The sequence below is a fragment of the Schistosoma haematobium genome, chromosome ZW (genome assembly GCF_000699445.3).
Source record: "Schistosoma haematobium chromosome ZW, whole genome shotgun sequence".
NCBI classification, from domain to species: domain Eukaryota; kingdom Metazoa; phylum Platyhelminthes; class Trematoda; order Strigeidida; family Schistosomatidae; genus Schistosoma; species Schistosoma haematobium.
The window spans coordinates 65,017,844-65,089,932 of record NC_067195.1 but is presented as its reverse complement, the minus strand read 5'-3'; the positions used below and the strand labels follow the sequence as shown (position 1 = coordinate 65,089,932).

General features: G+C 32.6%; 1 protein-coding gene across 1 annotated transcript; it reads right to left on the bottom strand.

Moving 5' to 3' along the window:
- Positions 1-15,927: 15,927 nt before the first annotated feature.
- Positions 15,928-65,731, bottom strand: PKAC3 (protein kinase A catalytic subunit). Its single transcript, XM_012941812.3, has 9 exons — positions 65,481-65,731; positions 51,894-52,062; positions 33,652-33,810; positions 31,270-31,374; positions 26,100-26,219; positions 23,670-23,774; positions 21,885-21,942; positions 20,328-20,405; positions 15,928-17,542 (listed from the first exon to the last, which is right to left on the bottom strand). Exons 1-9 carry the CDS (start codon positions 65,644-65,646, stop codon positions 17,417-17,419), a joined length of 1,086 nt encoding a protein of 361 aa, XP_012797266.3. The 5' UTR covers positions 65,647-65,731; the 3' UTR covers positions 15,928-17,416.
- Between the last annotated feature and the right edge of the window lie 6,358 nt (positions 65,732-72,089).

The following is a 72,089-nucleotide window of genomic DNA, read 5'->3' as shown; positions in this document are numbered from 1 at the left end:
TCGTCTAATTGATTTTGTATTCCGTGTTTTCCCTCAGATGTCGAGGTCTTCATAATCCAGTCGACCATCAGAAGAAGAGGAAGGGAGTGAGTAGACAGCTTTGTCTGGCTCCGGTCCTTACTTAGAATGCATCTGTCAGCTGTCCTCCATGCACGACCTTGCACTGTAGTTCGTCGTATGAGTTCCGGATAATATTGACAATCTTCTCAGGAACTCCGTAGTGTCGAAGAAATTTCCATCACGTTCTCCTATCTACACTGTCAAATGCCATTTCGTAATCAATGAAGTTGATGTACAGTGACGAGTTTCACTCAACTGATTGTTCGACGATGATCCGTGGTGTTGCAATTTGGTCTGTGCACGGGATGGGGACGCCAACCCTATGCTCAACCCTCCTCCTTTACCCGGGCTTGGGACCGGCAGTAACTCTAGAAGAGCTACAGGTGGAGTTATCTACCATATTCCATCAAATTTGCCACATGGTTTACGAGTACGTCTTTTGCACATTTCTGAAGCCATTGCAATCCATGTTCACAAACCCAACTTTTACATCCAAAATAAGTGTGTACAACCACTTTCGCTACCTTAGCCATCAGTTTAGGGGCGTTTGTAGCAGAACACTGATTAACTGTTTTCTTACTCCTTCCATTTTTGTTTTCGCTTTTTGTTTTTTCGAACTTTGTATTTGACTTATTCTCAACATTGATCTCTTGATTCTTACATAAGTACTATTCTACTGATCATTCATCAAAATATTATGTTCCTTCTCTTTTTCATATATTATGTAATATAGTAACTTCTTGATTTTCGAATTTTTACTTTGATTATTATTAATCCTCTTGCTTCCAATTACTCTATGTTAATTTATAATCGAAATGTCATAATGTAATTATTACGTATTGTATCTACTCGATGAGTGTTATTTCATTATTGTAAATCATATTTATATATTAGTGTAGAGCCATGATGAAAAACTAATTGAAAAGAAATTTCTTCGCTCGACTCGTCCCTTCTTTATTTACCAAATGTCGAAATGGGAATTTTCATTATATTCAAAACTGCTTCTTATCAATTACCTTGCTGAATTTTTTTTTTGAATCCCATAATTCAAGACAATTTAGAAATATATATTATGTAATGTTATGCTTTGAGATATTCACGTTTTTGTTAAATGTTATTGGTATATCTATATCTGTGGTTTTACTGTTTACACTTGAAAACGGGAACCACTGAAATTCAAATTAAACGAATTAATAATACTGAAAACTAGTGAAATGAAGATTTAATGGACTCCAGAAACAAGTCCTCAAAACACGTCACTAAGAGCCGCTTCGTCACTAAATCAAATAGACCCATTCATGCACTGACTTTATGCAAACTTGATAAATATCGTATAAATGAAAAGACATTCACGGTTACTGTAAAATGGTGCAAAGAATATAATTGTCATATTGGACGACAGTTTATACCTATCATGCTGAATAAATTTCATATTAAATTTATACCAAACATCTTGACCTGAAAAGGTTGTTACATTGGAAAATAAAAACCTAATACCGTACTGAATAAAATATTACACGGAATAAAATTGATGTCATGAAATGTAAGACTAAGTTGGAAAAAAAGTGAATTTGCCTTTTAATCTCGACCCATCAGTTAAATTAAAACAAACAAAGATTGTTGACTGATTAAAGTTTGCTAATAATTGAATTTTATTGATTCACTGAAAATGAAAAATATATATAAACAAAATAAGCTTGTAGTATATTCACGACTTGGTATTAAACATTTAGTTTTCAATAGTAGCAATATTCATCCATGCTAGAATATGTATTTTATGCTCGCTAACAAAGTTTTTATTGAAACTCAATACCAGCTTGACAAATATTTGAAACATTTATAACTTCCTTTGATTTGCTGTAGATTTCAATTGTTTATCTTCCAACATATTTATATCATATTTTTTCTGGTTAGCGTTTTTTTAGCGAGTTAGTTTTCTACGGGATGGGGTCGCTAACACCATGCCCAACCCTCCTCCTCTATCCAGGCTTGGGACCGGCAGTAGCATGCGGAGGGACTCCAGGAGGAGTTATTTATATCATTAATGATATTCAGTTACTTTTGACGTACTATTCAAGTTCAGTTTTGTCCTTATCTATATGTCAGATTACATTTTAACTTGTTCATTAGTATCCAGTTTTCTTTTACTGAGTAAAAAATATATTCTTATACACTTTACAAACAACTCTTCATTGTGAATGGAGGTATACTATAAATGATATAAAGGAAATGCATTTTCTAAAACATATATACACATTATTGATTATATATGGTATGATATACGCATATATCGTGTACGAACTATTTAAGTAGTATTGACTTGTTTGAATAATATTCTAACATAACCAGAGTTTGGTTGTTAATTGTCAATTCATTCTGTATAATGTGAAACAGTCTTTCAATAAAAAAATTCGTAGTAAATTTAGTACATGAAAATTTTACCTTCTGAAAGAATTAATACACCTGGAGACAAGACATAGATCTTAGAAATAGCATGTTCATACATATTTGAAATTCAAAGATTCATATCATATGTTTCATACAGAATTAGAATATATTTTTGTGGCCTTAGATATGACTCTAGTTGGAGTGGTATGAATATTATTGAAATATACATGTCATCTATCATCTTATATAATTATGGTCTTAAATCATGGAATTAAATAAGCCGAATACGAGAATGGATTTTCGGATATGTATATTTTGTACAGTCATTGATTTGACCAGACAATCAGAGGGACGAAGCGAAGAGAGTGAAGAGAAATGACGTGCAGTGGAGAAGATATGTGACCTAACTGGATTTAATCAAGCGTGAATCAATATTTATAACCAGATAAAAATAAGTCACAGACGTGATGAATAGGATAAGATGTGCACACACATACACTCACCTAAAAACAACCAGAATGAATAAGCCAATAATCGACAAAGTCAAAATATAATCCAAGAATGAATAAATTGGCCTATCTAGAAGCTAGAAAAAGTTATTTGAGCTTGACATAGTAACCGACACCACAATATCATATCACGTACTGTCTAACAACTCTTCTTATTAACATTGAAGATTAGATTATAAGTAAATAGTTCTGTAAATACTAATGGGACTAATATAATTTACAAAGCTCATTTGAAAGTAATTCACTAAATTGACTTATTAATCAGCTATTGATATAAATTTTTCCCAAGTTTTATGTCTCAATTATTTAATCACTGTAATTATCTAATGAATCAAAATAACATTCCATTCGAGTGTACATGTAGTTTAATTATTTATTATTAGACATTATCATCTTTCATTTCTTATTTATTGTTCATTAACTTTTTATAGATTTTATTTTTCTTTATCGAAAGATGACCATTTATATATTAGAAAAATCTGGTTTGGAATAGACTATGATGAACATGAAATTGAAAGACATTCAATTATATATAATTTTGGTACTCATTTTTATTATTACGTTGATAACTATGTTATAATGTGAATTGTGTACTAACAACACAACACATACCAGATACCTTAAAGTTCATTAAACAAATCATAGCGACTGCTTCAATATACATTCCTCTTGACTTTTACAAATTAGATTCTGGATAAATAAGCTACAATGTATTATGAAGTCATAACTTTTGTAATTTTTGCCATCATAAATAAATAAGCATATCAATGTTTTGAAATATAATAGACCAGGATATTGATTAAACTTCAATATTATGCTTATAAGTAAACCGTCGAATGTTAGTCATCGTGTGCAAAGCATCTAGTGTTTATTCGTTGAAATTCTTTATATAACATGGACAGTTATCAGATTTCATCGAATTGAATCAACAGTATTAGAACTGGTATCAGTGATTAAAATATATTTCAGTCTTGGTACAGTGCATATTGTTGAAGGTCAACACAAACTATAATAATATTAATTATTTTACAGTTTGTATTGTTACTGCTTCATTTCAATATTTCTGTCTTTGAACATACTGTTTCGAGTTATAGTAGTCCAATTTGGTTCGCCATTAAGATAAACTCTGATTTTATGCAATTAGCTAGTCATTTTGGTCGAGAGTATGTGTTCTACACTCTGAATAGAAAACACAGAAACATCGTTGGAAAGATTATTTGTGCTTCATCTTAAAAATTACGATCAATTAATAGGGATATTGACGTTTAATTTTTCTAACAATTTAAAGCTGATAACAGGAACATCAACCTAAATATTGAATACGAAATTAGTCTTTTTTGATTTAGTTTCAATTCCTAAATTCTGCTCTTTTGTAAAGGCTAAGGCATTAGTGAAAGGATTTTGAAAAGTCAGGTTAACATGTAAACCGTGAATATTTGGATAAATGGCTTCTAATTATCAGTATAAGGTTGTTGAGATTGTTGATTTTCACTGGAACCCTGAACTGATTAAAGTTAGACAACCACTGGAAACCTGGAAGCACTAAATGGCCTCTTCGTCCTAATATGTTGCTCTTCAGTAGTGCACATCCACGGTCCCTCACTCAGGTCTCAAACCCATGACCCCAGGTCACATGCACAGACGCCTAGACCACTGAGCCGACATCTAACGGTATTCATGTTTAATTTTAATCAATCCGCGGTATTGTGCAACCCTTCATCCATTCCCTGTGGTGACTAGCTTTGTCACAATCGACACGATTGAGTTCCACCGATAACAGCTTTTTATGGTTTTAGTTAAACTCAACAATCTCCATAACCCTATACTAGTGACCAGCTTTGTGAGGGAATTCCAGTGCAAAGACGTGAACAATGGAGGTCAACCGTGTCGGGTGCGAGGGAGTTACTCATCGTTAACCATTGAAGTTGATTTCATGGTATTGTGGAATAGTAGAAGTTAGACATTAACGCCGTTGGCTGCCAGCTCAATGGCTTAGAGGTTAGGCGGTAGAGCAAGAAGATAAATGTCTTAGGTTCAAGTTCCGCGTATGAATCTTGGATGCGCACTGCTGAAGAGTCTCATACTAGGACGAATTGGCCATTAAGCAGTTTCAAATTTTGAATGAATTCATATTATGCTGCATCAATATTTGTTCTGGCTTTATTTAAATTCATAAAGGAAACTAATTGCATGAAATATATTTTTACTTGAATGACATTTAATTTTTAAGATATCAAATTCTCGGCCTTGGTGACCGTCTACTTACTTTTTGCTGAAATGTTTACTGAAGGTTTTCGAAAGTACTTGCATTTGAAAATCGAAGTGTTCATGATACTCAAATGGAATCCTAGAAATATGAACTTTATAAATGTCTATATGAACATTCGGTGTTTCCAGCGTCCAAATAGTAATCGTCATTATATTTTCCAAAGTATTAACCAATGTATTAATATCAGATGGGTTTTGTGGAGATTGTAGTAATTTCAATGGTTAAGATCAGCATATGCTCACTAGTGACTGGCTTCAAGAGGTATATCCTGGAGTTCTAGTGAGAAGCAGTGACCAGTGGAGTTCAACCAGGTCTGTTGTGAGATAGTAACTCACTGAAGACAATGGTGAATGTGTCGCCCAATTTCGTGGATTAGTTGAAGTTAGACATTAACACCGTTTGATGCCGGTTCAGTGATCTAGTGGTTAAGTGCTCGCGCGCGAAACCAGTAGGTCCTGGGTTCGAATCTCGCAAGGGGCGAGGTCGTGGATGCGCACTGCTGAGGAGTCCCGCAATAGGACGAAACGGCCGTCCAGTGCTTCCAGGTTTTCCATGGTGGTCTAGCTTCAACTGACTCATGATCTTAATCAATGTATTAACCAAAGGAAACTAAGGGAAACGTAGTGTTTTTTCATTATGAAATCTACTAATCGAAATCTTATCTTTTGATGCTAATTTTTGAGCTATTATTTCTGTTAAATTTAGGTGTTATTAAATTATTATTTGAATGACCTAAAGCACAATATTTGTATAAATTATTTGATTCTAGGAATTCGAGCACTCACTAATACTAAAACTAAACAATTTAATTTGGAATCTAATATTTGGTAGTTTAATCTAAAACCGAAGCATATAGAGTACCGAGAACCGTATGTAACGACTACTTAACAAAACCGACAAAGATCGATAGTTTGATATAACTACAATTGCCACCTCTTTGTATGAAATACTGTTTGTCAAAAAAACTTGTTTTAAATCGTCTTATTAATAATTCTGTACAGATTGCTTGTTGAAACTCTGTTCTCTAACTGTGACCAATGGATTCGGTTTTGACTTTTTTACGGAAAGTATCTGTAAAATGAATGCAAAGAATAATGTATCATTATTTGCAGTAATGAGAACTTAATTACAATCTATCGACCATCGAGTAATGTTAAATGGTCTGTCAAGTCATTCTAGGTACTTGTTTAATTCTATCAATCGTGTCATGATATGGTCACTAATCCAAGCGGCTCGACGTCATATGTACAATGTTGAAATGTAAGGTGTTGGTTGGAGGTAGTTGACAGGATCCCTGGACTTAAGTTTCGTGCTATTTGGAACTCTTCAGAAAGGTATACCTGTAATCCTGAGGGAACTGGTGCTGCATGGCTGATTTGGATTTGCATCACCCAACTTAACAGTTAGGGATGTTACCACTGAGATGTTTTAGCCAGAGATCCAATTAGTACAAAACCTAGATCTAAGGTTTTCTGTCGACTTCCTCTAACCATCACCTTAATTGACTATTAACCAATAATGGTTATTAAAAAACCCGAGACAAATCTGTTTCAAACTACGTGGCTGTTATTACACAGACTTCAATCAAGTAGTCTACATCTATCAGTATCGCTCACTTTAACAGTTAAGAATTTTATTGACTGATACTATATATTGTTTTGAACACATTTTGTTTGCTTCCAGCTTATTCTTACTCCAACCATCTAGTAATAAAGCATAAACAAATTTATTCAAATTTGTTGAACAATTTTAGTAAATAAAACAAACTGTTCTCTTTTGAAATTATCGAGCTATTTTCTTCCTATTATCATTAAATATTGTTGTTTTGATAAATCTTAATAAATCTAGTTGTTAGGAGTGTTTATGCTTTCTTTGTAGTGAAACATTCTCGTCATAGACAGACAAACATTACAAAACAATAGTGATAATCTATTTTACTAGATTAAGATTACTTGGCTCATATGCATAAAAATATAAATATTTTCTTGTTTCAATCCATAATTAAACGTTTAATTCAGAAAAAATTTTCTAGGTCTGTTGTGAGATATCAGCTCACTGATGACAATGGTATACGGTGGCGCAACTTCGTGGATTGGTTGAAGTTAGACATTAACACCATTGGATGCCGGCTCAGTGGTCTAGTGGTTAAGTGCTCGCGCACGAAACCAGTAGGTCCTGGGTTCGAGTCCCGCGGGGTGCGGGCTCGTGGGTGCGCACTGCTGAGGAGTCCTACAATAGGGCGAAACGGCCGTCCAGTGCTTCCAGGTTTTCCATGGTGGTCTAGCTTCAACTGACTCATGATTTCAATCTGTGATAGAATATTTCACAATAAAATGTTTATTTATGTTAAATAAACATTTTGGTCTCATATAATTTAACTTATAGTTCCTCAGCTATATAAAAATAAAGATTCAACAAAGATGGATAGTGGCTATCAGTGGGATTTAGAACACGCGTTTCATCCTATTCGGGATTTATCAGCTGGATGTATCTGTATCCCAGAGTTGATGTTCACTCCGATACTGGGTTCAAGTCCTGGAGTGAACATCAAATCTGAAATGCAGGTACATCCAGCTGAAGAGTCTCAAACAGGGCGAAACGTGCATCCTGGATTCCACTGATAGCCACTATCTATCTTTGCTTAAAAAGCTTGTGACTTAAGACTATACCGAGGCAATCCGCACAGGATGCACATATACCAACATGAGAATTATCAATTGCAGTCCTAAATAACAATTGGAAGATACAAGTAATACAACACTAAGTGAAAAATAAAAAAAATTTGGAGTAATCGAAATTTATGTATAGAGATAAATCATTTGTTGAATTTTAGAAATCATGATGATGTTGTAAGTGATAAACTATCTACAAAGATTTTGTTATTTTTATGTGGATTTGTACTGTAATTCATGATTTTGACCTCTCATCAAATAATTACGTAATCTGGTTCACATAGCTTGACAAATTGGATTTGTGTTTACATGTCTACTGATTATAAACTGACTTCAGTCTGACGCTTCTATCGATTTCCTGTTGTTCTTGGAATTCGTTCAATTCACGATTTTGACATTTATTTAAAAAATTCACTTCAGTAGTTATCTCCATATACTTGTATTAATTAGTTACTAATCTCAGTAGATAGATGCATAGTAACATTGGGACAGAAGGGAGGTGACGTAAAAACGAAGTCAAAAATTTATAATACATCAGGTTTTTATTCGCTCTCTAAAAAATATGACAATTTGTTAATCAAATGAACTCATATGAATACAGATCTTGCTGCTGTGTGATGATATCTAAATGAATACAATACATAACGAAAAATAATAGAAATATAAGAGTTTGTTTTATACTGAATTAATACAAATGAATAATGCATTTTATGTTGAACGAATATTACACTGAATTAGTACAACACTGAATTGATACGTAATTTCTCATTTTATCTAGTTCTAACATAAAGGTGATAGTGGGTACCAACTGATGTATAAAACAAATAGTTCTTGTCTGACCAGACAACTAATATTATAGGTATTCCTGATAAAAAATTATCTTGTGCCTATTTGTGGAGCCATTAAAAGATATGAAAACATCCTGTGCATCAGTTCGGCAAAAAGAGTTTACAGGTGAATGAAAGCCTTCAAAATAAAAAATGAACCAGTTATCCTATACGTAGATCAACAGCTCTAGGCCTCTCAGAAAGAGCTTTATCCTCAGATCAGTGATCTGGAGTCCAGTGGTTTAAATTTGTAACTTGAATCAAAAAGAATTTTGTTTTATTCATCGTGAAACATTGCTGCTTAGTTATTTTAGTTCATCAAGAAATATTACAACAATCTTTTCAACATGACTTTTTTAATATCACAATCATTTAAACTATATTGTGTGAAACTACTTAAAGAGAGATGATAGTTAAACTCAATATTACATTTCTGTGAGAACATCAAAGTTGATAAAGTAGGATTAACTTGGTTGATTAACTCCGCCTGGAGTCCCTCCGGGGGCTACTGCCGGTCCCAAGCCCGGATAAAGGAGGAGGGTTGGGCATGGGGTTAGCGTCCCCATCCCGTAGAAAACTAACTCGCTAAAAAAACGCTAACCAGAAAAAATTACTCAAACCTTTTAAACTCTGCCCTGGGAGTCAGAAGATCTTCGTTTAGAAGAATTATGACGCCTCATGATGAAAGCCGAATCCTTTCGGAAGTTACGAGGCCGATGCCCCTTCTGACAACCAGAGCGACCATTTATTTAGGTACATGGAATGTTCGTAAGTAAGTAAGTAACTTGGTTGATTGAGAATCTTTGATTATAATACAAATAAAATAAATAACAAAAAGAAAGTATGTTAAACATTATTATCTTGGAGATTAGAATCCGTTATTATTAAGATGCTCTGGACTGTAATCTATTCGTTTTGCCTGTAACGGTGAATATGGTCCAGGATGCTATGTTATCGAACTATGAATTTCAGCAAGTTGTGAAGTGTGTACATGACGGTTGGTTGAACGAAGTCGATGATGATTTAATAGAGTATTTTGAACTCTTTATTTTCAGTGTTATGATGGGCGGTGCCCAAGGTTCGGTGTTGAAACACGACGTACTACATAACAACCTCCCACCTGACTAATTGAGCAAGAACACAGGAGTGGATGAAAACGTATGTTGGGCTGCCGAATAGTACACACGAAAGCTCATATATATATATAAAACACATTTCTATCTGTTGGAAAATCAATCCATTTCTTAGCCAATGATATGCATTTGTCTTTCAAGTTGCTTCACATTATCACCTTCCTGAAAATTATGTCCTGCTCCTTGTATTTGATTGAAAACGTCGAGGGAAACGTCGCCTTCTTAGGGTCTAACAATCGCGTCTACTCCACTAATCTTATTCCTCAGGATTGACTACATCAATTAAATTATCTAGTGGCAAGTTTGAGCTAGGAGATTTATTATCCGGATTTGGTCATCTATCGCGAATTTGGTTTACATATCGCGTCAAGCATTTCTCCCAAATCTAATCTCGTATATTACGTCACCGACTCTTGTTACGATGACACCATCTACCGATGCAGGCCTCCATTGTAGGAAGTTTCTTACATACACTGGTAACTCATTAGGAAACCGACATTCAATTCTCCTCACCTTGGGTTTATAATCTCGTCCTGTTCTTTGTCGGTATATGATATCAAATAAAGTCCCATTCGTCTCTCTGAACATTGATGCAGCTGGTGAGACACCATTAGGTGAGGCTAGGTTCAGGGTTATTCTGTTTGCTCTTAGAAAGTCTTGAACGACTTTCTCCGTCGTGGTCTTTCCCTGAGACGTGAAGAGAACTTTCTATAAAGTGCCGAGAAAACTCTTTGCTTGACTGTTTAACTGAGGATAGTTTGCCGGTGACCGAATGTGTATAACAGAGTTCTTTAAGAAAACATTCGAGGTTTTCGACATGAACTGAGGTCCATTGTGTGTAACTATTGTTTTCGGAAAACCGAATTTCCCAAAAAAGCCTATTCAGCACCGTTATTTTTTATGTCGATGAGGTCCTTTACGTTTTACTTTATACTATGATACACTTAAAAATAAAAGGCTTATGTAAGGTGAGTTTTTGGTCAAAAATGTCGTGAAATCATTGATCGCAGTGTAATGAGATAACCGAGTGGGCAATGCTGCACTTACGAATTTACTTCTATATATACAGAAAGAATTGATTAGAGTATCTAATAATGTTCATTTATGAACCAAGTTGAGATAAACATTATTTAGGACAATCGAAGAAGTACATCAGCGTCTTACATTGCACGAAATAACAGTAGGTCGGAATTAAAGCTCAACAATATATGAATGATATTTGGCTGCTCCTGGAGATGTAGATCAGTTGTTTGAGGTTGATAATATGATAGTTATCAGTCATAGTTACCAGTCACTTTGGTGTAGTTGCATACAAACCTCTTCTCTCCACATATTGTGATATTATTCGCGTTTCACGATTATTAGTTTATTGTTTAACTAAATCAATTAAATTTATGTTCAAGTTTTCTGTCTGTATTTTTCTCAATGTGAATACTTCATACAATAGCCCTAAATGTAACTAACTTTAAAGCTTCCTCGATCTTCTAAAACAACAGAACTTGAACAACGGAAAGTATTATCATTAAATGCATATTAAAACCATGAACCATAATTTCAATATTTATTGAAATTCAAAATGCAGTTAGAAAAAACCAAAACATCATGTTTATAAAGACACTTGTGAATCAGTTCATTATTAGTGGAAATATGCGAGGGTGTGTTACTAGTCGTGTGAGTCTGATGTAGGTGATAATTTTTGTTTGGCTTATTTACTTATGATAATTCCGGGTCATATAAGATTAGCAACAGTAAACAAAGATAAAATAGAAAGATAGTCAACGGAGAAAATTCCCATTATATATCCTTAATTGTCCATCACCTAGCCAAGGACCTATCTGAAGAGCCTATTTCCTGAGAAGCAATAGTTTCTTGCAGTTCACAAAAATAAATATAAATGCCATCGATCCTACGATTGGGTTTACCACATCTGTTTCTTGATACTAATATTAGTAAATGGAGCTTAAAAATTAGGGTAATATTTTTCAAAAAACTATAAACAACTTCAAAAAACTTTTTTAAATGTAAAGCTCTAGTTTCTTTACAAATCTCATTGATGTTCATTATGCAACGTTATTGAATGAAGTCAAAAGTTCAAATTTAAGAACAATTTGAATGTTGAAATACAACGATTAATTTTTTCTGCACCATAAACCAGATGGCTATGATTAATTCATTTTCTCTAAAGAAAGTAATCATTTAGCAAATCAACCGATGTAAAATCAAGCCTAAATATAAAATTTAATAACTGGTCAGTAACTGCAAATAGTTACATAAGAATATCCATATTTTGACATTTTATGTTTATTTCACATAGGTTATACAAACAAATGTGACACTTATGTAATAGTGTAAAGTCATAACGAGGAACTAATAGTAAAATACATTTCCACAGATTGTTTGTATTTTCCCATGTTTAGGACTGCAGCTGATCAGTCTCTTTAGGTATATGTGCATCCTGTGTGAACTGCCTCGATACTACCATTAAATCATAATCATCTTAAGCAGAGATAGATGTTGATTAGCAGTGGGGTTCAGAATATGAGTTTATTCTCATTTAAAGCTCATTAGTTCGATGTGCCTAAACTTCAGAGTAAACATCAACTCTGAGAAACAGGCACATTTAGCTGATGAGTTTCGAATAAGGTGAAACACGCATTCTGAATTGCACTGTTAACTATCATCTTTCTCTGCTTATAATAACAAAATTTTACTTTACCCAGCTTACATTTCTAATGTATAGTTTAATGAAGCATATCAATCACTTTTTCCCCCTAAAAATGACAAATCGATTAGGGAAGAGAATGATTTCTATGTATCAAAAACAATTATTTTGATAAATAAAGAGAAGCCATTAATCATTAACATCTAATTATAAAGAAATTATTATTGATCGTAATTGGAATTTTTTTTAGAAAAAAAATCACGTAAAACGTAGTTTTCATTTCAAGTTAATAACACGCATAAAATTTCGATGACAAATAATACAAATAATAATAATGATTACAGAATTCACTCCAGTTTACAGGTATGATCAGTCTGATATAATTAGTAACATTAAATATAGATTGTTTTAAGTTTTCTAGTTCAAAAATTGTTTAGGTAGTATATTTATGATGTGTATTACAGCAATGGAATGCACTAGACGGGAAATTTTAATTATTCTTAAATGGATATCCTGTTCATTTATATACGGTGTATTTAAGATCATTTCCTGTGTCATAACTACAACTAGAGAAAGTAAGAATGGAAACAGAGAGCACGGAACAACAAAGCAATAATTACTAAAATATGTCAATCAGGTTTACTATAATGTATGTGTCATGTGACTTATTGATATACTGTTCATGTTAGATATTATTCAAATTAGTTAGGGATACAAGGGACGGTGTTAACATATAGTAACAGAAGGTAGGAGGTTTACTTAATGAATTCAGTAACAAGAATGACTAAACATTTAAAGTTCTTATAATCTCACTTGTGGAATAAGATACATTTACAGGTGCGAAAACATTTAATGCATTTTTAGAAGAGCAGGGAACAAAGAATGGGAGTGATTTTATCTTATGGATAGACTATGGTAGGTCATTCCAGAGTGTCGAAAATTTACAGGTCAAGTAATCCATATATAGAGATGATTTAGAATGAGTTTGTTTCACTAGTGACAAGCAGTTACAGGTGTCATAATTAGAAGTTTCTACATATTGAATTACTTGACTGGATGTAAAGGATAGTTTATTAGGTATTTTGAAGAAAAAGATTAGATTTAGTTTGGGTCTCCTCTTCCATAAACAGTCGAGCCCAAGTTTATTACATCTGGAATTATAATTCAAGATGCAATCAGTTCTAAGAATCTGAAGTGTAAGTCGTCTCTCTACTGATTCCAACCTTAATTTATACTTTATGCGCACACTACTAAAAGTAAACGTGCAGTATTCCAGGAGTGGCCAAACACAAACATTGTACATTAAAGTACGCGACTCATTGTTATGCATCAGCTCCATGCTGATGCAATTTCGCATATTGTTCAGCTCATGAGGAGAAAATGATTACCCTACTTTAAGATCTTCTGAATACAGAAGTGGCTTACCCACACAAAAAACTACAATGAGCAAAGGGCCTAAGATACTAACTTGTATTACACCACTTCTAACAGGGACAGCGTTCGACAATGATGAGTTAATTTTATCTATTTGATGTCGGTTGCTGAGGAAGGAACCAAACCAAGCAAGCAAAGGGTTTGGGACCCCGTAGGTTGGTGGTTAACCATGTAGTAGGCTTTAGAAATGTCCAAGTATATCACTAAGACTAGATACCCCTGGTTACGTTGAGAATAGGCTGGATTAAAAAAAGTCACAGTGGCATGTCACGCAAGGTCGATTTTTAAGAAATCCATGTTGAGCACCATTGATAAAGTTTTTAGCTAGGAAATAGTTGGAGAGTTCGTCACTAATAATTTTTCCCACAATCCTAGAGATCACTGGAATAATATTAATGGGCCGATAATTGTTCATGTCAGTCTTATCTCCGGATTTGTAACATGATATGATTTACGTGGTTTTCCGATGGCGAGAGTAAGCACCTGACTCCATACAGTAAGCAGCTTTAGAAGAAGAAAAGGAATATCTGAACCACCATATTTGTAGAGAAAGGATGGAATCCATGATTACCCGAGACTTTAAGGGAATTTATAGCCTCACTAACGTTTAGTTATGTGAAGGATATATATTTTATTGAGTCACAAGTCACGCATATGACTCTTAAAACAGTGCCATTTAGGAGCTCTCTACCATTCACAAAAGTACCAATGAAAAGGTCTGCTATAGCTTTAGAGTAGTATATAAAATTGCTATTATGCAGGATGCATGGTATATCAGGATTTTGAATTACTTTAACGCTTTTATTGAGAAGGAGAATTAGGTTTTGTACTTTTGTGCTAGTATTAAGTGCCAACAGCTCCTCGTTCGTGGCTTTTAACCTGTACTTCTCATTAATTTGGTTAAACAGTTTTGTTATTTGTGCAGCTGCCATGAAGTCATTTGATTTAAAATAACGTTTCTGTAGGCGCTTTGGTTTACTACGATATTTAGCTGGCATATATAATTCATAAGGTTTATTAAAACTGCACGTTTCAAGGGGTGCTCAAGAATCTAGACGAGAGTTAACGATCAGATAGGATGTGTCGATGGCATCCACGAGACTATTACATGAGAAAAAGTTATCCCGGTCTGAAAATCTAACCACTGAGCGCGGGAGGTCCCAGTCAACATGCTTATAGTCTCAATATTGGCGGGATTCTGCATGAGTCTGTTATAATAGGGATAGATAGGGAGAGCACAAACCATTATCTTATGGTCACTGCTTTCAAATTCATTGTATACTTGTACAGCTAGTGGGATGATATCTCTATTAAGTAAATTATTATTATAATAAACAAGTATTCCAAACTTTTGTAATATCTCCCCATCTAGACATAATTCTGAATACATTTTTGATATGAACTTGAATCATCTAGAGAGAATTGAATAGCTTCATCGAATCAGTTTAAAACTCAGCAATACAACCTTATGACTGTGTATGTTTCTCAAGTCTGTGGCTAATAGAAATTGTCATCACTTAGAATGCAATTAAAATGATAATTTCAACTTAGCAGTATATCCTACAGATTGATATATGAGTTTTGTTTTTGCATTATTATTAAGTGGAATTAGTTATTCTGATGGATAATTTATTAATACGAGTACAACATAGAGAATCTTATCTAGGTATTTAGATTTCCTAATGAACATCCTTACATTTATCTTACACCTTCAAGAATAATGATAATTAAAATAACCCATAGTGCACTTTAAACTCTAATCATTTATTATTATTACCTTTTACAAGTTTTCTTGATTATTATTCAGTCTATTATTGTGACCTTTGTTGTTTTGTCGTTTTTCTTCATATCTGTCAATTGGACTATTGTCTGACCCTTAAATTTTGTTCTTCCTTACCCCTTGATTAGTACGTTAACCTCATTTCTTATTTATTGTCGAATCCATTTTTGTGATACAATCCATTCTATCCTTCTATAGACATACATTTTCCATATAACTATATATACGAATGTACAGCTTAAGTAAATGATTTCGTCGAAAAGAAAATTTTCTTCGCTGAATAATGATAATATTTAAATTCATGACATTTTTTGTAACTTTATTTATTATTCAATTTCATAAGTTAGTAACCGTATATGAAAAATCCTCAATAGAATTTGAATTCCTTTATTTCAATCTTAACTTTATATTTGAATATATTTCATTTTAATCGTAATTTTCACTGCTTTAGAATAAGTGAATAGTAGAAAGGTAAATGAAATTACATTAATAATAATAATAATAATAATAATCATTCAATTCAGTAACATCTATAGATAGTTTTCATTCTGTTTTGTATTTTTGTTCTTCTCATATCATTCATAGTACAATCATTTAAATAAAGATAAAGAATTATGAAAATCAAATGCCATAAAAATAATTAACCACTAAATTCATTTTTATGACAGATAAATTATAACAAAATGAAATATAAGAAAATACAATACATTCAATTGAACATTGACAAACAAAAAACACCGGAAGATGTAGGGCAACATTAAATATTATCATAAGACATAATCATTAGAAAAAGAAAATCTATTCATTATCTCATTTCACTATACTAATATTACCATAGAAAAAAAAAACCAATTTATTTTACTTATACAAATTAAGAAAAAAAGAGAAAAAAACTAAGTTTATCCATTAATTTAAAGAAAAAAGAAAAGAAGATCAAATAGTTAGACATTTCTGAATTCATCATGTAAAATGAAAAAACAAACAAACTAATTTACGATACAAACAATCTAGAAAAACAAACTAATCAATAAAGAAGAAAAAAAGGGACTTCAAATGAAGTACAAGATTTATACTTCAGATATAGATATCATTTTGAATTGTGAATTAGAATAAAAAGTTTTTCCTTTTATACATAAAGATCTTTAGAATTAGATCAAGTGAAATACAATTAGACAATAAGATTAATATTATAATGGTTGATATAGCTGATTTTGTTTCCATGATAAGAAGATTTAATAATGATAATATTGTACAGAACAATTTAGTTTAGTTGACAGATTTAAAATAGACACACACACACACACAAGAAAAATGAAAACTCATATATTTCTTTTTTTTTGATAACCATTACAAGCATTAAAGAAGTAATAAACGGAGGCAAATTAGTTTCTCAATGGTAATGTTACTGATGTAAATATAATATAAATATCAATACATGAATTGGGAAGGTGATGGCATATTGTATGCATGATAAATACCTTTTCACAGGAATAATCATATATCCATTTTTATTGTCAGTTAACCATGAATTTCATTTTATTATTTGGCTTAGATTTGAAAGTATTTCATAATTGAACATTTATTTGTAACTCAGATCAATAAATAAACTGATGGTTTGTTGAGTGTAAAGTTCATCATTATTAGTAGACAAATGAATTGAATTGTAATGTATATATTTTCCATTAAAATTCTTTGAATAAATTACGAGAACTAATACTGGATAAGGGAATTTCGGACCAATCTTGTTCAAAATACTGTTCATAACAGCAGGTATCACCATCACTCTGTACATTGGGAATGATTGGGGGCTAAAATAATTTAAAAAAAGGAGTTATTGGTCAATGATATGTATATATACTACAGAATGTGATCCATTGTATTTTTAAAAATTGCTTCAATAGTGTTACACTGTCTAGGAGGCTATAAGATCCTACATTCAGTCTAACATTTGGTTATACGTAGGCATAGTCAATGACACCGAACTTCCATTAGACATATCCTCTATTCAAAATTCTGGAAACTTCCAAAATACCTTTCTCTTTTTGAAAAAATAAATTACTTATTAATTGTTGCTGTTAACATATCTCATTATCGAATCTGAAAATATCTTTTATATAGATCATCTAACATTTCTAAGTATTCCATAGAATCTAACTAATATCATCAAGTAAAATGGTCAGAGTTAGTTTGCTGACATTTGGATTTTACCAGTTAGAATAAACAGATATAAATGATTATTTATTAACAGAAAGTTAGATGGACTTTCTTGACAATAGTATGACATTATTAATATTGTTAAGAAGACAAACAACTGTCAGAAATGGCTAAATACGATTCTTATTTTAGGCCCCTTACTTTTAATAGGTTGGAAAGGTAGATCACCATGATTTTCATACTTTGTTAAACTTTCAACTGCCAAAACGACTGACATATTTGATCGTTATTGTTTTATTTCTGTGAGGAGCTGCATGTGGTTTTGTACAGGAGTTAAAAATTACATAAATTTTGAAATTTACATAAAACAGCTGGCACACTGCAGTACTTCTGAATTATTTGTTTAGAAAAAAATAACTTATATATATGCATCTATAACTATATATTTCCCTGTGTAAAACATTTTGTCAAGAAGTGATCTACTAGATATTCTACAAGAAAACATGTAATAATGTATATTTCTTCTCTGTGTCAGGATTGAAGGTTACTCACTTTTGTGGTGCATAACCAGTTCCTCGGCTAACAAAAACGTGTTACTTTTACAGACGTTAATATTTCTCACTTGAATTATGAGTCCATGAAAAAATGATGATATAAACAGTATTTAATACTCATATGCTATTTTTAAGAAGTGACTTGTGATGACGATTAAAAAATTGCATGAAACCTAGCTCCAGAGCTATCGATCAACTTCGTCCAACCACCTAATATATTAACACACTGCATTCAATTAAATTAGACTAGTGAACTAGTCAACAATAATGACCTAAACATAAACAACATTGGTCATTACTCAATGATTCATCAGTTGTAAATATCTCAGTCTCACAAGAGGTCAGTTAAGAGAAGAATATCTAAATGATAACACCTCGGACTACAAAGCTTGGTGATGTAGGTTATAATTCCGCCGAAAGTATCAGTTTCATCAATATCACAGGTTTACCTTTGCTTAGGGATGCCAAACAGCACGAGAGCTGGGCATGCAGTTACCTATCGATTAACTCCAAACGCCTAACAATAGACATCAATTTACTTCAATAAATAAAAACTATAAAACAGTGAAATTTCTTTAAGTTCTGCAGTCACTAATTAGATCAGCTAAGTTTACCGTTCATTTTATTTCGAATAAATCTGCTGAGAACTAAATTTAGTCAATTTATGTCGATTCAGTTATAGTAATCATGTATATAATCACCCTGGCAATTTTTGTTTGGTGCTCATTTCATTCGTAAGAGTTTACATATAGAAATATGAAGACTTATATTTTCGCGCCAGATTCAATAGTTCGAGCCAGAAATAACACTTGATACATACAAGTCCCAAAGCTCAACTTTGGTGCTTGGTACAAATTTCAGCATTTGGTAATGTGTACCAAATCGTCTGTAAGCTTTTCTGAATGGAACCATATGAGTTGGATCATAATTTTCTTTTTCCTAGTACCTCAACTATACGCATTCAACTTCAAACATGTGTTTGTGACAAATAAAATAAATAAGCATAATAAAAAGAGTAGCTCTAGTTAAGTAAATTATGATTGTTGATATAATGAACCATCATAATTTATGTATGTCCAGCTTGCTCGAAATCAACAGGGTAGATTTAAGAAGTCAATAGATATAAGATAATTCAAGTGATCGGGTATCATAGCTCAACTAATAAAGCTTCGAACAATTAATCTAAATCTCTCTAGCTGAAATAAATTTTCACCTTAAAATTTCATCAATAATATGTACCACTTAGTTTTAAAGTGAACAGATTACTGTCAGTAATCGATATATACATCTAAAACCGGAGTGCGTAAAACTGTTCACTTGAACAAACTGCTTGTTAGACTCACTTCGATGTGCGATTAAATGAATGCTACAACCCAGTCAATCAGTTATCGTCAAACATGTTAATTCTATTTTTTCAAAAAAACTGTGAATCACTGGTTTTAATATAACAGTGTAATATGTAACTTCGAAAATAAATCATGGCGTAGACAATGAGTGATATTTAAAGTTAACATATAATGTACTTTCATTATGCATTACTAATGACTAAGGTATTCCATTAACTCTATGTTCAAACTACACTCACAGTCAATCAGTCTCTGACTTCAAACATAGTGTTTCAGTTTATTAATGATAATGGGAAATAGTAGATTTTAGAATTTCACTGGTTACTTTTGTTTAGTTAGCTTGATACCATTAATTAGTTTTAAACAAAAGGTGTGGATATGTACTGAGTTAATCAGTTGCAATTATATATTTTGAAATGTCTTTTATAGTTTCTGTAATTAGTCTATTGATATTAGAAATGTCCCTTAGTGATTTTAATTTTCGTTCATTTTAAAAGGTATATCAATAGTTCATGTGAAATAAAATTATACTAAATCACCTTTAACTTTCTCTGGAAAACATCACTCCAACAAATATCACTGAACCACGGATGTTCTAATATTTCATACATACTATCCTGTAATAAAATATACACAGATAAACAAAAATAACAGGTACATTTCTCGTCAGTATAATTCTCAAAGATTATTAATAAGTCATTTGCAAATAGTAACTGGTTTTCATTAAAATTCAGTCATTTGATATTGAATCTAAATAATCTAGTATTCACTTATCTTTTCAGTTTCCATCATTCTTCCCTCAAATAAGATTAACAATTAATTAGATTATTTTCATCTCCTTTCACTTTTTGACAAAGTCCTGATATTAAAACATTGTTAAGCTTTATCACAAGTTGATTGAAGTTGTAAATTTGAACTGTTAGCTAAATCGTCTAAAAATAACATCCTCGTGTGTCTTAAGTGTTATCTATGATTGAATCATGTGTATACACTGCGCGGTAGTCTTAAATTCTAACTAAAAATTAATCTCATCCATTAATCATGATTATTTCTGCAAGGTTGCAATCAAGAAAGGATCTGTTATTAATAACTTATTACATTGAAAAATGTAAAACAAACAACAGGGAAATAAACTATTTGATATTCTAGAAACAAATAAGTGTATTGTTTCTCATTTAGATTTGCCTCTAATTGATGTATACCATTTTCGCAACAATATTAATTAATGTTGAAAGTTTATTTTAAGTTTTGCTGATTTATTTCATAAATCAAGGTCCTTAACATGTTTATGAAACAATTTAACTCAAATAGCTGAGATGACAAATCTCTTATCAGAATAACGCCAGTTAGATCGATCAACCACAAGAGCTCTAGAAGAGGCATCAGAGAGAAGAAAGAATTCTATCAATGTCTTATTCATTTTTAGTAAGGTCAAAATTATATATTTTTTTCAATACAAATTAAAATTGGAATACAGTGTAGGGTTCTTCTTTCTACTCGTGATTCGCTAAATGGATGTTTCTGCATTCTAATATTGATACTCATAATAAGTTTAAATAATATCCATCATTTCATAAGCCATTGTTTTATCAACTAAACTCCTTAAAAGATTTAGTCAGTAAACTGTTAAACAAAGTAATCTTTATCAATATTATTATTCTTTATAATGAGTTTTGTTGAAAAACATAAAAATGTATAAAATATTAAGGGATCTTCTGAAGAAGAAAAAATTGATTTATTTCATATCTGAACATTAAGAACAGGAAAGTAGCAACTTATAGATAATTGTAAGTTTACCATACAGTTAAAAAGTTATCATTCATAATTTTATTAGAATAGCATGAATTCATTTTATTTCGTAGGTTCTCGTCAGCTGCTTACAGGTTGTAAGCAGCTGACGAGAACCTACGAAATAAAATGAATTCATGCTATTCTGCTAGAATCTTTGTTCTTGCTCTTTTCAAAATGATAAAGGGAACTATGTGTATGAAATAATTTTATTAGTTTAATAAAAGACACCGCAGATGATGATGTGAACTTTTAAGAACTCTAAAAGAAACTTCTCTATCCTTAAAAAAATTGTTTTTATTTCTTACTTTAGAACTGCCAAGTCGTTCATTGAGATTCACACGTAAAAATTTCCTGACGATTGATCTATTTGTGACAATAAAATGAATTAAAATAAAACTGAGTAGATAAATATGAGAAAGAACGAAAATGAGTAAAAACAAAACAATGAATCTTGACATTCGATGAATTACTTTTCTAGGTTAAAAAAAATGTATTCAATTTTATTTTTTAGATGATAACTTGCAAGGCATGTCATTTAAAATGAAACGAAAAACGACCATGAAAGTTAAAACTGACCAATACGTGTATTACGCTAAATTTTGCCTATATAGAAATCGAAATAATATTGGACACTTGTCATTGCCAATAAGTGACTAATCAGTTGCAGTCCTAAACATCAATAGGAATATTCAAACAAACAATACCAAGTGAATTTAAACTTCACCTAATTGCACAAGCAAGTGGCTATCAGGTCTCAGTAGCTTAGTAGATAACGCGATGGCGTTTAAAGCGGACGGTACTGGGTTCGAGTTCCGGAGTGAACATCAACTCTGGAGTGCAGGCACATTCATCTGACGAGTCCCAAATAGGAAGAAAAGGGCGTCCTGGATTCCACTGCTGACCACTATCCATCTTTGCATACAATATTGGACACGTTTGAAATTCGGAGTAATAACATTTGTTGAACATGTAAAGATTTTTACAGTTTACGTACAGTTAAAACATGTAACTATTAACATTTGTGTAGCTATTTACTCAGCTCTTAATATTATATAATAAAAGTGTTTTTCTTCCTGTTTGTCCTGTTTTGGTAAGGTTAGTGACATAAAAATAGCATATTTGTGCTGTGGTAACAGATTTTACTTCTATTCACGTGACTTAATCTTTAAGTGTAATCATCCAAAATATTTTCAAGATTTTTTAAAATGTTGAATGAGTTTAGCATAAACGACTTGAATGTCTTTAAATGGACGATGGTAACAATTTATTGCTTATATATTTGTTCTCTACTGAATCTAAGACTTTTCAAAAAAGTGTTTGATAGGAGAAAGATAAGACTTATGGTGCCTTTACTGAATACAGCCTGTAGGAAATTTATTTAGAAAGTATCCCATTGAGGTAGACACTGGAATATCAGAAATGTTTGAGTACCGATCAATTGTTTACATGAATAAAAAAGTTATTCAACGTTTAAATGACTCAGAAGACAGTACACCCAATCGAAACATGGAGTAATGCAAGTACGTTAGGTAGGAAATTATCGGTGACGTGATGTATACAAACTCTTTTTTAATTTTTGTCAGTTGGAGCTGTCATTACGTGTGCTGATTGAAAAGATTTGTACATCAAACATTTATTAGCTCAAATAGTAATCCTGAATAAATGATTATTAACATGAAATTTCAATGCTACACAAAATAATATCAGGTCAATTATAACTATTGGCAAACTTATGAGAAAAATTTAAACAGCACTAATTATTAAGCCGCATATTTTTAAAAGTAAATTATTCAGCTGAATTAAAATGATTTGATAAATGTTGAATTAGTTTGAAAGTGATGGAAAACCAGAAAATAAATAGCGAAAAATAATGATTGAATGTACTACATTTCCCATTTAGATAAGCAATAGAATCATATATTTCTAATGTTAATATAGTGAATCTATGAATAAGGCAGTTATCAACTGGGTTTAATTTATAAAACAGATAAAATATGTTTTCCCCAACATAATATTTCTTAACTTTAACACAGGTAAACAACGATATAGGGTCATAAAATATATAACTGCACAAAACAAACACTACTTACTTAGCATTTTCATCTATGATTTCGTCTGGGAAGTCAAAATCTCCTGATACAATTTTCTGATATATATACAATCGATTATCGTTTTCATCATAAAATGGTGGACGACTACAGACAGCGAATGATCATCCATCCAATTTAAAGTTAATTAAGTAAAGCAGGATAAATTAATTAAAAAAACAAGCAATACGTTAAAGAATTAATTGACTCAATTTAAACAAATTTTATATTTACTCATTTTTATAAAGTTATATCTTCAAATTACTTACTTACTTACTCCTGTCACTCCTCGTGAAGGAGCATAGGCCGCTCACCAGCATTCCCCATCCAACCCTGTCCTGGGCAACTCCTTCCAGCTCCTTCCAGTTCCTATTGATCCTTTTCATATCTGCTTCTATTTCCCGACGTAATGTGTTCTTTGGCCTTCCTCTTTTCCTCTTCCCTTCAGGATTCCAAGTTAGAGGTTGCCTCGTCATGCAGTTTGACGATTTGCGCAATGTATGTCCTATCCATTTACATCGTCTTCTCCTTATTTCCTCTTCAGCTAGAAGCTGGCGTGTTCTCTCTCAGAGAATGCTGCTGCTGATGGTATCCGGCCAATGGATGTTGAGTATCTTGCGTAGACAGCTATTTATAAATACTTGTACTTTCCTGATTGTGGTTGTAGTAGTTCTCCAAGTTTCAGCTCCATACAGTAGAACTAACTGCGTTGACATTCGCATTGAAGATTCTCACTTTGATATTGCTTGACAGACAGTTGTTTTGAGTTCCATATGTTCTTCAACTCAAGGAATGCTGTCTTTGCTTTGCCAATCCTCGCCTTTTCGTCTGCATCTGAACCTCCTTGTTCATCGATGATGCTTCTCAGGTATGTGAAGGATTCTACATCTTCCAGAGTTTCGCCATCAAGAGTGATTGGATTGCTGTTCTCCGTTTTGAATTTGAGAACCTTGGTTTTCGCCTTATGTATGTTGAGGCCTACTGATGCAGAGTCTGTTGCTACACTGGCTGTCTTTGTCTGTATTTGTTGGTGTGTATGCGATAGGAAGGCTAAGTTATCTGCAAAGTCCAAATCGTCTAATTGATTCTGAGCCGTTCATTGTATTCCGTGTTTTCCTTCAGATGTCGAGGTTTTCATAGTCCAGTCGACCATCAGAAGAAAGAGGAAGGGAGTGAGTAAACAGCCTTGTCTGACTCCGGTCCTTACTTGGAATGCGTCTGTCAGCTATCCTCCATGCACGACCTTGCACTGTAGTCCGTCGTATGAGTTCTGAATAATATTGACAACCTTCTCAAGAACTCCGTAGTGTAAAACTGAAAGCCGAGTTCCTTCAAATTACCTTTATCATAAATAATTCTTTTCAATCGTCAATGGTATTATATCAACATCAGTGTAAGTTATTTTTATTTACTATTCAGCTTTTCACAAGGAAGTTATTAAAGTAAATAAACCTTAGGCTCTACATGAAACGATAAAATCATCCATTGATTGATAAATAAACAATAAATTTGAATGAAACAATATACCTCAAACGTTAAGCAAATTCAGATAACTTTTATGTCATTTGCCTAAACCTGTGAATGTTAATGGTCGTTGTTTTTTTTTAGCAAATGTAATGGCTTACAACAGAAATGAACCGTTCTATTGAATGTTTTAAAAATAAACTTTAAAAAAAAATAATAAATTCATTAAAGAAAGATATAATGTGTCTGTAGTGCAACAAAAATTGCCTTCAGGCATGAAAAATAGATGTAATCGACTTAATGTATTATAAGACTCATGTTGATTATACAGAATATTTGGATTATTTCTTATCAAAGAAAATACATTTTGTTTTTGAAAGAAAATTAAACGAAACATAAAATTCATTAGAAACATGAAACTGTTTGATTTAAATGTTGGAGATTTAGGTTACAGCCATGTGGTTTGATGAACGCCAAGTGATATATGAAAGTAAAATAAGAACGAGATGTTTTTTTTACCCTTTTTTTAATCATGTCGACTATCTTTGTTTTTCATGTGTGCACTATCAAAACAAATTTTTGACCGATCTATAAACGTTTCATTTTTGGATCTTCACTTCACTATAACGCTAAGTTTTCTACCTATTGGCCGATGATTAAGTCTAACTCTTTATTGGTGACTGATCATACTCACAACTATATTTTACATCTGCTTATTCAGAAAAACTGATCTTTTCGACTACATCACAGATTGAATCATTACAATAAGTAATAATGCACGACTTTTCTTACCCTAATAGATAGATATTTTGCTTATTGTGAATCTGAAATTTATGTTTGCGATCGACTACCATTCAACTTATTATCCTAGTTTACGCTAATCGACCAAAAAAGTAACATATCCGGAAATGGGTTAATTATGTGATTAGTTGGAAATAAACAGATCTTAAATAAATAGATAAAACGTACCCAACCAACATTTCATAAATAATAATTCCTGTAGTCCACCAATCAGCTGCATGATTGTGACCTTTACCCTGGAGAATTTCAGGTGCCAAGTATTCTGGTGTACCACAAAGTGAATAAGTTCTAAAAGTAGATGAAACATCATAGGAAACAACGTATCAACTAATGATATCATTTTTATGTGGTTCTGACTAATAAATATAAACTAAAGTTCTGTGGTGACATACTCAGTAGGGTGTTCATTTGTGATAATTTAAAATGTTTAGATGAATTGTTTATTATCCGAACCAATAACCCACATATTTCCATGCTCTTTCATTTAAAATTTATCTCATTTACACAAGGTTTGTAAAAATAAAAATTACGAGAACATTTCCTAATTACTGACTATAGAACTAATTGTTTATAAGCTACATCAATAAAAAATGTATTTTAGTGAATTCTTGTTTGTCATTAAAAAACTAATTGACTTGTACATCTATATTAAGACATCATTATACACATAGTTTTGAAAAAAATAGCTTTGTCAACTCTTTTTTCCGGAATAGGACGTTTTTAAACTCTTATGAGTAAACTCAGATTGTGTATGGAAAAAAAGCTTTTTCTTGAGTGGTTGAGTCATTGATACTAAATTTACTTAGATTCCTCACTATCAAACGTACATCCAGTTATAAGCGGTGTTATACAAGGTAATGTTCCATGATATTTGGTTTTTATTGTCTTTCATAAGTGATGTTTATTATTATTTCAACACGGGTAACTTTTTTCTGGTTTTAGTATTCATTTTCCCACACGATCATTGATATACAAAATTGCGTTACAATGGAATTCAACAAGATCTCACCAATGTACAAGAAGTATGAATTAGGACATAGTACTGAAAAAAGCAGATAGGCTTGCCTGAGTGATCTTCATCACTAATAAAGCTTCTTCATAAATGACATGAAGTGGTCTTGTTTTTACTGAGTGGTAGATTTGTCTACAGCTTGTTTTTTTATAATATGTCACTAAGCAGATATTAAGGTGATGTCAACTTTTGTGTTACATACTGAATAATTTGCATAAATTTCATTGTACATTGTATATATTCTATCAAAGAACACTATAATTATGAGTAATGTTTTCATTGAAGATAAAACTAATGAAGAATCTGCTCTAGGTATCTTTACTTCCTCTATGACTGTACTTTATATCAAGAATCCAGATGCAACGAAACGGAAAATGATCCCTTGTAGAATCAGAAGCTAATCTAAATTTGATAATTTTTTAAAGGTTTTTAGTCAGTTACCTTTTACATGCAGCAGTTCTATTGAACTCATTATAGCAAGAATTTAAAACATTCTCAACTCAATGTTGATGTTCATTGAAATCATGAACCGTACAATGCGAGACTACTATTGAATTTGTGGAAGCACTGAACGGGCTGCGCGAGACCAAAAGTCCTGGGTTCCAGTCCGACGCGTGGGATCCTGGATGCGTACTGCTGAGGAGTCGCGCGCTGGGACGAAACTGCCGTACAGTACTTCTAAGTTTTTAGTGGTGGTCTTGTGGTGTGTGCTACCGGTGTCGACAGATATAAGTAGTATGTATCATCAATTGAAAGTGAAATGTATGGAGGCAGAAGGTTAAGAAGATAGAAGGAAAGAGAACGAGAACAGAGAATGATTGGTGTGGAAACGAAAGAACAATGAGGTCTGAGATGATTGATTGACATTTTGCAGAAGGAACAGTCAATTTACTGTATATTTCTCAGATGTTACTAAGATGTTCTGTGATTTTCTATTCAAACACATTTGATTGTCCCGATTGGTGTTGTCGTTCACTACCGTCTTACATCGATCGATCTGTGGTTTCAATGAAATTCGACAATATCCTCAACTGCTTACTGTCAATTTCAAAGGTAGAGATTTTCTTATTCCGATTCCATTCTAAGTTAAAATTGCACTACGACGAAATGTTTAAAAATCTAAGATAACTGAAGCGGTCTATCTGTGAAAGCAATCAATTACAATTTTTTTATAATATTTAGTGGATATTTTTAACTATTTTGACAATATCTTAGGAGTGCTTATATCAAAGAATATATCTTAGTATATGGGGACGTTAGAGATGTAAAGATTCACAACTGAACCTGACAACAAAACGTCTTTGGTATGCCCTTTTATTCTTTTACTATGTTATAGGCAAATATTACAAATTCCTCAGACATTATCTGATTAATCTCAGACTTCAGTCTAATTGCATCATTCTCTTCGTAATTGTAGTGATATTAACAAAAGGGCAGGTTAGTTTTAAACGATCTCTTCTATAAATCAGTTTGTCAGGAATCAATAAAAAATAAAAGTAGTAAATTTCAGATTTCTTGCTCTATGCCTTTATTTCCTTTCTGCTAGTTAATATAAACATTGTTATTTGTCTAAAACCGCCCCACATTACACTGTTCATTATGCCATTTTGCTATTCCAGTTTTTAGACGAAGAAAATACCGGATCCTAAATCCTTGTCTATCTACACGTTCTATTCAAAACAATAGCAGCTTTCTATGGCTAGGAAAAAATCGACAATTTAACAACATATCTTAGTACGATGTAACAGTCTGGTTTAATTCTATCATCAACATCAACGCTACTTCATTTCTCATCTACAGTCAAACTCTTTATACAATCTTTTATCGCACTATAGCTTTTATTCGTAACAATAATTTCTTTTTAATACTGAAAGACAAAATGTTGTGAAATATCAATCTGTATTCCAAAGATTGAAAACTTTAATATACTTTTAAAAATAGAAAATTAATTTCTATCATCCTATAACTTACTCTACTTTGTGGCTAGGAAGACTTTCTTAGAGTATCTACGTATATTGAACATTACTTATAATAATAATAATAATTTTATCAGATGGGCTTTCGTGGAGATTGTAGTAATTTCAATGGCTAAGATCATGAGTCAGTTGAAGCTAGACCACCATGGAAAACCTGGAAGCACTGGATGGCCGTTTCGTCCTATTGTGGGACTCCTCAGCAGTGCGCAACCACGACCTCGCCCCTTGCGAGATTCGAACCCAGGACCTACCTGTTATACGCTCGAGCACTTAACCACTAGGTATATACTGGAGTTCTAGCGAGAAGCAGTGACCAGTGGAGTTCAACCAGGTCAGTTGTGAGATAGTAACTCACTGAAGACAATGGTGAATGTGTCGCTCAATTTCGTGGATGAGTTGAAGTTAGACATTAACACCGTTTGATGCCGGCTCAGTGGTCTAGTGGTTAAGTGCTCGCACGCGAAACCAGTAGGTCCTGGGTTCGAGTCTCGCAGGGGACGAGGTTGTAGATGCGCACTGCTGAGGAGTCCCACAATAGGACGAAACGGCCGTCCAGTGCTTCCAGGCTTTCCATGGTGGTCTAGCTTCAACTGACTCATGACCTTAACGATTTAAATAGTTCTATCATTGCAAAGCTTATGATTAGTATAGTACATATTGAGTCAATAATTCTGTATTTCAAAATGACTTCATGTTTGATTGTTCATTTTGTATGTTTTTCTATGGTTCATATCCTCACAAATAATAATAATTCATGTCCGTACACATAAAGTACGTTTACTTTTATTATTACCTTGTCCTTCATTGTCTACCTGATTATCCTTGTTAATCGATGTTGGATTTTTTTAACCATTTTCTGAGAAGATTATTATTTATAATTTATTTATAATTATGAAAGTACAATTACGTTAGTTTTGAAATGATAAGAATATCAGCTATAAACAGTATTTATTCCAGTTGCGAAGATGAATAATTAGCTTTTCTTAGAAAATACTTTCAAATGTATAGTTTAAAGCAATCAAGCTTTAAAAAAAGATAAATATTATGTTCATTTGCATGATTTTATTTTAGATTAACTCATTACAATTAAGGGTGGGTGAACACATAGCAAAATGGTTGCAGAAACAAATGGATTTCAATGGTCAAATAAGATCACAGGATAGACAGACATCATCCTTCATTGCGAAACATTTGATTGAGACGGGTTGACATCAAATCAGCATTTGTAGTACTAAACAAGAGCGTTCAAGGACGTATACTAAGGTTTATTGAAGCCTTGGCTATACGAAAATTGAAACCCCCTTTATGTGTTCAAAAACAATTTGTCCTTACACTTAACTTACCCTGGTAATACTGATTTATTATCGAGAGTGGTAATCATATTTGTTTTTGTGTACTTCAATATTTTTCCTTTGTTATGACTTACCCTTAACCTGTCTAGTTGACCTTTTAATTTCCATATAAAAATGTTCTTAACAAGTATATGTGTGATCAGATTGTTCGAAATGTATTGCGCAAATATATCACATAATTCTGATAAACTTCATCTTCTCATTGCATAATCGAAATTTATCAAAGGGACTTATTGTTTTAAATAACTCATTACTTTCTGTAGTTAAAGCTTTTTATTGTTAGATCGAGATTTCATAAAGTCTTGATTAGTCCAAATCACTACGACAAATTTTGTTCCTTCACGACAACATATTTGCATAACATGTAGTTTTAAAAAGTTTTTATTCATTTTATAATTAATAAAATGAAAAAACACATTCGAACTAATTTAACACTATGAACAAATTAATAAGTGTATAGTCACGAGTATTTCCATCATAAAATTTCAAGATTATAGATTATTAAAAGTCATGTTTACTGAGAGATGTAATGCAAATGGGTTAATCTATTCCAAACTAATAATTTGCAATATTAACTGATATGTTACAAAATTAGTTAAAAGTAATTTCTTTATGGGTGAATAGATCATGCTTTTCTACTTTGGACATATAACGTGATAAGACATAACCCATCTACCATAATAACAAATTAGCAATGGGATCAATAACCATCACCAACTGATCACTTACCTATTTACCACTCTGTAACGAATCAATCTTATTGACTGAACATATGCTTAAAAATCTTATCGTAAAGTTTTTGCAGAGAAAGTTAGGTAAAATCGAAAGAAACAGTCATTACTATCATAGGCCTCTTAGCCTTCTGCCTTATAAACTGAAGTTATTACTTGTAATACTACCTTAGTTTGGTCGAACATATTGAATTAAAAATTATCGTAATATTTATACATTAGTAAACGTTTTCACTCTACAGATTTACAGCAACATTGTCAACTAACCGGTCTTTAACATGCTTTGCGAATCCAAAATCAGTCATCTTCAAATGACCTGAATAATCCAAAAGCAAATTTTCCGGTTTTAAATCTCTATACACGATATTCAAACTGAAAATAACACAAGAAAAATTGAATAGAAAACTTTTTCTTATAAATAACTTAGTTCATATTTGTTAAATCCATGAGTTAGTATATTTGTTATAAGAATACAACTAGGCAGACAATTTTCCAAGTAAGCTTTTGATTGAGTATCATAACAAAGTGTTAAATAAAACTCCCAAGAATTTGATAATTCCGTCGGCTTACAACTGTTTATGCAAAAAGCATTATATAATACACCATATACTCGTTTTACGTTTAATATATACAGATTAATAGTATACTTTAATTGACAGCTAGATATTCATACAGCGATTTCATCATCCATTAGATCATATAAGTAATCACCTACCATGTATCATTTATTCTTCATGGTGTATATTACCGTGACTAATATATATTCTAAATCGTACTAAGGTGAAAAAGAATAAAGATGACGGGAAAAAGGGTATATAATGAACAGCCTACTTAATCAAATAATTTTAGCTAGTTTGAACGATGCATCATAATATGTAACCGTTAAAAAAAACACTTCAATATGTATATTCATAAACTTTCTGTTCTGGACTCACTGATACCACCATAATAATAGTTTGTTAAGATATCGAAATTCATTACTCTATCTGTATTATTATTAGTTAAATGAGTGGTGACATAGTATATTTTTTTCTAAAAATTTACGTTATAACTAGATAACTGAGGTAAAAACTATAACATTGGTTACCGCTTTAACCAGCTAATTGTAAGTTAAATGAAACTATGGGAATTGCAAAACAGAAGAGAATGGGAAAAAAAATGTTTCACATCATATCTCTGTAAAACTAATTACATCATTGGTATAATTACCATATTAATCTTAGTATTTGATCATAACCTTTTTTTAAATGTTTCACAAATAGAAAATACTTATACTGTAACAAAAAAATATGATCCGATTTTCATCTTATAAGGATGTAAATACGGTTAATGTTCTTAGTCTTATGGATTTTAGTAAAAGAGTATATCATCGAGTTTTATAATTATTTGTATATTTACAATTAATCCATGGAAGATATCACTACTTCGGTGATAGTGACTAGGAATGAATAACATAAAAATAAATTGAGCGAAAATCTCAGTGAAAAGAGATTTGACGTACAGTGATTAGTACGAGTCCAAATACATTGCATTATATTGATAAATTGAAATCATTATTATTATTTAATTTACTTACTATTAAATTGAGTGGTCGTAGATATTTTTTTTATAAAAAAGACATCAGTATCTGAATGTTCATAATCATTCACTAACCACAATAAACCTAAATTTCATAGGAGCATCATCATGATACTTCATATATATATATATATATATATATATATATATATATATATATATATATATATATATATATATAAATCCTTAAAAATCTCAATATGAAGTATAGAGACTTCTAATGCAGTTATATGTTATTTATACACTAGAAGTTTTATGATGATTCCATACGTTTATTGATTATCTCATTTTGTTATTTAGGATGAAAGATTTTTGAACACTTCAGTTGAAATAAAATTTATACTGAAGACTGTCTTCACATGCTGGAAAGTTTCATATCAAGACGAAACAGCTGTTCATTGCTCCATAGTTTTCACTTATTGTCTATTAAAGGCAATCTCTGTTGCAAGCTATTTTCAAATTAATTTTAGTTGAACAAAACTACATTCCTCAGAGATCATAACAACAGACAATTAGACTGGAAATAGGCATTAAGGATTTAATTCATAACTACAGAACAGTCGTTTCTAGTAGACAAAGTATGATCGAAGATGAACGATTATGTATTCCGTTCCTTTATTGGTCTTTTCCATTTGACATTCAGAGTACTCAAACAAAGGTATGAAGGTCACTTTATCCAAGTCTTAACTAGCAGTGTGAACAATAGCTGGCAAATGACTGAATGTGGTTAACAGAAAGCCTTGAATTTAGATTTCGTGGTAGTTAGTATTTTATCAAAACAAGTTCCAATGTTTGGGGTAAAGAAGTCCAGTTTATGAGTTAACTGTGTTACTTGATAGCAATGTGTAACATGTTATATAGTCATTACTGATGGTCTACTGATGTCATTTCAAATTGCTATATATCGTTTAGTGGTTATTTTTTATTACAGTGGATTTTTTTTACATTACACAGTTGGAAACGGTCAACAGAAAATCATAAATTTGGTTTCTTGATACTCAACATAATATATTTGCAAGGGTTCCATCAAAACGTTTTGATTTAAAATGTTGCTAAAAAACAATAACTAACCTATGTAAATATTTCAGTGCTAAAATAATTTCACTTGTATAAAATCGTGTAGTTTCAGATGAGAAATGGCCCACTTCTCGAAGATATTTAAACAATTCACCACCGCATACATATTCGAATAACATGTATAAAAATTTCGCATCATGTCCAGTCCAATACCTTGAAAGCAAAACAAAAATACAAACTTGAAAGTAAAGTTTTTGTTATTTAAAAATTAGCTTATTATGTGAAGTTATGAAAGAAATTAAGAATCATAGACTGATGTAATACTTTTTGAATTTAGCAACTAAGTTATGAATAAAATATATCAAATAAATATTACAAAATCGAATTATAAACGTATATTTATTCTCATTTGTTTCTCTGAATGATTATGATAAGATTATTATGAACACATTATGATGATTTGAGAATGACAGTGACTATATGTACTGCATACATCACAATCAGTTTATAAATAATAAATATTATGATAATAAAATATAAATAATCAGATCTTTCGTTTTCACACATAATAATCTTATATTTTATAGATATTCACAATTTGGTTGCTAAATAGTTCAAAATTTTCTTTTAAAAAATGAATAAAATTGAAACGATGCTATCTTTTCACAATTGATTGATCACTGGGTGGTGATCAATGTCATGCTTGTCTAGTCCTTATTAGTGCAGATCGAAGCTATCGATCATGTTGCAATGTGGCCACCAGTCTAGGTGACTCGACACTGCGGGCACTATGTATTGAGATTTAGATGGTGGTTGGAGGTAGTCAACAGGAAACCCTGGACCCGGGTTTCGTGCTACTTGGCACTCGTCAGCAAGGTGTACCTGTAATCTTATGGGAACTGATGCTCCCTGGCGGATTCGATCTCGTGTCACCCAGCTTCACAGTCAGAGACGTTACCACTGAGCTATGACGTGTACTATCTAGTTATAATCTGTTATCTAACAATTATCAGGATAATTCTTATTTAGAAATGGATTAATTAGTGAATTCTATGAAATATATGACTATTTCACAATTGATTGATCACTGGGTGGCGATCAATGTCATGCACTAATAAGGACTAGACACGAATGACATTGATCGCCACCCAATGATCAGTCAATTGTGATTACATCACAGTCCTACAGGAGGTCGGTCGCGGCCCGGATAGCTCAGTGGTAACGTCTCTGACTGTGAAGCTGGGTGACACGAGATCGAATCCGCCAGGGAGCATCAGTTCCCATAAGATTACAGGTACACCTTGCTGACGAGTGCCAAGTAGCACGAAACCCGGGTCCAGGGTTTCCTGTTGACTACCTCCAACCACCATCTAGATGCTATCTTTTCTCTATCTATTGTGGGATTCAATGAAAATGAAATATCAAAAATCCATATGTTTTATACTAAGATGAATGGTATTCTACTTGGTAAAGTCTCCATACGGTATTTTATCAAGTTATATTCAGTATATTAATGAACTCTAATGTCCGAACTTGTAAACAAAGATACCATAGCTCTAAAATTTTAGAAGCAATTTAAAATGAATATATATTTTAAAATTACAATTCAATGTTTCCCAGTAATTCCAGATTACACAAAATGATCTTATCAGAAGGGGTTTGTGGAGATTTTAAAAATTTCACAGATTGAAATCATGAGTCAATTGAAGCTAGACTACTATGGAAAACCTGGAAGCACTGGACGGCCGTTTCGTCCTAGCATGGGACTCCTCAGTAGTGCGCATCAACGATCCCGCACCCCGCGACATTCGAACCCAGGACCTATCAGTCTTGCGCCGGGCGTTTAACGAACTAGACCGCTGAGCCGGCTTCAACTGACTCATGACTTCAATCTGTGAAATTTCGAAAATCTCCAGAAACCCCTTCTGATAATAATTATCTGCTCACTGGTGACTGACTTCAGGAAGATACACCTGGAGTTCTAGTGAGAAGCCGTGACCAGTGGAGTTCAACCAGGTCTGTTGTGGGATATCAGCCCACTGAAGACAATGGTGGAGCAACTTCGTGGATTGGTTGAAGTTAGACATTAACACCGTTGGATGCCGGCCGACGCACTGCTGAGGAGTCCCATACTAGGACGAAGCGGCCGTCCTGTGTTCCCAGGTTTTCCATGGTGGTCTAGCTTCAAATGACAAAATGATCTGTTTTGAAATTTGTTAAATTTTAAGTGCCATTTTGGTGAATTCGACGTTACCATTTCATCGAAATTTGAACAATATGGAATGCCACTAAACGATCCTACACTTGTCTAATACTTCGAAAAAAAATTTTTTACAATTGTCTTGATGAATATCATTGTTGGTTGGTTCAACGACATGTTTTATTATTCAAAATAAGTTTTTATATTAAGGTAAAAAAAACCTCATATCAAAAGTAGCCGTTTATTTTACCATAAAGACTGATACAAATAAATCGTATTTCTAATCTTTTCTTACCATTACAGAAGAATGTTATAAAGGTGACTACATTTTTTTTACTTCTCAAAAGCTTAGTTTTTATTCAATAATTATGAAACTATGTTAACATGCAGTGAACAATATAATATTAAAAGCTGTCAACAAATATATCTTCTGATATCCAAATTGAAACTTGAAATGTTTCAACGTTAAACTGGAAAAAAAAACCTGATGTCGTCATAAAAATTTGTTTTTGAACAAGGTTCCCAGAATTCCTAGAAGAATATTAATAATAATTTACTTCAAAATAGTCATCATTATCTGATGTTATTCATAGTATATTTAAACTCTAATAAATGAAGTTTCAATGAATTCTTTAAACGTATGCATATGCTTAGAAAGTAATTCATAAGAAAAACATTTTTATTCATTAGAAGTTTTAGAAAATATAACAGTTTCTTGAAGAAAATATCTTGAATTAATAAATCACTTCTTCACACAATTCCTTAAGCAAGTTGTACTTTTAACTTAAAGGATATCCAGAGAATTTATTGCATTCGTTAAGTGTTATTACGACGTTTTTTTTATTTTAACAGTAGTATAATTTATAACTGAGAAATAACCATTTTAAAATGAATTATGTTGTTTTATGCAAATTAATCAAAATCATGTTCATTGAATAAATTTTTTTAGAATGTTTTGAATATTGTCAACAAACTATTTGTCATTATGTGTCACACATTTGCATGAGGTGTTATATGAAAATAAATGTCAAACAGTAATATGTATATGCGAAAAATGACCTGAAAAGTCTAAATATTAATTTCATGATTACTAACACTGATAAGATATTTACTTAGACTGTAAATAAATAGTGCCGTAGTGTATTCTTCTTATATCTGTCCACATAAGTAGTATGTAGAATCAATCGAAAGAGGAAAACCTGGCAGCAAAAGCTTAAGATCAAGTTGATAAGAATAAATAAGAAAATAGAATGGAATCGTCAACTGAAAGAATCATACAGAATGTGAAGGACAAATGATAAAAATTTGCAAATGAAGTATCTAGTGTAGAGTTCTCATATTTTACGAAGATATTCTGTAATTCCGTGTTAAACAGTAAATTAATTGTCCCCACCTATGTACTAGGTCCTAACAGTGCTATTCTATGATAACTGAAGTTTCTTCATTTTGCACTACTCTTGAAACCGATAAAGTAATCATAATAATCATTCGATAACTGATTTACATTAGAAGTGAAATACTGGTCATAATGATTTATTAAACTTTGGAGTATCTTTTTGACAACTGGTTCACAAATTCTAATCTGCTCCAGTAGAATGATTTATTAGCCTCATTATCACAAGACTTTCAAATTATTTAAATAAGCCACTCATGAAATTTATTCAATTTAAATTTAGTTTACACGGAATAATAACAGCTAATGAGCACAAAGAGAACAGACACTTTGAAATTGAGAAATATAACATAGACAACACTATATAATAGTGACATTATATCGTTCACTGAATAAAGGTGAAAAGTGGGACTAATGAATTTGAGATCGGCAATTTAAGGATATCGTATCGTTCTCAATAATTAAAGATTTTGAATCCCCCTACGTGAGTAGTCATTGATTTTAGCAGTTTCTCAAGTTTAAATCAAATAACTTGTCAGTTCCCTGAGGATTCAGATACCTTTTTACATTTTTCCTAGTTCATACTGAAAACTAAATGCAAATTTTATCAAACATATCGTTATTTCATAAATAAAGAAATTGATTTAAAAGATAACTTTACACTGTTATGAAATAAATACTCTTAATTGTACATCTGCAAAGGTATCGAGTTTAAGAACTAATTGAGTATAATAATAAACGACTACCTACAAATTCGTTTCGAAATTAGACACAAAAGCAAATACTCATATTAGATGGTAGTTGGAGGTAGTCAACAGGAAACCCTGGACCCGGGTTTCGTGCTACTTGGCACTCGTCAGCAAGGTGTACCTGTAATCTTATGGGAACTGATGCTCCCTGGCGGATTCGATCTCGTGTCACCCAGCTTCACAGTCAGAGACGTTACCACTGAGCTATCCGGGCCGCGACCGACCTCCTGTAGGACTGTGATGTAATCACAATTGACTGATCATTGGGTGGCGATCAATGTCATTCGTGTCTAGTCCTTATTAGTGCATGACATTGATCGCCACCCAGTGATCAATCAATTGTGAAATAGTCATATATTTCATAGAATTCACTAATTAATCCATTTCTAAATAAGAATTATCCTGATAATTGTTAGATAACAGATTATAACTAGATAGTACACGTCACAAAAACTACATATCAACATATAAAATTCATTTTACTTAGTTCAATCAAACTGTCCTAGTTTTAATGTACAAATATTTAAAACTTACTTCATAATGGAAAAACTACGAATTTCTTAGTTATATATTTATTTTATTTTTCATTATCGAATATAAAAATCTATCTCTATTAGAATTCATGATAAATTTAACCTACAATATAGAAATTTATGTTTCACCATTAAATAAATGCTTGATTAGATTAGGTCAATAATTATTTTTATACTAAGATATTATATTATCTTTACCATTATATATTAGCAAACTTTCTCCCATGTGATAATGTTTTATCTTTTACTAAATCCACGAATCAACATGTCATTATAATGCAGTCCAGAAATATATGTATATACTCTTTCGATTTATTATGTCAATTAAGAATATCACTTTTATCAGAATGGGTTTTGTGGAGATTTCTTTTTAGTTGGTTAAGCGCCTGATGCGAGACTGATAGGTCCTGGGTTCGAATCTCGTGAAGTGCGGGATCGTTGATGCGCACTACTGAGGAGTCCCATACTGGAACGAAACGGCCGTTCAGTGCTTCCAGGTTTTCCATGGTGGTCTAGCTTCAAATGACTCATGATTCAACCAGTGAAATTTCTAAATATCACTTTTGTTTTCCGCATTATTTCATTGGTAACAATGTTTCGTTTTACATTCAAATGAAGAAAAACTCTTGAAGATTTTCTGAATATTTTGTTCTGTTTTTCAATGTTTATAACGGACTATAATAAACAGGTGATTTGCACAATAGTCATAGCTTCTGTAAAGATAGTAGATTTTATTTTTTTATACTAAAAAATTGTCTTCTTTGTTTTAACCCACTCATAGATTAATGATGATTGAACTAATGTCATTTTATATTATTAATTTAGTATTTGTCTGTTATAATAGCACTAAATACAAGTGCAGAATTTTTCATGATATGTGATAATTGAAACGTTGTAGTAATAATTAATATAAGCTAGTTATTGTTGCTTCATTTTCTGTTTAACTCGTTTAGGTAACTTCAACTATCAAATTAAATCAGTTATCAAGTAAATTATATAGATTTATGTCATATAATCACATGTCCTATCTGATTAAATCTTAGAATCGATATCCTTCGACAAATAACTAGCTGGTCATAGAAGATAGTAGATGTATATCTGTGACAGTATGATATTACTACATTTAAAGTAATCTCATTTCGAACGTTTTATTGATTTCTTAAAACTAGGCTTTTTAAGCTTTAGGATTGATTCTAAATCACATGAAATTTTATTATTTTCAAGAATCTGTAATACTGATTATTCTAGTTACTTTGACCAGAATTTGAGTAATAAACATCTTTGAAATATAATTTCTTTTGAAGAGCCATAGCACTGAAAGCAATTAAATAGATAATAACAAAGTGAAGTTTGTAAATTTCCAATGATATAAATTTATAACTACTGCGTTTAAAAAAAAACTCATTTTTCGATTCTTCTAATTGAGATGAGTGTATTGTTTATTATAAATACTGAAACCCAACGTCAAAAATCGAATTCACCATGCCATTCGTTGTATTGTTTCATATCATTACTTTGTACAACTTTTAAGAAATAATCACTTGAAACTGAAAAAAAATACATCTCTTCCTGACTACGCATTTATGTATAAATATTTATTATATTTATGTTGTGTTTGAATGCACTAATGATACCATTGTACTTATTGAATGCTGGGTTTCGAATTCTAAATACAATACATTCGTTCGTGTTTGTTTAGTACTTCTTGATTCAGTCGCGTTGTTTCTGGGAGTTTTAGTTCATGCTACAATTCAAATAATTCGAAACATTATAACTTACCAATTTTATCTTTAAATAAAGATTAGTTAAGAAAAAACTCAAAGATAAGAAATCCATAACATTAAAATTTTAATTATACAATGTCAAAAAAAAACAACAGAAAAACACAATAAGGATCTATGTACTTGGTTCTAAAATGTACCAATTATTTTTAATCGGCGAGGCAATAATTTATTGACGAACCACCGAAATTAACAATAGCACGTCTGAGGTTTTCCTGCAAAATTCACTTCTCTATAGGGTTAAATAGCCTTTCGATAGTATAATTGATGTTATTTTCTGATGAAAACCCTAACTTCTAACTTTAAATTCTAATCCTATTTCCTCATCCTAATTCATAACCTCCTTTCAACCCTAGAAAGTAGATGGATCTCCTCAAGGTTACTTTAGGATCACTCTCACGTTGTCCATAAATAATAATTTCATCGTATGAGTTAGTAATACTACACTATAGTTCCAACCAAATTAAACAGAACGGGCTTAGAGGAAAGTAGTACGTAGTCTTGTTTTGTCCCACTACTACTACTACTACTACTGGATGTTTAGCCAATAGTAAGGTATATGTTACTTATGCTGACTAATGTTATTAGTATGCAGAATCAAGTGAGAATGAAATGCCTGCCAAAAGACGATTGAAATGAAATGAACAGGAAAGAAAATGGAGAGCAATTGAAATAAACACAGAATTAGAGGAATAATGGTGTATGTCAACGACAATGCAAAGAAGATGTGTAAATAATCTATCTAATGTATAGTTTTCATGCTTTATAAAATCATTATGTAATTTTGCATAAAACGATAAAATAGTTCCCCATATTTTTATAGTTGCTTTTTAAAATAGCAACTATTTTATATCCTCATTTAAACACAGAATGGTTATTCAAAAGCAAAATACATATACTTATCACATTATCAATAATCAATATTCATTCATGTGTGATTTAATTCCCTAAATTTCAATGTAATTAAATATGAATTTATTTCAAGTATTCAATACTTATTTAAATAAACAATTTTAAAACTTTATTTAAATAAGTAAGAAGTAAACACGATCCTTAATTAATATAAAATAATGATCGTTATGAAAGGATTCAAATGTTTTATTATTATGATTATCCTACTTAAATTACCTTCATTATCATTAAATTTCAATTTGTTTAAAACAAAGTTGAACTATACTTTTTCAAAATGATTTAATATTTCATTTTTATCTATATTCAATTGCTTTTTTTATCACTAGTATAGGTGTTGTGAAGATTGTTTTTGATTAAGATCATGAACCGATTGATGGTAGACCACTGTTGGAAACTTGGAAGCACTGGACGGCCGTTTTGTCCTATTGTGGAACTCTTCAGCGGTGCGCATCCACAATCCCGCACGCGGGATTCGAACCCAGGGCCTTTGGTCTCGCGCGCGAACGTTTAACCTACTGGACCACTGAACCCGCAAAAAATGGTGAAAGTGCCTTTGATTTTGATTACGTTGATAACAAAAACTAATTTTTCATTGGTTAATAATCATATTTATTGTTAGTTGGAATGTTATATATATATATATATATATATATATATATATATAATTAAGAAATTTCACTGTCATGAGCATATTTTTGATCAATGAAAAAAATAAAATAAAACTGGACTATTGGTAGTAGAGATAGATAAGTTGAAAAATTCCATTTGTTTTTTCAAAGTTATACAACCATCATTAATTTGCTTGAAATTTAAAACCAGTTCGACTTATGAATACCGATAAATTACAAAATATACGACTTTGATTTTCTAATGATAATCATAGTTATGTTATTTCATTTATATGATGATTTGGTCGTAAACCTGATGAACATAGATGGATCAGCAGTAGAGGCTAAGATTTCTAGCAGTGGCAACATGGATATATTTATCTGTATTTCAGATGATGCTATTAATCTCCATTTTACTAAACTAATAAATATGAGAAAATTTCAGATATTGTGTACCAACTAAGGAAGAATCAAAGTTACTAGGCTGTGTAGTCAAGGATCTAAATCTCTCATTTAATTATATACCTATTATACCTATAGAATAAGTGGTCAGATTCATGACTTGAAAACTTCTCCTGGAGCGAGACTGAACCTTATTTTGATATCCAGAGCAACAATTAACATAAATATATATAATATCTGTACAATGTGAGAAAAATGGAAGACAAGTCAAATAGCTGCAGAAATGAGAAAATACAACTCAGTGGTTCACATAATAAGTGAAACTAATTAGTCCCAAGCTGGATAGAAAAGATAAGCTTCGGAAGAGGTGCGGCTGAATTCTACTCACGAAAAAGAAAATGCTCCGTGAACTCATGAAGTTGCTTTGAAGCTATCCCAAGAAGCGTGTAACTCACTTATAGGATGAAAGTCTCATTGATCCAGAATCATCAAAACATACTTCAAAACAAAGGAGGGAATTACAATGAATATTATCCACCTCTATGCACCCAACAATGATAGCAACGATCACAATAAGGATCGATTTGCTGAGAGACTTCCATCAATCATAGTGAAGTGCCTAAGGAAAGATCTCACCATCCTGATGGGAGACCTAGACGCCAAAGTAGGAATGCAAAACACCGGATATGAATATGGCATGGGACGACATGGACTGAGAGAAAGGAACAACAATAGTGAAAGATTTGCGAATTTATATGCATTCGACAAATTGGTTATAGGTGGCACAAAATTCCCATATAAACACGTCAGATATTTACCTACACAGACACAATCAAATTTCTTAATACATTTGTTAATTCTTCCTCACTGCTATCATATCTAACAGGAGTTTATTATCATTATTATTGTAATTACTGTCATCCTGAAAAATAAGTATATATATATGCAATTGTACAGTTTTGAAGATGAATTCGCCGAAAAGAGAACTATTCGCTGAAACAATCCTTCTTATATAATATTCAACATTCACCTTCATTTCTGTCAGTACCTCACAGTTACTTCATCAGACAAAACTCATTTACAAACTAACAAACTTACATTAAATTACTGATTAGAAAGTATATCAAAAGTCATTTGACTTGTCAACTAACAATACATTAAATAATTTACTATTATTCTCTTGTTTTCTATTTACATTAGAATATAATTACTTATAAAATGTAGAAGTAATCTATTCATACGCAGTAAGGAGATAGGCGAAATCTCTCAACGGAATTCGTTATTGCTGCAGAAGTGAGGAGATACAACCTGAAGGTTCTTGGAATCAGTGAAACACATTGGACGCAAGTTGGACAACGACTAGCTTCTGTTATACTCTGGCCATGAAGAAGAAAATGTCGCACATACACAAGGAGTTGTATTGATGCTAACCAAACAAGCACAAATAAGAACGACTAGTGAAAACAAGGAAAGCAAGATAGTCACCAACATTGAAGAATAGAGAAACAGGTGGGTAAAACACCCTAAAGAACTCTTGAATCAACCAGCTCCACGGACCCCCCAATCGACGTTGGCCCACCAACAATTGAAGAAATCATCATGGCAGTTGGATGATCTAGACTTTTCAGATGATTTGGCCCTCCTATCGCAAAAGCAAAAACAAAGACGACCAGTTTAGCGGCAGCCTCAGAAGCAGAAGGTCCCAACATACACAAAGGGAGAAGCAGGATTCTCCGATGCAACACAACATGCACCATTCCAATCACACTTGACGGAGAAGACTTGAAGGATGTAAAAACTTTTACATATTTAGGGAGCATCATTGATGGATACGGTGGATCTGATGCGGATATGAATGCGTGGATCGGCAAACCGAGAGCAGCATATTTACAACTGAGGAATATCTGAAACTCAAAGAAACTGTCAACCAACACCAAGGTCAGGATTTTCAATACAAATGTCAAGACAGTTCTACCGTATGGGGCAGAAAATTTGAGAACTACGAAAGCCATCATCCAAAAGATACAAGTGTTTATCGACAGCTGTCAACGCAAAATACTTCGGACCCATTTGCCAGACACTGTTAGCAACAATCAACTGTGGGAAAGAACAAGCCAGATCTCAGCAGAGGAAGAAATCGGGAAGAAGAGCTGGAAATGAATAAGACAATGAAGAAAGCACCTTACTGTGTCACAATGCAAGCTCTCACACGAAATCCTCAAGGCCAAAGAATAAGAAGATAAAAAACACTAACACGAGGAATGGAGACAGATATGAGAAGAATGAACAACAACTGAATCGAACCAGAAAAGAAGGCCCAGGACAGAGTGGGATGGAGAATGCTGGTCGTCTGCCTATGCTTCATTGGGAGTAACAGGAGTAAATAAGTAAGTAATGAATGAATGAAAGCATGATTTGATTAAGGGTGAAGTACTAATGAAAATAAAATACACAGATGAAACTAATGAATTCTATTGAAAAATATCAAATGTATTGAGTTGAGAGAAATATGATAGAATGTAATTTCCAAATGAATAAAGTGGAAAATGTTAGGTTAATCAAAACTGAAAGAAAACATAGAAATATTAAGATAATGAAATCAATCACATAACTGATAAATGTAAACTTTGTTTCGAAATACACAATAACCTCTATATTTCATATCATTTTATGCTTATTATATACATATATACTCATATACAAACCTTGTTCATAGCATCCATTATTTTAATATTATTACGATTATAATATTTTTGAAAATTGAACTGTTGAAATAAAATCTGTTCCCAGAATATATGTTTGACATGTAGATGCTGAAAGATCAAATGCTGGGGAATTAAATTCATTCAGTAAATGCTTCGGTCACATAAGCATTCATATGACAGTTTTATAATGCTAATAATAAAAATAATTACCATCATTTTTATTGATAGTCGTAGTACCGACAGTAGTGATAATAGTTAATTATATAGGATACTGTTTAGATTTCAAAGAAAACGTTTAGACTTATAAAGAATAACATTTGTGTAAGATGAATAAAAAGTTTATTCATTTCTTGGAGCATGAGATAAACCATGATTAAGCTGGTATCACATAATATGTTGATAAATTTTATCTTCAATAGAATAAAATTTAAATCTCTTAGACAAAATTGGTTGAATATAAAATTTGTAATATTCTACCATTAAATTTCACAGTCTGTCAGAAACCAAAATTTATGAGGTTTCTTTGTGACATATCTCTACATTTAGTTGATGTAATATAGATTCAATCAATTTAGCGGAAACATTCACGCAGATATTATTCTTAGTATCATTTCCTTTTTAACGGCGTTTTGAAATATCTGAGTACATCAAAAACAGCCTAATAGACGGAGGTTGATTAAAAATACAGTGGTCTTGAGTGCTGTTGGAAGTATGAGGGTGGTTATCACTTCCCGGTTGCCTACACCGTGGAAAAGTTCTTCTAAAGGCACCTGAATAGGAAATTGGGTCAGAGGTGGTCTTAGTGACCTGAGGGCGTGATCGCAGTGCCCAACGGACAACTGCTTAAGGTCGGTCACACCCAACCTTTTTGTGACTAATTTCGTGTCAGCTCCGTACTTATTGAGACCTTACTGCCGGAGATGGATATCCGTGGGATAAGGCGAGGTGTTCATTTCTAGGGTCGACCTTTTCTAACCCTACCCATCTTTGTGAGGAGGCAGCATCGCTGTTATGCTGGCTGTCTGAAGGAAACGACTTCGCTCTCAAACCTTGGGTTTACTGCTTTCAGTCTTACCGCCCTTCAACCGACCTGTCTGTCATGGTAGGACCTTGAGGAATGATTGTTCCAACCAGTATAGTTCGATTGGTTCATCGCGATAGGCAAGCTCGACCACCGCGTCAAGGTAGCAACAGCATGATAAATATATCAGTATAATTTGTTTAATTAAAATCAATAACCTAATACATCTTTGATAAAAAAACCCTTTTGCGATATCAAATGAACATATTTTACGAGTCAAATTTTTTTATTCTGTTGGATATTATTTAATAAATAAGGTGTCAAATTACCGACTTTTAATAACTCAATCATTTACGTTATTTTACTATTCAGTTTTTGAACTGAATTACGACAAAATATTGCATAAAAATCATTATCCATGTCATTATAAATATAGACTTGCTATATAAATGAGTTTGTTAATAAATAACTTTTGTCATTGTAATAATTCTAAGGAACTCTCATTACAATAACAAAGCAACTAATAAGTTTAGTCATTACTAAAACTTCAAAATAATGAAAAAGTGAATATTTCAAAAGGTTAACCTTGAAAAACTATCCTTATCGTAAATAATATTTCATTTAATCAAACAAGAAAACTAAATTTTTGAACATATTTGATATTGTAATAGTGAACACAGATACACTTTCATAACCGTAAAAAACGGTGCAGCTATTTGGCAGTAAAATTAGGTTAGTTTCTGACAAATTTAACTCTTTCATTGTAAAGTTAAGCCCCATATAAACTAGTACTTAATATTTAATCTCCTACTTTTAAAACACGCTACAATGATTTGAATAAAAATAAAAGGATGCGTTTTAAATAAATTTTCACAGTATGCAGGTATTGGTAATTGTAGCATTTTAAAATTGGCAACGGCAAAATTAGAATATAAATGTTAGTCCATCTTAAGCTGTAATAAAAAAACACGTATTTTTCCCATATGGATTAGTTTGATTTAATTTTTTCAGATATTTAAAAATGATCATTGGCTTCCATAAGAGTTACAAGAAACATTTATGTCAGTATAGGGGTTGTAGATATTATTAAGCTTTTTATTGAGATCATGAACCTATTAATGTTAGACCACCGTTGGAAACTTGGAAGCACTGAACGGCCGTTTCGTCCTATCGTGGGACTCCTCAGCAATGCCAATCCACGATCCCGCTCGCGGGATTCGAACCTAGGGCCTTCAGTTTCGCGCGCGAACGCTTAACCTACTGGACCACTGAGCCGGCACTCAATGATGTTAATGTCTACTCTCAACCAACTCACGAAATTGCGCGACAGTCTTCCATTGTACTGAGGTAGATACCTGTCTCTACTCGACACGGGTTAGCTCCACCGGTCACGGCTTCTCACTAAAACTCCGAGAATCCCATCACGAAGCTAGCTAGTGGGTTCAAAGCTCGCGAGCGGGATCGTGGTTGTGCACTGCTAAGGAGTCCCACAATAAGACAAAACGGCCTTTCAGTTCTTCCAGGTTTTCAATGGTGGTCTAACATAAATCGGTCCATGATCCTAATCAAAAACATCTATATATTCGATATTTTCAACTAGTTTTAACAAAGTTATCGTACGACAATGGTAACCTAAATTTACTTCTGATTACATAATCTAAATGTAAATTCACTACTCTATTTCAATAGATTTCGAAATTATAAACAATAGTTTTCATCGATATACAACCAATAAATTAGTCTTTTTTCTTTTTTTTTTCAAGACATTGTTAGTATAAAATTAATCTAGTGACTTTCAGTTGTAAAATACAGTCACTCATATTGCAAATGAATTTAATAAGAGATATGTAAAAATTGATAAAATCAAAAGAAAATAACCAAAATAGCTCGAGATTTTCAAAGTAAGAAGAAATTAAGTTATTTATTGAAACTACATATATATGCTTTACCACTTTGAGAGAAATATATAAAATATTATAGCTCTAGGAAATTGTGTACATAATTCGACAATGCAATGAGATAAGGAAGACTATCAGAATTATGTGATATATTTGCACAATACATTTGAACTATCCGATCATACATATACTTGTTAAGATATTATATATGAAAAATAAAAGGTTAACTAGATAAAATGAAAGGTAAATAAAAATAATCAAAAAAATACACAAAAACAATGTGAAAACCACTGTGTATAATAAAATTTCCACTAAAATAAGGACTTGTCAGATTACAGTTTTAGTATGTATATACTTTATTTTTTTATACTTAAATGGTGTCTTAATCCTGAACCTTTATGAATTGTTTAGGTCCATGAATAAGATGGTGGTTGGAGGTAGTCAACAGGAAACCCTGGACCGAGTTCCGTGCTACTTGGCACTCGTCAGCAAGGTGTACCTGTAATCTCACCCAGCTTCACAGTCAGAGGTGTTACCACTGAGCTATCCGGGCTGCAACCTACCTCCTGTAGGACTGAAATGTAGTTACAATTTATTGATCACTGGGTGTTGATCAATTTCATGTATGTCAATTTCTTAGTGAGGATCGAATGCTATCGACCAAGTTGTAATGTGGCCACTAGTCTAGGTGACTCAACATTGCGTGCACTATATTGAGATAAGATGGTGGTTGGAGGTAATCATGAATAGTTTACTGAAACAATTAGATATGTTTTCGTGTATACATGGAGAAATATTTACCAGGTCATCAATGTTTGGTCATTAATATCAGTCAACAATTTGTTCACCAAAAAACATTATTTCAGATATTAAGATTTCTACTTTGGAAAATACATTGTTTTATCAAAATAAGAATTAAAATGTGAGCCTTTTTTATTCAAGTAAAGTCCAAGGATTAGTAATAGTATCAAATAATTTATTTTATCATATTTACATCATTTTCTGATTAGTTTTATGAAATGAACCTATCAACATAGATTATTTCATCGGATAAACTAGTTAAAAACATTGGATTCTAGTTTTCTTTATCTTAGATGTTAACGAATCATATTGTTGTTAAGTGTCAAGGTCAAATCTATCAGTAAACTAAATATTTTTTTTCTAAATTGCTTTAGATCAATATTCACTATCTGAATGATACTTGATATCTCGTTTTAAGTTTTATTCCTAATGACCTGAAAAATATTCTTTTATTAGAAATTGTGAATAAACTTTCATAGTTTTTCTTTTAAAATAATAAACTATGTAATCTATGGATAAATCAGAATAATATTGATTTCATGAGTATAAACCATTTCACTCATTAGTAACGTTCGAAGAAGAAATTGGATCGTCTAAATTTTTACATCTATATAAGGAAAAAGGTGATGAGTAATTTATTACATAGAAAGTTATGACCATTTTTATTCGGTTGAGGATTTTTTTATCCGCCTCAGTAATTGTAACACTTTGTACTAAAGTATTTTCTTAGTTTTAAATTCAAAAATTTGAGTTGTCGTTGAGTGTATAAAGCTAATCAGAAAGAATGCTTAGTTGGAGATTTCATGAATTGAAGAAATTCGTAAGAAAGAAAAGGAAACTCAAGGTAATTCAATGGTATAAACATGACTCCCTTGTGATTATAAGTGAAAATCATCACTGAACATCTATGGTGGCTATTATTTTATTAAAACAATAAACTGAAAACAATAATTATATTCCAGAGGTTACATTATGCAATGACATACCAACGTCTACAGCTAACTAATTGTTTAAGACTAATTATTGTCAAATATGGTACTAGACTTCTTATCTTGATATCGTATTATAATTTCAACTAAGGTTTAGATAATGTAATGTTAACTGATTTGGGTTGACCTATATACGTACAGAACAAATTACCCCATTGTAGTGTTGAATAAATACACGTTAGTGTCTAAAATGGGTATATATACCTTACCTGAGATATCAAGTGTTTTAACAAAAATATTCTTTGTGATGAAGGTGTTGGCTGTTGACTTTAACATAAATATAATTACTAAAATCATTTTACATGATTTTCAACTGATAACCTGTAATAAAACCTCTCTTTCATGATTTTTTAAATAATATCAGACATTAGTTCGTTAATTCGTTAATTTCTAATTCACATAATGCTTGTAATGCAATCAACTTTCTAATCTGTGTATCAAGTAGATGATCAATTTAATAAGTTTCGAATGTTTATTGTTTTGATGAGCAAATAAACTTCATTTAAAGTCAATTTGACCACGATTAATGTCGTAACTGACTGGGAAACTATATCTGTTCAATAAGAAATGCATTTAACAAAAATGGCTTTTGTGTACATTGTTTATGCTCCATTATCTCGTTGCGTTACTTTGTCAAATTTCTTATCGTCTAATCAAAATGTGAAACCTGTGATGGATGCCACTAATGAAATGAATAGTTTTACATTAACTAAAAATATCAACCATTATGTTTTAAACAAAACGGTTATTTCTAAGCCACAATTGCATACATGTTACTTTCTTTTTATTAATTATTTAGTCGGAGTTTTCTAGTTTACTCATTTTTCTCTTCTTATGGAATAATGAGGCAAAAATTAATGAGATTACCCTTTTAAAACAATATAAACTACAAAATGGATTGCTTATAAACATCTTGGAAATTTTAACTTAATTTTCATAATAAACAAGGAATGATTCAAAAGAGAAACTAACACATGATTGTAAACTTAATAAACAATACAAAAAGTTAATGTAATGCCTGAAACTAGAAAGAACACATTAAAACAAAATTCAACCATTAATAATAAGCTTTTTCATTGGAAATATCAAGCTACTTATGCTTTCAAAATACTTAACATCTAATTCACCTGTAGTATTGCATTTGATATTTTATTACTTGACAATGTTTGTGCAATTTTGTTTTACTTATCTATTTAGGTAATATTTTAGATATGGAAGAGATTGTGCTTTTTAAAAAAACTTGTTCGGTTTTAAATATCTCCTGAAAAAGATATGCTTCTAATGCATGTTATTAATGTTTGCCAAGATTTTATTTTATGTGGATCGAGTGATCTCATTGTGAAAACAAAGTTTAGTTTACTTTGATTTTGAATAGACAGATGACCTATCTACTTAAGTGATTAAAGTAGTACCAAGTTTCGTCTGGGAGGAAAAGAAAACATGAAATATCACAAAGTTCTGATAATCTCCGTCTTCTAATTACATTATCGAAATTTATAAAATGGACTAATTGTTTTAAACATGAATTACTTATTACCAGAAATTCATAATCAGCGAAACGTTTTTTCTGGTTGGGAATACTCCACTCGTTTCACCTTTAGTGAATAAATTTACGCTGATCCAGGCACAACAAAAACAATGCTTCATTGTCAATTGTTGTGACATGATAAGAGGTTATTTAGGAATTGTTTTAACTCTTTTTAAATTATTCTAGATGTTTTACATACAAATATTTATTCTGGATATCTAAGACAATTAGCGACGATAATTATTAGTAAATAAAGAAGGTTGAAATAAATAACTCGAGGGATCATATAATTCTAAGTGTTCAACTACCATATATATAGCATGCAAACTAAATATACATAGAAAAACAGGTAAACAGTGTAATTCTACTACTATGGGAATGAAATCAAAGCAAATAATTCTTGTGTTCTATGAGTCGACCTAGTTTAATTACTAGCATTTCATCTGTGATAATGAAGTTAAGAAACACATTTTTTCATATGCCTTTTACAACCAATTTATCTATATGATAAAACTATTCGGCATCAAGAGTTCGTTGAAATGTCTGGGAATTCGGTAAAATATTTATTGTACATCAGTTATCGATTGAATTCTGATTATCCTTGATAAAAAAATACCTTTCGAAACCTATCAGTATTACTTCTTGCATAGGTTCCTTTATATTCATTCTACCAGTTTACATAATGAGCTATATATATAGCACAACAGAAATCTATCGTTTTCACGATATACCGAATAGCTATCAAACAACGAGTAAATAGAGTTTTAAAAACTTACAGTTTTACAATAAAAGGATGATTTAATTGCATTAGTATTAACTTTTCGTTCTTGACATGTTCTACCTGTTTCAGTCGTACCAATTCCTCGATTATCAACACTTTCAATGCATAGTATTGTTGTGAACATTTATCATGAACCACAATTACACGACCAAAGGTTCCTGTGCCTATAAAAGATATAAAAAAGTTCAAATTCATCTCTAGATCCTTCTGACGTGATAAGTTGACGTTTGCATTAATGAATTAGGTTTATATGTATCGTATATGTCGACTTTACCATTTTGGCTTCCAGTGAGTCTTAACACAATGAACTCTTTTAAATAATTAAGCTTAGTTTATTGTTTAAAGATTCATGCTGAAAACAACCCCGATTAATAACTGGTAATTTTACAGATATTTTTAACTGGGAACACTACGTTATTTAGCCATTTGTCTCACTCAGTTCATTTACATATCTTTTTTATTTCAGCAGTAAATTTGTCAATATAATGGCAGATGAACAAAGAGTCATGTAGATAAGCTAACTCGAGAGTGAATACACTAAGTGTTTCAATAACCAGCTACTTTAAACACTACATTCCATTCTACAGCATTCAGCAATACCATCTTGAATGTAAACTGTTGCATGTATTTTATCTTGAATGCCAGTAGGCCTTGTTTTACGACTGTTTCTATCACTGACAAGTACGAACGCCAGGAAGATTAATGTTTAAAAACAATCGTGATATTTTTTCTGTATGTTATAAAAAAATGGTCCCTTGTATGCATTCCAATGATCAGATATTTTCATTCCACGTAACCCTTTCTCTTTCTAGTTATAAACATTTCAGAAAAGTTATGGTACCAAAAAACGATAGATCTTAAGTATCATTTAGTGACAAATGTATGAACAAGGTCATGAAAATCCATAAGTCATTATTTATTCAATTTAGTATAAATATGATTTTTTTTCTATGAATCAATCACATTAATCAGAGATTTATAGATGTTACTGAAAAAACGACTATTTATGTTACACAGATAAGAACAGTATAGTGTGATCGCTTTAAGATCTTAATAGTGAAATATCTGAAATGAAAAATACGATTAGTGTAATTTAAATTAGAACCAGTTATATATATATATATATATATATATATATATATATATATATAACAATAGTATCATAAATTGATGATAATGAAAACCTAAGCTATTTTCAGGACATTTTTAAAAGTTTTTCTTCAAACCCTATAATTAATAGATTGTAAATTCACTTCCTGGAAAAGTTAGTAATGGTTAATACAGAAACATCTTAAAAAGTATCAGTGACGTTTTAATGGATCCCATGTGAACTAAAAATACTGTCCGATTATTTAATATTATCTTGAGATTTAATTTTGCATCTGCTGTGTTACCGACTAACTAATATCTTTAGAGGAAATATTGAGTTACTTCATTAAAATGAATCAAAACCAGTTATAATAATTTTATGCTAAATTGTAAAACCCATTATGTAATTAATATAGAACCATGATGGAAGAATACTTATTCGATTAACATATATTTCTAATGGATATTTAAAACAATATAAATTCTAATATTTATTGTGGTATCAAGGGTAATAAACTTCAAAATTATTTGTTCTCAATGGTAAATTTGAAGAGAATCACACCGGTCTATTAAGAATAATGTAAAATTGAACAAAGTTACAATCATTGTGTATTAGCCTCATTTACTATCCCAAAGCTTAAATGATAGAATAATGACAATACATCAAAAAGTTTGTACACGATATACAACATAATGTAGTCATTAAACAATTTGATTTAATGACCGTTGTGTTTGTATTACACTATGTTATGCACTTTTCCTTTATATAAAAACAGTAAGTCGGATTAGTTCAGCGGTTTACAAATATGAACGTTATCTTCCATTAACTTGAATTATAATTTACTTTAAGACAGAATCAATAAATGTATACAAGTCTACATGTAGCTGAGTAGATAACGCGATAGCGTTTGAAGCGAATGGTACTGGGTTCGAGTCCCAGAGTGAACATCAACTCTGAGATGCAGGCACATCCAGCTGACGAGCCCCAAATAAGACGAAACGCGCGTCCTAGATTCCACTGCTAGCCACTATCCATCATTGCTTACAATATAGCTTGTGAATTAAGGTAATATCGAGGCATACGCACAGTGTGCACATATGTCAATAACAGACTGATCAATTGCAGTCTTAAACCTCAATAGGAAGATACAAGCCAAACAATACCAAGTGAATATATGTAGTAGAGTTAAGCAACTTTTAATTCCCAATGAATAATTTTTAATATGTGTAAAACACTATCTTTTAGATGTTATTTAAACGAAATATTCTTTGATAAACTCCTTACGATAATGATAATTGAAATATCAAACGATCATAAAATAACAAACTTCATTAAAGACTATTTATAACTTTGAACTTCATATTATTCTAATTGTAGTCCTTTCAATTATTCAATTTACATACATCGTATTAATATAGTTACTTTAGAAACTTTTGAAATGTGATTAATAAACTATCAAAATTTCGTTTTTTCACATTTGTGAAAATACTTGAAATCTGATTTATTTACATAAAACAAAATAGTTCTCAGTTTTTCTTTTATTTTCTATGGTAACATAACTATTATTGTACTACATCACATTGATTTTTTTTAATTTACGTTTATTTATATCACCATATGATTGTTCTTCTCTTTAATAGTTCATTATTATATATTTATGGGTAATTAGGTTTGAAATATGTTGTTCATAGCTAACATTAACTTTCATTTATTTCATTATTTAACCATTTGTAATTTTTTCATTACCTCATTAACCGATAACAATTGCTATATCATTTACATTTAAAAAAACATTTTATTTAGTTTTATCAATTTTATTTAGATCTTTACTACTGATATATCTTGTTGTTGTTTGAATGCTACATGTTATGTCTGATCGTCGCTGATTGTTGTATTGGAAACTCTTATCACTTATAGTTGAAACATGGGACCTATACAACTATACCATGATAACAAGCGTTCTTATTAATAACTCCCAAAAACAAGAACAAAACAAACAAACAAAAAGAAAGTTTTGAAAGAGGAAGAATGAATTTGTAAAATCTTAGCGAAAGAATTTGAAGTAAATCCAACGTTTTGCCTGGCAATCTGCTTCAAGCTTTTTCAAATTCTTTCGCTGAGATTTTAACAAATACATTCTTCCTCTTTAATGACTCACATTAACTTGGCGCCCAAATATTGTGAAACTATTCGTTCAAATTTAGACGAGAGTTCTTATTTAAAAAGAAAGTTCATTTCTATAAATATGTTAAACATCAGTCGTTTTTTTAATAATTTTAATTTTGAATGATTACATAATGTAAACAATTAATAAGATCTTGGTAAAATATAATGGATTCATGTCTATTTTATTGTTATTTTTATTACACTTATCAAGTTCAATTGTTCAATCGTTTTACTATTTTTTTAATTTTTAATGAATGTTTACAAAATACTATTTATAATAGGTTCAATGGAAACTTCTTTGAAAAAATAATAATAACATAATTTAAGAAAACAGAAAAGTGATTTATTGATTTTTGATAGTTGATTGATTACAGGTATATTTCCAATATCATACTTTAAAATAATCGATCATTTTTTCTTCAAGTATAATCTGATATTTAAAATTGAAAGATTTTTTATATTTGATTACTTATTCAATTAGTCAGTTACTCAATGTTTGATAGATATAAACTATTGACCATTCATCAAAATATTTTATTAATTCCTTCCTTTTTTTTGTTTTATATATTATGCAACGTAGCAACTATTTGATTTTTCAATAAGTAGTTTGATTATTATTAATAGTCCTCTTGCTTTCAATTACTGTATGTTAATTTATGATCGATATGTCATTATATAATTATAAAGTATTGTATCTACTCGATGAATATTATTTCAATTATATGTTTAGCAATAGAGGATGATGGATGTTCATCCTCTGCTCTTATTGGGTCACCTGATTGTATTTGACCAAATGTCACTTTGTAGATATGTATTTATGGTGTTTATTCACAGAACTTCATAGGGTTTCATTTAAAGGGAATTATTAGAGAGTTAAACTGATTTAATGACATCTTATCATAACAAAATAAAAAGTCTATTTCATAAATTAAAGATTTTGTTTTAAATCATAAGAAATGCATGATAGTTTTTTTTATTAAGTGAACTATATCAAACTTCATTTAAACATTTATTTTAACCTATTGGGCTTCATAATGAAGCATCACTTGACATTTAAATAATTTGTGCTTCAATTGTTTTTTTTTTAAAGTAAATGGATGAATTATTTGTTGAATGAAGGAAATAGATGTATCTATATACACTTTCATATTGTTAGATCAAAGCATGAGATTATTATAATATCTAGTGTTACTTAAATCACATTTGTATTTATTCACAACATTTTAGGTATCTAAGTTAAAATATTATTTAATTAAAACCACGTGTTGTACAAATGAAATGAACTTTATAAGTGAAGATTCTATTTTCTTTTAAACACATCATATTACATTTCATTGTAGAATACTATTGAAGTTCAGTGATAGTGAAACTAATCAAATGAATTCCATTATTGTTTACAAATTTTAACATTCGTAATATTCAACTGAGTAACAATAACTGCTTCTTTTATTCAGTAGTAAATTTTCATAGCTTTGTAAAGATCAACAACGAATGCAACTCTGAAAAATCGTTATTTTTGCATTTTATAGTATAACAGAATCAGTAATTTAGACAATCAAATGGAATACTACTACAAAAAAGAATCATGAGTCTCTGAATGTCCCCGTTGTGAAGAATAATGTAATCTAAATTCTTTTAAAATCTATATTGTTCTCAAATCTTATTATACTCATACGCACGATTTACGTGAATAAACATACTTAATAACAGAAGAATTCAGAAGAAAGTTTTGGAACACGATTTGATGTTCAGTGATATTTCAATTTTTGAGAAAAGACTAACTTATGCTTACATTAAGAGAAGTAATTGATGGGTAGATCTGAAAATAAATAAGTTCCAATAATAAATTATATGAAATAACCTGAATGTTCATTAGTTTCCTTAGAGTTACAGATGAATTTTATTAATGAATTCGAAAACATACAAATTTAAAATTATAATCTCCCTATTACTCGTTTCCATCTTTGAAAAATTTGGCACATTACTTCATGATTTGGCTGATTCACTAAGATTGCTAATTAAGTTGTCTGGAATATAGTCACTTGAGAGAATGACTTTTATTTACAAAGATGATTTGGGATGCAAAATGGCAGCTCTTAATCCTAAAGTAAAATAAATTTACTTGCATACTTAAAGATGGTTTTATGCCACTAACATCATGGACACAGAGAATATTAAGGAAACTGTGATCGATTGACTGAATGACAACGAAACATGACAAGTAATTTGATGTTTAAGTCAATGAATTAACATTTATCCCAACACTAAACTGATAATCTGAAGTGCGTTTCTTGTAAAATTGTTAAAGAATGGTACCTTGGATATATTATTACACACATCAATTAATTAGAAACAAGTTGACACGTAGAGAAAACATGATTCATAGTATATTTGGAAATTTTTTTAAACAGTTAAATTCTTTCTCCTTGAAAATTGTTATTGGCTAGGGAAGTATAGGTTATTGACTCCTAAACAACAATTTCCCATGACCATGTCAGTTTGAACTCAAGATCTTTGGGTCCATTAGTGAGTTTGTTATCTTCTTAGTAGTTATTACAAATTTTACAGATCGTATGCTTGGGAATTGCATTCCATCTAAATATCCTTATTCCTTTTTGGTGACATATTTAATGATAGTTAACTAATTTATATTTTTTTATATAGAAAAAATAGGCTTTGATAAATGTGACCATATCAATGACATAAAAAATATTTGCAGTGATTATGTGTACAAAAATTTTATTTCCCTCGTACACTACATCAATTTTTATGTTTATTTTCTAATTGTAACGGAATCGATGTAAAGTGCAAAGTTAAAGAAACCACTTACTATAAATATTTATTGTTAACATAATTAGATTTTACATGTATGTAATCATTAGGTATAAGTGAGTAAACGACAAAAGTACTCACTGTTTGTTTAGTGTTAATTTTATATTTTTACCCTCAACAGTTCACGAAATTCACCCAAAGAATCAGTTGTTCAGTTTGTCTAATCTATAAAACATTTATAGGACTGATTACATTCTAACGCGATATATTTTAGCCTGAAACTATGAGTTAAATATGATGAAATTAAATATCTCCTAACATGTAACAACCTACACATACTAATAAACTTTCTGAGAAATGACTTCTCTAAAACTGTTTCCTGAATAAAAGAGGTTTGTATTATGATGGTAAATATTTACTTTTAAGTATGCAAATATTTTATTGATTGTAACACTGTCTTCACCAGTTTGCTTTTTAAATAAATATTCGTGGTAACTTTTAAACACTATTATCTATATAGTATCATGAACAGCTATTATGAAGGTGACAGTACAGGATGACTTTGAAATATATATGAGCTGGTAAATTTAATTAGCTGTAAAATTATTAACTTCACTTTCAGATGTGAATTAATTATTCTAGTATTTATTATGTTATTCGCTCCTCAATAATAAATGAAAACAAAGGACGGGGTATTTCGAACTTTGGTTTTTTTCCCATGTCTTTAGAGGGGAGATATCTCAAAACATTTATTATCACTCACAATAGGCAGGGTAAACCTTATGGTCACCTTTCACTCGTTCTTTGGTAAAATTAGATAATTTCTGAAGGAAATATGATCTGTTGATCAATTCTTTAGCGTGAGCTTTTCTTTAATAATTCAATGGTCAGCTGCAAGATTCACAACCTTTAGTAAACTGTTACTATCTTAAGTCACTGAATTTTTCTATAATTTTTTCATGTTGATAAACAAATTCTTGATTTTGTCCTAGCTCTAAAGCTGTGAGCCAAACTATTCCAACCGTATTACGTTTGTGATTGACACAAGTAGAAGTATTTGAGTGTGTTTTATCATGGTGGGCTTTTGGCTTATTAATTACAGTAACAAAATACACACAATGGAATTAGCCATAATAAAATATCGATCAGTTTCACTTTTTTAAACCTTGGACGTTGAGTTATATTCATCTGTTCTGAGAAATTATATTTAGTTAATGCTATTGATCCTTATAATTATCTTTGTATTGAGATCATAAGACATATCTTTCAGAGTAAAACAAATATATTTCACAGCCATGTTTTCTAATTAACATTCACAACTAACAATAAAAGACTTAATAATCAGTTGAAATAGGCGTGTAACATGCCTACTGAAGATATTGTATATCTTCTTTGTGAGCTGCAAAACTTGACGATATATCCCGTACTAGCAAATGTGGGGTTTTACAAAATGTCTTAACATAGTAAATAAATAAATGCATTATTGTAATCCTTCCTCACCATAACATTTTTGGTCGTAATTAACTAGACTTTATTCATGCAATTAATGCAGAAGTAAACTGAATGGTCTGGAATATATAATGTTGAACATCTAAATCTCATCAACTTGATGTCCACAGTTGATCAAGTGTGTAAAAGGGAAATTCCTCTTCTCACTTATCCCCTTTTAGTTCAGCCATGATAGGCAGTTCTCAGTAAATCAGCTCTCTAGTTATGCCTCTTGTACTAATCTGTCTGTTTTCCCGCTTCAATAGAGCTAAATTCATTTAATTCGCTACTTAAGACGTCTACTTACAACCTTTATTTTTAATATTAATCAAAAGCAGACCATATTTGTTAGAATCGACTCAATTATTGTTGAATGTTAAACAATTTGATAATTTTTATTTTATCATAATCATCAATAAAGACCTTAATGCTACGTATTTTCCCGAAGCTATCGAACTTATTGACCTGATGACGATATTCAACTGGATAGGGAAATTATAGCTCAATAAAAACTAATTAACAGACCCACATTCTTTGCTTCCAACGTTTTATTGTGACTAACCTTTTGAAATGTTTTTTCGCTGCATAGATATTGTGATTAAACATGGGTATTTGTTATTAATAAAGTTGTCTGACCTAACAATAGGTAAATGAAAGGTCATAATTTGTATATAAGTCAGTCTTAGTTCCGAGTATTAATCATCACGCATAAACATATAACAGTAGAATTTTAACCACTTAAGATAACAGACTACTTCCATGCGTAACCGCAGCTTTGATGTAACAAAAATGGAACCGACCAGTATAAGTTGAAATTAAATAAAATTGAGGCTAAATGGATTACCAAGTTCTACCAAACAGTATGTCATAACTAATCCATCAACAGTGAAAAAGCTGATTAGCATGAGTGAACTATTCACTGGGTAGTCTTAAATATGCAGAGTCACTGAATTCTTTGTTCCAAACACATACTTAAGGATATATTTTACACGTACTAACCATATTTTTAAGTAATACATACGAATTCAGAAGTCCGTGCCTTGGTGAACCTTTACAAACTAGAGAAGAAAACGTAATACCATCTAGTCATCAACTTATATATATAATGATAGTGCGATTAAACGGTCGAACTCAGAGAGCACAACATATCCAAAACACCAGGTTATTTGTATATATCATCGTCAAGTGGCACAAGTGGAACACATCATACCCTGACTTCATACCTCAAGGTTCAGAAATCTAGCAACAGTTTTGGCAGTCATTTGGTAACAGAAATTGAGTCACTTTATCCAAAACTTCATTTTTTCATACCATTTGGCGAAGATACGGGTTCATAGTTGAGAATTTATGAACTTGTGATCAATTTTAAAATCATCGTAACAACTAATAAAACAATCCGCTTCCACAGTTTGACATTCAATAAGCCAGTCTCTCTGAACTTATAAAATATATGCCTGGGGCGTGGGCAACCCGCATGATTAAATATTTTGAAATGTGATAACTTTCTGAGATTAAGCTGAGTAGTGTCAAAATTAATAATTAGAAAATAATATCTGAATGGTTATAGCCGCGACAAAAAGTGAAACAAACTACATAGTCACAGCAAATATTCACTGAGAATTTTGCTTATCAAAATTTACACCACCTTCGTAAAAAAGCTGGTGAAAATACATCGCTCCGTCAAGATTAAAATTTTATTGACATGATAGATACTTGCTTTTAACTTCAAACTTTTGATTTCATTTAAAACCACTGTTATAAACAACTCTCCCGGCTCCAAAAAAATAAACTTTCGCTTCATATTTCAACTGGGTAACTATAATGTTATTTCTTATTTGTTCATAACTCCGCCTGTAGCTCTTCTAGAGTTACTGCCGGTCCCAAGCCCGGGTAAAGGAGGAGGGTTGGGCATGGGGTTAGCGTCCCCATCCCGTAGAAAACTAACTCGCTAAAAAAACGCTTACCAGAAAAATAATTCAAACCATTTTAACTCTGCCCTGAGAGTTAGAAGGTCTTCATTTAGAAGAATTATGACGCTTCATGGTGAAAGCCGAATTCCTTCGGAAGCCACGAGGCCGATGCCCCTTCTAACAACCAGAGCAAAAATTTTTATAGGTACATGGAACGTTAGAACAATGTGGGAAACCGGGAAGACCAGCCAAATAGCAACGGAAATGAGGAGATACAACTTGGCAGTACTGGGAATCAGCGAAACCCACTGGACTCAAGCTGGACAGAAAAGGCTAGCTACGGGAGAGATGCTGCTATACTCCGGTCACGAAGAGGAAAATGCTCCACACACACAGGGAGTTGCTCTAATGCTGTCCAAAGTAGCACGAAATGCACTTGTAGGATGGGAATCCCACGGATCCAGAATCATCAAAGCATCATTCAAAACAAAGAAGGAGGGGATCTTAATGAATATTATCCAATGTTATGCACCCACCAATGATAGCAACGACGACATTAAAGATCAATTCTACGAGCGGCTGCAGTCAATCATAGAGAAATGCTCAAGAAAGGACCTCACCATTCTGATGGGAGATCTAAATGCCAAGGTCGGAATAGACAACACTGGATATGAAGATATTATGGGACGACATGGACTGGGAGAGAGGAACGAAAATGGAGAAAGATTTGCAAATTTGTGTGCATTCAACAAATTAGTCATAGGAGGCACAATATTTCCACACAAACGTATACACAAGGCTACATGGATCTCACCGGACCACACTACAGAGAACCAAATAGACCATATTTGCATCAAAAAAATTCCGAAGGACAATGGAAGATGTGAGAACCAGGAGAGGAGCTGACGTAGCTTCAGATCACCACCTAGTTGTAGCCAATTTAAAACTGAAGCTAAAAAAGAACTGGACAAGTGGACAAACAGCAATACAAAGGTTCAATACAGCCTTCCTTCGAGATCCTGACAAACTCAATGAATTCAAGATAGCTCTCAACAACAGATTCCAAGCCTTTCAAGATCTACTGAAGGAAGAAGAAACCACCATGGAGGACAACTGGAAAGGCATCAAAGAAACATTGACTTCAACGTGTCAAGAGGTTCTGGGCCTAAAGAAACACCATCATAAGGAATGGATCTCTATAGAAACACTGGACAAGATCAAAGAAAGGAAGAACAAGAAGACAGCAATTAACAACAGCCGAACACGAGCAGAGAAAGTCCAAGCACAAGCTGAATACATAGAAGCAAACAAGCAAGTGAAGAGGAGCATTAGAGCCGACAGGAAGAAATACGTGGAAGAATTAGCAACGACGGCAGAAAAAGCTGCTAGAGAAGGAAATATGAAACAGCTCTACGATACAACGAAGAAACTATCAGGGAAATACAGTAAACCAGAGAGGCCGGCCAAAGACAAAGAAGGCAAGCCAATCACTGAAATTCAACAACAGCGAAACAGATGGGTAGAATACTTCGAGGAACTCCTGAATAGGCCGGCTCCAATGAATCCACCGAACATCGAAGCAGCACACACAGATCTTCCTATAGATGTCAACCCACCAACGACGGAAGAAATTACAATGGCCGTCAGACAAATCAAGAACGGGAAAGCAGCAGGACCCGACAACATACCAGCTGAAGCACTGAAATCAGACGTCGAAGTAACCACAAGCATGCTTTACCCTCTATTCAAAAAGATTTGGGAGGAGGAACAAGTGCCGATGGACTGGAAAGAAGGACACCTCATCAAGATTCCAAAGAAAGGAGATCTGAGCAAATGTGAAAACTACAGAGGCATTACACTACTGTCAATACCAGGGAAAGTCTTCAACAGGGTGTTGCTGAACCGGATGAAGGATGCAGTAGATGCCCAACTTCGAGATCAACAAGCTGGATTCCGAAAGGATCGGTCGTGCACAGACCAAATTGCAACACTACGGATCATCGTCGAACAATCAGTTGAGTGGAACTCGTCACTATACATCAACTTCATTGATTATGAAAAGGCATTCGACAGTGTAGATAGGAGGACATTATGGAAACTTCTTCGACACTACGGAGTTCCTGAGAAGATTGTCAATATTATCCGGAACTCATACGACGGACTACAGTGCAAAGTAGTGCATGGAGGACAGCTGACAGATGCATTCCAAGTAAGGACCGGAGTCAGACAAGGCTGTTTACTCTCTCCCTTCCTCTTTCTTCTGGTGGTCGACTGGATTATGAAGACCTCGACATCTGAAGGAAAACACGGAATACAATGGACAGCTCAGAACCAATTAGACGATCTGGACTTCGCAGATGACCTAGCCCTCCTATCACGTACACGTGAACAGATTCAGATAAAGACAGCCAATGTAGCAGCAGTCTCTGCATCAGTAGGCCTCAGCATACACAAAGGGAAAACCAAGGTCCTCAAATTCAAAGCGGAGAACAGCAATCCAATCACCCTTGATGGCGAAACTCTGGAAGATGTAGAATCCTTCACATATCTGGGAAGCATCGTCGATAGACATGGAGGTTCAGATGCAGACGTAAAGGCGAGGATTGGCAAAGCAAGGGTCGCATTCCTACAATTGAAGAACATATGGAACTCAAAACAACTTTCAACCAATATCAAAGTGAGAATCTTCAATACGAACGTCAAGGCAATTCTACTGTATGGAGCTGAAACTTGGAGAACTACAACAACCACCATCAAGAAGGTACAAGTATTTATAAATAGCTGTCTACGCAAGATACTCAACATCCATTGGCCGGATACCATCAGCAATAGCCTTGTGTGGGAGAGAACAAACCAACTTCCAGCTGAAGAGGAAATTAGGAAAAGACGATGGAAATGGATAGGACATACATTACGCAAATCGTCAAACTGCATCACGAGGCAAGCTCTAACTTGGAATCCTGAAGGGAAGCGGAAAAGAGGAAGGCCAAAGAACACATTACGTCGGATAATAGAAGCAGATATGAAAAGGATGAATTACAACTGGAAGGAGCTGGAAAGGATTGCCCAGGACAGGGTTGGATGGAGAATGCTGGTGAGCGACCTATGCTCCTTCACGAGGAGTAACAGGTGTAAGTAAGTAAGTAAAAAAGTTATTTGTTCATATTTTCCCCATCATCTGTCTTAAAACACTAAGACCTCGATAATCCTGGAGAACACTGTTGAATTTCAACATTATCTTAAGCCTAAAACCTTGTTTTTTATAACCAGTATTCACGTAAACCAAAATGACATAAGTATGAACACTTGGACAACTGATGGGGGATTACTGATGTGTGGAACATATATTACGCTTATCTAATTTTAACTTAGTGATGGCAACACCTTACTGTAATAGGGGCGAGACTATAATTTATGGAATAACCAATCAGATATAAAATAATGAGTCTCGATTTTTGGCGCGAAATTCATCCATACATTTGGCTAAAGAGTTTTGGCACTATACCTGATGTTAGTTCGTGATGGAAACCATAAATCTAATTTTTAACCTTAACCATCAACTGTCAATGAGAATTCTAACTGTACAGTACAAATCGTCAACCAAGAAAATATGTGGAAACATTTTCTGTGGTGAAAAGCTGTACGCTGATAAATTCGCCTTTAAATCGTATATCGGTGAGAATTTTACCCATCACTTTGAAGGGAAACTCGATTTCTAACTCAAGTTGAATAGTACTGAGGCTGATTTATCTGCGTGTCTTTATCTGTCCACTCGCACTGAGTACCAAATCTACTGTTCGCAAGGAATAAGTACGTACGTACCTATAAGGAAGAAAAATATCATAAGACACGATCTTTCTTCAGTCCTTAATAATAAGGGTAGTAGATCGGTGAACTTATGATAAACCTTGCGTCTTGATTTACAGTAAAGATATTTTGGCCAAAAATGGTTTGATGTAGCCGAGTTGAAGGCATCACGCAAAACGGCCTTAACTCCGCTTTGTTGTCAGGTGAGGGAAATAAAAAATTATTCTTAAATTTAGAAAAACTTGGGAACCGTATATATAGTTTCAAACGTTGTATAAAAATATTGCAACTTCCAAGTTTAATGGAGACAAAAAATTCCAAAAAACTAAATAAAAACAATATATCTTACCGACGGTGCGTAGTAATTCAACTTTTCTCAAGTCGAACTTCTTTTTATCAAAAGGAATACTTTTAACATCCTGATTTGTTTTGGAATCTACATTATTTTGGTTGTTTTTATTGTTTTTATATAAAAAAAGCATTCTTCGAACTCTGGACGCCATAAAGTGCATCATCAACTGTTTTCCTTAATACTGAAAAAGTGTTGTTTGGACAATAAGCCATCAATCGAAAACTAAGTCCTTATTTTGAAAAAGTGCGTGACCGTGAACGTAGACGAAAAATAATGCGCAAAAACTAAGCCAAAAAATTATAAACTCTTAATAATCTCCGCCTCAGTATTAAACCTTTACATCATTTATCAAACTGGATTGGAGTTGTTTTAGTAAGGAGGTTGCTCTCAAACTACTTACATGACAACGAATTCTAGCTAAGGTATCTATCAACAAAAATTGTTCCTACCCGATTACGATGACCAGCAAACAGCCTAGAACGACGTAGGTCAAGTTGCTGCACCTGTAGGATTAACAGAACGTCACTGGATCTCAGCCAAATCATGCGGCAGTTTGGTCACAGAACATCAAACAGTTCAGCGATCCTCGTCAAGGTCAAAGACGACTGACGAGCATCAGTCAATTCCACGTTATGAACTGGTCCATGCGGTGGTGGCTACGTTTTGTTTTCTGTACCTACTCTTACTAACATATTTGTGTGATAACGTAGTTTGTGTTGTACAGTCACCAAAGTAGCTATAGTACCTGAATACAATGAAATGGTAATCCACTTAAGTACTAACCGTGAGGCGTGACTTCGACGTTAACTTGTCAGCCAAACCATTTCCATCTATCTAGAGCAAGCCCTCAATCATTCGACGAGCATCACAGACGTTTGTGGTCTATATACTTCTTCATTAAGTTTTAGTCAATTTACACATGTATTCTAACAGCGTGAATAAGCTAAACATACAGATGGTTGTCTAACATCCGACATTCCTTTTAGGGATATTAAACTGGTGGTGTGAGGAAAATTTCACATTTCTTACTCTTATTATTATGACTATATTCCATACGCTAGATCATAATCACAGTGTAGACACAGACAACATAAATTATTGCTAGTGAAGAGAGATTTGTCAACCAACTGGGTGAGGGAGCATGTCCTTAAAAAGAAATCCTACAATTTCTTTTATATATGAAAAGAGAATGAGTAAATGGCTACTGCTAGGATCCACTTATAGACTGTTATTATATATATTCTTATTGTATAACCATGAAATAACTGTATCATATGCACATTCTTATTCCCTTTATTATAAGCTCTTTGGCTTAGAACTCAACACAGCGAAATGCGTCTGACTATTTGCTGGAGATACATCTGTCAGAAAAGTCTAACATTTGACGAGAACGTCCAGCCCACACTCACGTCAATAAGTGAACTCGAGGTACATTACTCCCACAGTCAAAAGTTCTCTGAACATATCTCCACTAGAGCATCTAAAGTGCTGAAATGGCTAGGCCTCATTCTTTGTAACTTCTTTCAAAATGGATCTAAAATCATCCTTTACAAGATACATATAATAGCAATCGTTGAATCCTGTTCTTTCCAATTTCTCAACTGACGCCAATCGGACGTACTTAAAGTGAAAGGAATCCAACCGGATTTCACTCGCAAAAAGCTTTAAACTGGTTTGCCCAATGACCACCGTTACTTCAAGCTTCTTAAAAATCTTAATTATTCCAAATGAATTAGAGTTCTTACCCAAGGCGCACAGATATACGACCCCTGAGATAACTTATCTACAGTTAAAGTCCAAAAATATAGACCAAAAACTCTAGAAAACTTCCTCCTCATCAAGTTCACATTATTATGGAACTGTCTTTCTTTGGTTATACGCATGTTAGATGGATTATGTACGTTTATAAGACTGGACCCTACTCATACATCATAGACCTTCTACATACCTAAAACATATAAGACTCTAAGATCAATTTCCTTCGCTTTTCTTCTTTGGGATTGTACTAGAAAAAATGAATTGTATGACGAAGCATGACTCATAGATATTTCGTGCCTCACTGTACCAATGTTCATGCTTTCTAATGAAAAATATATATCCTTTCTTAATTTTTACTTGAAATAGACAGATGGCTCACTGGACCTACCGATAACGCTCAAATTCAGCCGATCCCAAAGTACACTCACTATTGTCGTAAAGAATTGTCATGATAAACGCACGATCTTCTGCTTACTACCACCGATCTGGCATCTATGGAGCTTTTCACAAATCAACTGGTTAGGGTAGCACAAAATACAATCAGCGCCAGGTTAATGGGTTTTTTCTTGTCTATTTTCCATCATATTTCTAATCACAAACTTCGCTTGAAGCACTTCTTGAGTTACCGCCAATCTAAAGCCCAGGTAAAGGAAAAGGGTTAGGCATGAGGTCATCACCTTCATCCCGTGGAAATCAACACTCATAAAAAACGCCAGGCCATTTAAACTCCGCCCTCTAAGTTGGAAGACCTTCATTCAGAAGAATTACGGTACATTGTGATGAAAGCCGAGATTATTTGGAAATTGCGAGACTGATCCTTATTTTGATATCCAGAGCAACAATTAACATAAATATATATAATATCTGTACAATGTGAGAAAAATGGAAGACAAGTCAAATAGCTGCAGAAATGAGAAAATACAACTCAGTGGTTCACATAATAAGTGAAACTAATTAGTCCCAAGCTGGATAGAAAAGATAAGCTTCGGAAGAGGTGCGGCTGAATTCTACTCACGAAAAAGAAAATGCTCCGTGAACTCATGAAGTTGCTTTGAAGCTATCCCAAGAAGCGTGTAACTCACTTATAGGATGAAAGTCTCATTGATCCAGAATCATCAAAACATACTTCAAAACAAAGGAGGGAATTACAATGAATATTATCCACCTCTATGCACCCAACAATGATAGCAACGATCACAATAAGGATCGATTTGCTGAGAGACTTCCATCAATCATAGTGAAGTGCCTAAGGAAAGATCTCACCATCCTGATGGGAGACCTAGACGCCAAAGTAGGAATGCAAAACACCGGATATGAATATGGCATGGGACGACATGGACTGAGAGAAAGGAACAACAATAGTGAAAGATTTGCGAATTTATATGCATTCGACAAATTGGTTATAGGTGGCACAAAATTCCTATATAAACACGTCAGATATTTACCTACACAGACACAATCAAATTTTTTAGTACATTTGTTAATTCTTCCTCACTGCTATCATATCTAACAGGAGTTTATTATCATTATTATTGTAATTACTGTCATCCTGAAAAATAAGTATATATATATGCAATTGTACAGTTTTGAAGATGAATTCGCCGAAAAGAGAACTATTCGCTGAAACAATCCTTCTTATATAATATTCAACATTCACCTTCATTTCTGTCAGTACCTCACAGTTACTTCATCAGACAAAACTCATTTACAAACTAACAAACTTACATTAAATTACTGATTAGAAAGTATATCAAAAGTCATTTGACTTGTCGACTAACAATACATTAAATAATTTACTATTATTCTCTTGTTTTCTATTTACATTAGAATATAATTACTTATAAAATGTAGAAGTAATCTATTCATACGCAGTAAGGAGATAGGCGAAATCTCCCAACGGAATTCGTTATTGCTGCAGAAGTGAGGAGATACAACCTGGAGGTTCTTGGAATCAGTGAAACACATTGGACGCAAGTTGGACAACGACTAGCTTCTGTTATACTCTGGCCATGAAGAAGAAAATGTCGCACATACACAAGGAGTTTTATTGATGCTAACCAAACAAGCACAAATAAGAACGACTAGTGAAAACAAGGAAAGCAAGATAGTCACCAACATTGAAGAATAGAGAAACAGGTGGGTAAAACACCCTAAAGAACTCTTGAATCAACCAGCTCCACGGACCCCCCAATCGACGTTGGCCCACCAACAATTGAAGAAATCATCATGGCAGTTGGATGATCTAGACTTTTCAGATGATTTGGCCCTCCTATCGCAAAAGCAAAAACAAAGACGACCAGTTTAGCGGCAGCCTCAGAAGCAGAAGGTCCCAACATACACAAAGGGAGAAGCAGGATTCTCCGATGCAACACAACATGCACCATTCCAATCACACTTGACGGAGAAGACTTGAAGGATGTAAAAAATTTTACATATTTGGGGAGCATCATTGATGGATACGGTGGATCTGATGCGGATATGAATGCGTGGATCGGCAAACCGAGAGCAGCATATTTACAACTGAGGAATATCTGAAACTCAAAGAAACTGTCAACCAACACCAAGGTCAGGATTTTCAATACAAATGTCAAGACAGTTCTACCGTATGGGGCAGAAAATTTGAGAACTACGAAAGCCATCATCCAAAAGATACAAGTGTTTATTGACAGCTGTCAACGCAAAATACTTCGGACCCATTTGCCAGACACTGTTAGCAACAATCAACTGTGGGAAAGAACAAGCCAGATCTCAGCAGAGGAAGAAATCGGGAAGAAGAGCTGGAAATGAATAAGACAATGAAGAAAGCACCTTACTGTGTCACAATGCAAGCTCTCACACGAAATCCTCAAGGCCAAAGAATAAGAAGATAAAAAAACACTAACACGAGGAATGGAGACAGATATGAGAAGAATGAACAACAACTGAATCGAACCAGAAAAGAAGGCCCAGGACAGAGTGGGATGGAGAATGCTGGTCGTCTGCCTATGCTTCATTGGGAGTAACAGGAGTAAATAAGTAAGTAATGAATGAATGAAAGCATGATTTGATTGAGGGTGAAGTACTAATGAAAATAAAATACACAGATGAAACTAATGAATTCTATTGAAAAATATTAAGTGTATTGAGTTGAGAGAAATATGATAGAATGTAATTTCCAAATGAATAAAGTGGAAAATGTTAGGTTAATCAAAACTGAAAGAAAACATAGAAATATTAAGATAATGAAATCAATCACATAACTGATAAATGTAAACTTTGTTTCGAAATACACAATAACCTCTATATTTCATATCATTTTATGCTTATTATATACATATATACTCATATACAAACCTTGTTCATGGCATCCATTATTTTAATATCAATACGACCATAATATTTTTGAAAATCAATCCGTCGAAATAAAATCTGTTCCTAAAACATGTGTTTGACAGGTAGATGATTTATAATTATTTATTATTTAATTTGACCACAAATTCTGGTGCAAAAAGGCATCAAGTTTATATGCGCCATATAATAATTGTGTGAATTTGAATAGATAAAGTGTAGAATGCGTATAAGAAAAAGAAGTACAAGGACGAACATTATTTAGTGTGAGAATGAAACAATAATAGTGGGAGAGTTAGTTCAGTTAGAAAAATACAACCAGAAAGAATTCTCCCTTTAAAGAGGTAACATCCGCTTTCTGTGAAGAAAGTAAAAGAACGTTATAGCGGAATCTCCACTGGCTTCTGTTCTGAACCATATCTGGTAACGTCTCTAGCCACTGTATTGTACCATCTCTCGGACCCCAACCAGGGAGTCGTGAAGGACCAACACAAGCCAGACCTTTGTAGCTTTCTTTCATACCACGACACAACGTCATACACAGACCACCTCTCCGCTATTTCCAACCAGTCCCAGAGTCGGCAAATAATGCACGACGTGGAATTCTCTTGGACGACATTTGTAGAACATGACCAAGCCATCGAAGTCGGCGTTTCAAGATGGTGACACCAATAGCATTATCGTCTCTGTGCCCGAACACACGATGCCGAACCTCTGTATTACTGACATGGTGTTGCCACTGAATGTCAGCAATCCTTCGGAGACAGCGATGATCGAACACAGAAAGTCGTCTAACGTCCTTAACTCGGAGAGGCCAGGTTTCACACGCATAGAGCAGAACTGCTCTCACCGACGCGTTGTAGATCCGACCTTTTACAGCCAGACTAACATCACGAAGGCGCCAAAGATGGCCCAGATTTGCATAAGCCGCTCTGGCTCTCACTATACCTGAATTGGTCTCATCACTCACGCCACCACCAGCACTTATGCAGCTACTTAGATACACGAACTTCTCGACTACGTCTATCTGCTCACCATCCAGCGTGAGTACAGAATTAGGATCCTGTCAGTCTTGCAGAAGTACTTTGCACTTCGAAGGTGCAAAATACATACCATACCTACGGACACTGATTGCCAACTGAATAAATGCAGATTGCATGCCTTGGGCATTATCGTACAGTAAGACAATATCATACGCATACTCAAGGTCGAAGTCTTTCTTCAGGCAACAGATCCACACTGCCATTACTTATATTCATCAAAGCTGTTTCCAGAATGTCATCGATGGCAAAGTTGAAGAGGAATGGTGAGATTGGGTAACCCTGTCTAACCCCACTGCTGAAGTGGTTGTATGCTCTCACCCTGCCTGAGGTGTTTGCATATAGGGTTTTTGATATGTCAATAAAGTTCGCAGGCGCATTCTTCCTCAATAGACGGACTCCGAGAACAGTCTTGTCCAACGAATCAAAAGCAGCAATGATGTCAAGAAACAATAGGATTGTTGGCCTTTGATAAATATGA

Bases quoted from the DNA above. Each gene is read 5' to 3' on its own strand.
- PKAC3 (XM_012941812.3), bottom strand. From the start codon at position 65,646: ATGATGCACTTTATGGCGTCCAGAGTTCGAAGAATGCTTTTTTTATAT. The intron at 23,775-26,099 runs GTACGTTTTATC...CGCTGTCTGTAG, and splicing joins ATTTATGAAATGTTGGTTGG to TCGTCCACCATTTTATGATG. The intron at 20,406-21,884 runs GTAAGAAATAAA...ATTTTATTACAG, and splicing joins AACGACTTGGCAGTTCTAAA to GATAGTATGTATGAAATATT.